We start from the raw sequence: 72,089 nt of genomic DNA, 5'->3' as shown, positions 1-72,089 counted from the left end.
CGTGCTACCCGGCAGGTATTCACCGAGGTAGCCGGCTAGCTCAGTCGGTAGAGCGTCAGAATCTTAATCCCAGGGTCGTGGGTTCGAGCCAGACGCTGGGCGGAACGGAATTTTGTTCCGCTGCAGGTGTAAATTACCGTTTTTCTGATTAACGAGATTTAATGGAAATAGCAACTTTAAACTTTGCCTACGTCTCTGTCAGTCGCAAGGAAACTGTATTTGAAGGTGAAGGTGATTTTGTAGACATGTGTGAAAGACATGTTCTGAAATGCAAGTGTTGTTGTTTGGAGAGCACATCGGTTACGTGTCAGATGTGTAGCCAAGCAGTAATTTGTCGCCATAGCTGCAAATATTAGCCGGTAATATGAAGTGTTGTCAGCTAAAGTCTGATGATGCAGACGACCGTAAGGACGAAGTACCCAAGAGTACCGCTAGGCCGCGCCTCTTTAGCTCAGTGGTAGAGCACTGGTCTAAGAAACCAGGGGTCGTAAGTTCCATCCTCACAGGAGAAAGATGAATTTTGGAAATCAGTTGCGCGTCGTGGCCGTATAGCAAACAGTACCTGTGATGACGAACAATTAGCGACAGGCGTTTTTTTAAGAATTACTCTCAGATGCGATTAAGGTGAATGGCGCAGATAAAGCATTTGCCAAAGCGGTACAGCATAAGGTGGGACGAGGCAGTCTGAATTACATTTTATAGATGTATTTCTCACATATCTCAGAGCCTCTCGCGATATTCGTCGTCGTCGTCGTCGTCGTCGTCGTCGCCGCCGCCGCTTCTGCAGAAGTAGCAAATGGCAATCGTAGCAAATGCGGCGAGGGACGCCCTGCCTTCGATTCCGAATGCACAAAGTGTGTGGTCTTGTTTCTCAGTCTATATTTGGTCGGTCACGTCAGAGGTTGAATGTAACGAATGGGTGGGAAAGAGCAAGGGGCAGCGGCTGTGTAGAACGAAAACACAAATCCTCAGGGGTGTGAGCGTTTCGAGATGAGTCGTATACATGTAAATGTTGGTCGTCAGTGACCGTGTGGCCTAATGGATAAGGCGTCGGACTTCGGATCTGAAGATTACAGGTTCGAATGCTGTCACGCTTGTGTTTTTCCAGTTCTGAAAAAGAAACACAACGTTTTAATGTAGCAATTGAGCAGTACGAAACCGTCTGAATGTTGCTGTTGACCATTTTTTGCTTGGAGATGCTCTTGAGCTTGAAACACACACAACAAGACCGGTGTTAACTAGCGAAATGGTCGGCAGAGTGCCGACACAGCGAGTTTTGACTATCACTTGCACATCTAAAACAACGTCGGAAAGTAACTCGTTCGGCTTTTGAGTCACATAAAGTATGTGTGTTAATTTTGACGCCACTAGCTCTGCATGTTGTCATGCAATTTCTTTACCTCTCAGAAATGATTATGACATAAAAGTGAAGTACGTGACGAGTGTGACGTTAGGAAAACATTAGGCATCATGGAGAGTTTCTGTATGGGACCACCCAACCCAAACGAGTACTGTGTGACGTGCTACCCTCAGGTATTCACCGAGGTAGCCGGCTAGCTCAGTCAGTAGAGCGTCAGACTCTTAATCCCAGGGTCGTGGGTTCGAGCCAGACGCTGGGCGGAACGGAATTTTGTTCCGCTGCAGGTGTAAATTACCGTTTTTCTGATTAACGAGATTTAATGGAAATAGCAACTTTAAACTTTGCCTACGTCCCTGTCAGTCGCAAGGAAACTGTATTTGAAGGTGAAGGTGATTTTGTAGACATGTGTGAAAGACATGTTCTGAAATGCAAGTGTTGTTGTTTGGAGAGCACATCGGTTACGTGTCAGATGTGTAGCCAAGCAGTAATTTGTCGCCATAGCTGCAAATATTAGCCGGTAATATGAAGTGTTGTCAGCTAAAGTCTGATGATGCAGACGACCGTAAGGACGAAGTACCCAAGAGTACCGCTATTCCGCGCCTCTTTAGCTCAGTGGTAGAGCACTGGTGTAATAAACCAGAGGTCGTAAGTTCCATCCTCACAGGAGAAAGATGAATTTTGGAAATCAGTTGCGCGTCATGGCCGTATAGCAAACAGTACCTGTGATGACGAACAATTAGCGACAGGCGTTTTTTTAAGAATTACTCTCAGATGCGATTAAGGTGAATGGCGCAGATAAAGCATTTGCCAAAGCGGTACAGCATAAGGTGGGACGAGGCAGTCTGAATTACATTTTATAGATGTATTTCTCACATATCTCAGAGCCTCTCGCGATATTCGTCGTCGTCGTCGTCGTCGTCGTCGTCGCCGCCGCCGCTTCTGCAGAAGTAGCAAATGGCAATCGTAGCAAATGCGGCGAGGGACGCCCTGCCTTCGATTCCGAATGCACAAAGTGTGTGGTCTTGTTTCTCAGTCTATATTTGGTCGGTCACGTCAGAGGTTGAATGTAACGAATGGGTGGGAAAGAGCAAGGGGCAGCGGCTGTGTAGAACGAAAACACAAATCCTCAGGGGTGTGAGCGTTTCGAGATGAGTCGTATACATGTAAATGTTGGTCGTCAGTGACCGTGTGGCCTAATGGATAAGGCGTCGGACTTCGGATCTGAAGATTACAGGTTCGAATGCTGTCACGCTTGTGTTTTTCCAGTTCTGAAAAAGAAACACAACGTTTTAATGTAGCAATTGAGCAGTACGAAACCGTCTGAATGTTGCTGTTGACCATTTTTTGCTTGGAGATGCTCTTGAGCTTGAAACACACACAACAAGACCGGTGTTAACTAGCGAAATGGTCGGCAGAGTGCCGACACAGCGAGTTTTGACTATCACTTGCACATCTAAAACAACGTCGGAAAGTAACTCGTTCGGCTTTTGAGTCACATAAAGTATGTGTGTTAATTTTGACGCCACTAGCTCTGCATGTTGTCATGCAATTTCTTTACCTCTCAGAAATGATTATGACATAAAAGTGAAGTACGTGACGAGTGTGACGTTAGGAAAACATTAGGCATCATGGAGAGTTTCTGTATGGGACCACCCAACCCAAACGAGTACTGTGTGACGTGCTACCCGGCAGGTATTCACCGAGGTAGCCGGCTAGCTCAGTCGGTAGAGCGTCAGAATCTTAATCCCAGGGTCGTGGGTTCGAGCCAGACGCTGGGCGGAACGGAATTTTGTTCCGCTGCAGGTGTAAATTACCGTTTTTCTGATTAACGAGATTTAATGGAAATAGCAACTTTAAACTTTGCCTACGTCTCTGTCAGTCGCAAGGAAACTGTATTTGAAGGTGAAGGTGATTTTGTAGACATGTGTGAAAGACATGTTCTGAAATGCAAGTGTTGTTGTTTGGAGAGCTCATCGGTTACGTGTCAGATGTGTAGCCAAGCAGTAATTTGTCGCCATAGCTGCAAATATTAGCCGGTAATATGAAGTGTTGTCAGCTAAAGTCTGATGATGCAGACGTCCGTAAGGACGAAGTACCCAAGAGTACCGCTAGGCCGCGCCTCTTTAGCTCAGTGGTAGAGCACTGGTCTAAGAAACCAGGGGTCGTAAGTTCCATCCTCACAGGAGAAAGATGAATTTTGGAAATCAGTTGCGCGTCGTGGCCGTATAGCAAACAGTACCTGTGATGACGAACAATTAGCTACAGGCGTTTTTTTAAGAATTACTCTCAGATGCGATTAAGGTGAATGGCGCAGATAAAGCATTTGCCAAAGCGGTACAGCATAAGGTGGGACGAGGCAGTCTGAATTACATTTTATAGATGTATTTCTCACATATCTCAGAGCCTCTCGCGATATTCGTCGTCGTCGTCGTCGTCGTCGTCGTCGTCGCCGCCGCCGCTTCTGCAGAAGTAGCAAATGGCAATCGTAGCAAATGCGGCGAGGGACGCCCTGCCTTCGATTCCGAATGCACAAAGTGTGTGGTCTTGTTTCTCAGTCTATATTTGGTCGGTCACGTCAGAGGTTGAATGTAACGAATGGGTGGGAAAGAGCAAGGGGCAGCGGCTGTGTAGAACGAAAACACAAATCCTCAGGGGTGTGAGCGTTTCGAGATGAGTCGTATACATGTAAATGTTGGTCGTCAGTGACCGTGTGGCCTAATGGATAAGGCGTCGGACTTCGGATCTGAAGATTACAGGTTCGAATGCTGTCACGCTTGTGTTTTTCCAGTTCTGAAAAAGAAACACAACGTTTTAATGTAGCAATTGAGCAGTACGAAACCGTCTGAATGTTGCTGTTGACCATTTTTTGCTTGGAGATGCTCTTGAGCTTGAAACACACACAACAAGACCGGTGTTAACTAGCGAAATGGTCGGCAGAGTGCCGACACAGCGAGTTTTGACTATCACTTGCACATCTAAAACAACGTCGGAAAGTAACTCGTTCGGCTTTTGAGTCACATAAAGTATGTGTGTTAATTTTGACGCCACTAGCTCTGCATGTTGTCATGCAATTTCTTTACCTCTCAGAAATGATTATGACATAAAAGTGAAGTACGTGACGAGTGTGACGTTAGGAAAACATTAGGCATCATGGAGAGTTTCTGTATGGGACCACCCAACCCAAACGAGTACTGTGTGACGTGCTACCCTCAGGTATTCACCGAGGTAGCCGGCTAGCTCAGTCAGTAGAGCGTCAGACTCTTAATCCCAGGGTCGTGGGTTCGAGCCAGACGCTGGGCGGAACGGAATTTTGTTCCGCTGCAGGTGTAAATTACCGTTTTTCTGATTAACGAGATTTAATGGAAATAGCAACTTTAAACTTTGCCTACGTCCCTGTCAGTCGCAAGGAAACTGTATTTGAAGGTGAAGGTGATTTTGTAGACATGTGTGAAAGACATGTTCTGAAATGCAAGTGTTGTTGTTTGGAGAGCACATCGGTTACGTGTCAGATGTGTAGCCAAGCAGTAATTTGTCGCCATAGCTGCAAATATTAGCCGGTAATATGAAGTGTTGTCAGCTAAAGTCTGATGATGCAGACGACCGTAAGGACGAAGTACCCAAGAGTACCGCTATTCCGCGCCTCTTTAGCTCAGTGGTAGAGCACTGGTGTAATAAACCAGAGGTCGTAAGTTCCATCCTCACAGGAGAAAGATGAATTTTGGAAATCAGTTGCGCGTCATGGCCGTATAGCAAACAGTACCTGTGATGACGAACAATTAGCGACAGGCGTTTTTTTAAGAATTACTCTCAGATGCGATTAAGGTGAATGGCGCAGATAAAGCATTTGCCAAAGCGGTACAGCATAAGGTGGGACGAGGCAGTCTGAATTACATTTTATAGATGTATTTCTCACATATCTCAGAGCCTCTCGCGATATTCGTCGTCGTCGTCGTCGTCGTCGTCGTCGCCGCCGCCGCTTCTGCAGAAGTAGCAAATGGCAATCGTAGCAAATGCGGCGAGGGACGCCCTGCCTTCGATTCCGAATGCACAAAGTGTGTGGTCTTGTTTCTCAGTCTATATTTGGTCGGTCACGTCAGAGGTTGAATGTAACGAATGGGTGGGAAAGAGCAAGGGGCAGCGGCTGTGTAGAACGAAAACACAAATCCTCAGGGGTGTGAGCGTTTCGAGATGAGTCGTATACATGTAAATGTTGGTCGTCAGTGACCGTGTGGCCTAATGGATAAGGCGTCGGACTTCGGATCTGAAGATTACAGGTTCGAATGCTGTCACGCTTGTGTTTTTCCAGTTCTGAAAAAGAAACATAACGTTTTAATGTAGCAATTGAGCAGTACGAAACCGTCTGAATGTTGCTGTTGACCATTTTTTGCTTGGAGATGCTCTTGAGCTTGAAACACACACAACAAGACCGGTGTTAACTAGCGAAATGGTCGGCAGAGTGCCGACACAGCGAGTTTTGACTATCACTTGCACATCTAAAACAACGTCGGAAAGTAACTCGTTCGGCTTTTGAGTCACATAAAGTATGTGTGTTAATTTTGACGCCACTAGCTCTGCATGTTGTCATGCAATTTCTTTACCTCTCAGAAATGATTATGACATAAAAGTGAAGTACGTGACGAGTGTGACGTTAGGAAAACATTAGGCATCATGGAGAGTTTCTGTATGGGACCACCCAACCCAAACGAGTACTGTGTGACGTGCTACCCGGCAGGTATTCACCGAGGTAGCCGGCTAGCTCAGTCAGTAGAGCGTCAGACTCTTAATCCCAGGGTCGTGGGTTCGAGCCAGACGCTGGGCGGAACGGAATTTTGTTCCGCTGCAGGTGTAAATTACCGTTTTTCTGATTAACGAGATTTAATGGAAATAGCAACTTTAAACTTTGCCTACGTCTCTGTCAGTCGCAAGGAAACTGTATTTGAAGGTGAAGGTGATTTTGTAGACATGTGTGAAAGACATGTTCTGAAATGCAAGTGTTGTTGTTTGGAGAGCACATCGGTTACGTGTCAGATGTGTAGCCAAGCAGTAATTTGTCGCCATAGCTGCAAATATTAGCCGGTAATATGAAGTGTTGTCAGCTAAAGTCTGATGATGCAGACGACCGTAAGGACGAAGTACCCAAAAGTACCGCTAGGCCGCGCCTCTTTAGCTCAGTGGTAGAGCACTGGTGTAATAAACCAGGGGTCGTAAGTTCCATCCTCACAGGAGAAAGATGAATTTTGGAAACCAGTTGCGTGTCATGTCCGTATAGCAAACAGTACCTGTGATGACGAACAATTAGCGACAGGCGTTTTTTTAAGAATTACTCTCAGATGCGATTAAGGTGAATGGCGCAGATAAAGCATTTGCCAAAGCGGTACAGCATAAGGTGGGACGAGGCAGTCTGAATTACATTTTATAGATGTATTTCTCACATATCTCAGAGCCTCTCGCGATATTCGTCGTCGTCGTCGTCGTCGTCGTCGTCGCCGCCGCCGCTTCTGCAGAAGTAGCAAATGGCAATCGTAGCAAATGCGGCGAGGGACGCCCTGCCTTCGATTCCGAATGCACAAAGTGTGTGGTCTTGTTTCTCAGTCTATATTTGGTCGGTCACGTCAGAGGTTGAATGTAACGAATGGGTGGGAAAGAGCAAGGGGCAGCGGCTGTGTAGAACGAAAACACAAATCCTCAGGGGTGTGAGCGTTTCGAGATGAGTCGTATACATGTAAATGTTGGTCGTCAGTGACCGTGTGGCCTAATGGATAAGGCGTCGGACTTCGGATCTGAAGATTACAGGTTCGAATGCTGTCACGCTTGTGTTTTTCCAGTTCTGAAAAAGAAACACAACGTTTTAATGTAGCAATTGAGCAGTACGAAACCGTCTGAATGTTGCTGTTGACCATTTTTTGCTTGGAGATGCTCTTGAGCTTGAAACACACACAACAAGACCGGTGTTAACTAGCGAAATGGTCGGCAGAGTGCCGACACAGCGAGTTTTGACTATCACTTGCACATCTAAAACAACGTCGGAAAGTAACTCGTTCGGCTTTTGAGTCACATAAAGTATGTGTGTTAATTTTGACGCCACTAGCTCTGCATGTTGTCATGCAATTTCTTTACCTCTCAGAAATGATTATGACATAAAAGTGAAGTACGTGACGAGTGTGACGTTAGGAAAACATTAGGCATCATGGAGAGTTTCTGTATGGGACCACCCAACCCAAACGAGTACTGTGTGACGTGCTACCCGGCAGGTATTCACCGAGGTAGCCGGCTAGCTCAGTCGGTAGAGCGTCAGAATCTTAATCCCAGGGTCGTGGGTTCGAGCCAGACGCTGGGCGGAACGGAATTTTGTTCCGCTGCAGGTGTAAATTACCGTTTTTCTGATTAACGAGATTTAATGGAAATAGCAACTTTAAACTTTGCCTACGTCTCTGTCAGTCGCAAGGAAACTGTATTTGAAGGTGAAGGTGATTTTGTAGACATGTGTGAAAGACATGTTCTGAAATGCAAGTGTTGTTGTTTGGAGAGCACATCGGTTACGTGTCAGATGTGTAGCCAAGCAGTAATTTGTCGCCATAGCTGCAAATATTAGCCGGTAATATGAAGTGTTGTCAGCTAAAGTCTGATGATGCAGACGACCGAAAGGACGAAGTACCCAAGAGTACCGCTAGGCCGCGCCTCTTTAGCTCAGTGGTAGAGCACTGGTCTAAGAAACCAGGGGTCGTAAGTTCCATCCTCACAGGAGAAAGATGAATTTTGGAAATCAGTTGCGCGTCGTGGCCGTATAGCAAACAGTACCTGTGATGACGAACAATTAGCGACAGGCGTTTTTTTAAGAATTACTCTCAGATGCGATTAAGGTGAATGGCGCAGATAAAGCATTTGCCAAAGCGGTACAGCATAAGGTGGGACGAGGCAGTCTGAATTACATTTTATAGATGTATTTCTCACATATCTCAGAGCCTCTCGCGGTCGTCGTCGTCGTCGCCGTCGTCTTCGTCGTCGTCGTCGTCGCCGCCGCCGCTTCTGCAGAAGTAGCAAATGGCAATCGTAGCAAATGCGGCGAGGGACGCCCTGCCTTCGATTCCGAATGCACAAAGTGTGTGGTCTTGTTTCTCAGTCTATATTTGGTCGGTCACGTCAGAGGTTGAATGTAACGAATGGGTGGGAAAGAGCAAGGGGCAGCGGCTGTGTAGAACGAAAACACAAATCCTCAGGGGTGTGAGCGTTTCGAGATGAGTCGTATACATGTAAATGTTGGTCGTCAGTGACCGTGTGGCCTAATGGATAAGGCGTCGGACTTCGGATCTGAAGATTACAGGTTCGAATGCTGTCACGCTTGTGTTTTTCCAGTTCTGAAAAAGAAACACAACGTTTTAATGTAGCAATTGAGCAGTACGAAACCGTCTGAATGTTGCTGTTGACCATTTTTTGCTTGGAGATGCTCTTGAGCTTGAAACACACACAACAAGACCGGTGTTAACTAGCGAAATGGTCGGCAGAGTGCCGACACAGCGAGTTTTGACTATCACTTGCACATCTAAAACAACGTCGGAAAGTAACTCGTTCGGCTTTTGAGTCACATAAAGTATGTGTGTTAATTTTGACGCCACTAGCTCTGCATGTTGTCATGCAATTTCTTTACCTCTCAGAAATGATTATGACATAAAAGTGAAGTACGTGACGAGTGTGACGTTAGGAAAACATTAGGCATCATGGAGAGTTTCTGTATGGGACCACCCAACCCAAACGAGTACTGTGTGACGTGCTACCCTCAGGTATTCACCGAGGTAGCCGGCTAGCTCAGTCAGTAGAGCGTCAGACTCTTAATCCCAGGGTCGTGGGTTCGAGCCAGACGCTGGGCGGAACGGAATTTTGTTCCGCTGCAGGTGTAAATTACCGTTTTTCTGATTAACGAGATTTAATGGAAATAGCAACTTTAAACTTTGCCTACGTCCCTGTCAGTCGCAAGGAAACTGTATTTGAAGGTGAAGGTGATTTTGTAGACATGTGTGAAAGACATGTTCTGAAATGCAAGTGTTGTTGTTTGGAGAGCACATCGGTTACGTGTCAGATGTGTAGCCAAGCAGTAATTTGTCGCCATAGCTGCAAATATTAGCCGGTAATATGAAGTGTTGTCAGCTAAAGTCTGATGATGCAGACGACCGTAAGGACGAAGTACCCAAGAGTACCGCTATTCCGCGCCTCTTTAGCTCAGTGGTAGAGCACTGGTGTAATAAACCAGAGGTCGTAAGTTCCATCCTCACAGGAGAAAGATGAATTTTGGAAATCAGTTGCGCGTCATGGCCGTATAGCAAACAGTACCTGTGATGACGAACAATTAGCGACAGGCGTTTTTTTAAGAATTACTCTCAGATGCGATTAAGGTGAATGGCGCAGATAAAGCATTTGCCAAAGCGGTACAGCATAAGGTGGGACGAGGCAGTCTGAATTACATTTTATAGATGTATTTCTCACATATCTCAGAGCCTCTCGCGATATTCGTCGTCGTCGTCGTCGTCGTCGTCGTCGCCGCCGCCGCTTCTGCAGAAGTAGCAAATGGCAATCGTAGCAAATGCGGCGAGGGACGCCCTGCCTTCGATTCCGAATGCACAAAGTGTGTGGTCTTGTTTCTCAGTCTATATTTGGTCGGTCACGTCAGAGGTTGAATGTAACGAATGGGTGGGAAAGAGCAAGGGGCAGCGGCTGTGTAGAACGAAAACACAAATCCTCAGGGGTGTGAGCGTTTCGAGATGAGTCGTATACATGTAAATGTTGGTCGTCAGTGACCGTGTGGCCTAATGGATAAGGCGTCGGACTTCGGATCTGAAGATTACAGGTTCGAATGCTGTCACGCTTGTGTTTTTCCAGTTCTGAAAAAGAAACATAACGTTTTAATGTAGCAATTGAGCAGTACGAAACCGTCTGAATGTTGCTGTTGACCATTTTTTGCTTGGAGATGCTCTTGAGCTTGAAACACACACAACAAGACCGGTGTTAACTAGCGAAATGGTCGGCAGAGTGCCGACACAGCGAGTTTTGACTATCACTTGCACATCTAAAACAACGTCGGAAAGTAACTCGTTCGGCTTTTGAGTCACATAAAGTATGTGTGTTAATTTTGACGCCACTAGCTCTGCATGTTGTCATGCAATTTCTTTACCTCTCAGAAATGATTATGACATAAAAGTGAAGTACGTGACGAGTGTGACGTTAGGAAAACATTAGGCATCATGGAGAGTTTCTGTATGGGACCACCCAACCCAAACGAGTACTGTGTGACGTGCTACCCGGCAGGTATTCACCGAGGTAGCCGGCTAGCTCAGTCAGTAGAGCGTCAGACTCTTAATCCCAGGGTCGTGGGTTCGAGCCAGACGCTGGGCGGAACGGAATTTTGTTCCGCTGCAGGTGTAAATTACCGTTTTTCTGATTAACGAGATTTAATGGAAATAGCAACTTTAAACTTTGCCTACGTCTCTGTCAGTCGCAAGGAAACTGTATTTGAAGGTGAAGGTGATTTTGTAGACATGTGTGAAAGACATGTTCTGAAATGCAAGTGTTGTTGTTTGGAGAGCACATCGGTTACGTGTCAGATGTGTAGCCAAGCAGTAATTTGTCGCCATAGCTGCAAATATTAGCCGGTAATATGAAGTGTTGTCAGCTAAAGTCTGATGATGCAGACGACCGTAAGGACGAAGTACCCAAAAGTACCGCTAGGCCGCGCCTCTTTAGCTCAGTGGTAGAGCACTGGTGTAATAAACCAGGGGTCGTAAGTTCCATCCTCACAGGAGAAGGATGAATTTTGGAAATCAGTTGCGTGTCATGTCCGTATAGCAAACAGTACCTGTGATGACGAACAATTAGCGACAGGCGTTTTTTTAAGAATTACTCTCAGATGCGATTAAGGTGAATGGCGCAGATAAAGCATTTGCCAAAGCGGTACAGCATAAGGTGGGACGAGGCAGTCTGAATTACATTTTATAGATGTATTTCTCACATATCTCAGAGCCTCTCGCGATATTCGTCGTCGTCGTCGTCGTCGTCGTCGTCGCCGCCGCCGCTTCTGCAGAAGTAGCAAATGGCAATCGTAGCAAATGCGGCGAGGGACGCCCTGCCTTCGATTCCGAATGCACAAAGTGTGTGGTCTTGTTTCTCAGTCTATATTTGGTCGGTCACGTCAGAGGTTGAATGTAACGAATGGGTGGGAAAGAGCAAGGGGCAGCGGCTGTGTAGAACGAAAACACAAATCCTCAGGGGTGTGAGCGTTTCGAGATGAGTCGTATACATGTAAATGTTGGTCGTCAGTGACCGTGTGGCCTAATGGATAAGGCGTCGGACTTCGGATCTGAAGATTACAGGTTCGAATGCTGTCACGCTTGTGTTTTTCCAGTTCTGAAAAAGAAACACAACGTTTTAATGTAGCAATTGAGCAGTACGAAACCGTCTGAATGTTGCTGTTGACCATTTTTTGCTTGGAGATGCTCTTGAGCTTGAAACACACACAACAAGACCGGTGTTAACTAGCGAAATGGTCGGCAGAGTGCCGACACAGCGAGTTTTGACTATCACTTGCACATCTAAAACAACGTCGGAAAGTAACTCGTTCGGCTTTTGAGTCACATAAAGTATGTGTGTTAATTTTGACGCCACTAGCTCTGCATGTTGTCATGCAATTTCTTTACCTCTCAGAAATGATTATGACATAAAAGTGAAGTACGTGACGAGTGTGACGTTAGGAAAACATTAGGCATCATGGAGAGTTTCTGTATGGGACCACCCAACCCAAACGAGTACTGTGTGACGTGCTACCCGTCAGGTATTCACCAAGGTAGCCGGCTAGCTCAGTCGGTAGAGCGTCAGAATCTTAATCCCAGGGTCGTGGGTTCGAGCCAGACGCTGGGCGGAACGGAATTTTGTTCCGCTGCAGGTGTAAATTACCGTTTTTCTGATTAACGAGATTTAATGGAAATAGCAACTTTAAACTTTGCCTACGTCTCTGTCAGTCGCAAGGAAACTGTATTTGAAGGTGAAGGTGATTTTGTAGACATGTGTGAAAGACATGTTCTGAAATGCAAGTGTTGTTGTTTGGAGAGCACATCGGTTACGTGTCAGATGTGTAGCCAAGCAGTAATTTGTCGCCATAGCTGCAAATATTAGCCGGTAATATGAAGTGTTGTCAGCTAAAGTCTGATGATGCAGACGACCGAAAGGACGAAGTACCCAAGAGTACCGCTAGGCCGCGCCTCTTTAGCTCAGTGGTAGAGCACTGGTCTAAGAAACCAGGGGTCGTAAGTTCCATCCTCACAGGAGAAAGATGAATTTTGGAAATCAGTTGCGCGTCGTGGCCGTATAGCAAACAGTACCTGTGATGACGAACAATTAGCGACAGGCGTTTTTTTAAGAATTACTCTCAGATGCGATTAAGGTGAATGGCGCAGATAAAGCATTTGCCAAAGCGGTACAGCATAAGGTGGGACGAGGCAGTCTGAATTACATTTTATAGATGTATTTCTCACATATCTCAGAGCCTCTCGCGGTCGTCGTCGTCGTCGCCGTCGTCTTCGTCGTCGTCGTCGTCGCCGCCGCCGCTTCTGCAGAAGTAGCAAATGGCAATCGTAGCAAATGCGGCGAGGGACGCCCTGCCTTCGATTCCGAATGCACAAAGTGTGTGGTCTTGTTTCTCAGTCTATATTTGGTCGGTCACGTCAGAGGTTGAATGTAACGAATGGGTGGGAAAGAGCAAGGGGCAGCGGCTGTGTAGAACGAAAACACAAATCCTCAGGGGTGTGAGCGTTTCGAGATGAGTCGTATACATGTAAATGTTGGTCGTCAGTGACCGTGTGGCCTAATGGATAAGGCGTCGGACTTCGGATCTGAAGATTACAGGTTCGAATGCTGTCACGCTTGTGTTTTTCCAGTTCTGAAAAAGAAACATAACGTTTTAATGTAGCAATTGAGCAGTACGAAACCGTCTGAATGTTGCTGTTGACCATTTTTTGCTTGGAGATGCTCTTGAGCTTGAAACACACACAACAAGACCGGTGTTAACTAGCGAAATGGTCGGCAGAGTGCCGACACAGCGAGTTTTGACTATCACTTGCACATCTAAAACAACGTCGGAAAGTAACTCGTTCGGCTTTTGAGTCACATAAAGTATGTGTGTTAATTTTGACGCCACTAGCTCTGCATGTTGTCATGCAATTTCTTTACCTCTCAGAAATGATTATGACATAAAAGTGAAGTACGTGACGAGTGTGACGTTAGGAAAACATTAGGCATCATGGAGAGTTTCTGTATGGGACCACCCAACCCAAACGAGTACTGTGTGACGTGCTACCCGGCAGGTATTCACCGAGGTAGCCGGCTAGCTCAGTCAGTAGAGCGTCAGACTCTTAATCCCAGGGTCGTGGGTTCGAGCCAGACGCTGGGCGGAACGGAATTTTGTTCCGCTGCAGGTGTAAATTACCGTTTTTCTGATTAACGAGATTTAATGGAAATAGCAACTTTAAACTTTGCCTACGTCTCTGTCAGTCGCAAGGAAACTGTATTTGAAGGTGAAGGTGATTTTGTAGACATGTGTGAAAGACATGTTCTGAAATGCAAGTGTTGTTGTTTGGAGAGCACATCGGTTACGTGTCAGATGTGTAGCCAAGCAGTAATTTGTCGCCATAGCTGCAAATATTAGCCGGTAATATGAAGTGTTGTCAGCTAAAGTCTGATGATGCAGACGACCGTAAGGACGAAGTACCCAAAAGTACCGCTAGGCCGCGCCTCTTTAGCTCAGTGGTAGAGCACTGGTGTAATAAACCAGGGGTCGTAAGTTCCATCCTCACAGGAGAAAGATGAATTTTGAAAATCAGTTGCGTGTCATGGCCGTATAGCAAACAGTACCTGTGATGACGAACAATTAGCGACAGGCGTTTTTTTAAGAATTACTCTCAGATGCGATTAAGGTGAATGGCGCAGATAAAGCATTTGCCAAAGCGGTACAGCATAAGGTGGGACGAGGCAGTCTGAATTACATTTTATAGATGTATTTCTCACATATCTCAGAGCCTCTCGCGATATTCGTCGTCGTCGTCGTCGTCGTCGTCGTCGTCGTCGTCGTCGCCGCCGCCGCTTCTGCAGAAGTAGCAAATGGCAATCGTAGCAAATGCGGCGAGGGACGCCCTGCCTTCGATTCCGAATGCACAAAGTGTGTGGTCTTGTTTCTCAGTCTATATTTGGTCGGTCACGTCAGAGGTTGAATGTAACGAATGGGTGGGAAAGAGCAAGGGGCAGCGGCTGTGTAGAACGAAAACACAAATCCTCAGGGGTGTGAGCGTTTCGAGATGAGTCGTATACATGTAAATGTTGGTCGTCAGTGACCGTGTGGCCTAATGGATAAGGCGTCGGACTTCGGATCTGAAGATTACAGGTTCGAATGCGGTCACGCTTGTGTTTTTCCAGTTCTGAAAAAGAAACATAACGTTTTAATGTAGCAATTGAGCAGTACGAAACCGTCTGAATGTTGCTGTTGACCATTTTTTGCTTGGAGATGCTCTTGAGCTTGAAACACACACAACAAGACCGGTGTTAACTAGCGAAATGGTCGGCAGAGTGCCGACACAGCGAGTTTTGACTATCACTTGCACATCTAAAACAACGTCGGAAAGTAACTCGTTCGGCTTTTGAGTCACATAAAGTATGTGTGTTAATTTTGACGCCACTAGCTCTGCATGTTGTCATGCAATTTCTTTACCTCTCAGAAATGATTATGACATAAAAGTGAAGTACGTGACGAGTGTGACGTTAGGAAAACATTAGGCATCATGGAGAGTTTCTGTATGGGACCACACAACCCAAACGAGTACTGTGTGACGTGCTATCCGGCAGGTATTCAACGAGGTAGCCGGCTAGCTCAGTCGGTACAGCGTCAGAATCTTAATCCCAGGGTCGTGGGTTCGAGCCAGACGCTGGGCGGAACGGAATTTTGTTCCGCTGCAGGTGTAAATTACCGTTTTTCTGATTAACGAGATTTAATGGAAATAGCAACTTTAAACTTTGCCTACGTCTCTGTCAGTCGCAAGGAAACTGTATTTGAAGGTGAAGGTGATTTTGTAGACATGTGTGAAAGACATGTTCTGAAATGCAAGTGTTGTTGTTTGGAGAGCTCATCGGTTACGTGTCAGATGTGTAGCCAAGCAGTAATTTGTCGCCATAGCTGCAAATATTAGCCGGTAATATGAAGTGTTGTCAGCTAAAGTCTGATGATGCAGACGTCCGTAAGGACGAAGTACCCAAGAGTACCGCTAGGCCGCGCCTCTTTAGCTCAGTGGTAGAGCACTGGTCTAAGAAACCAGGGGTCGTAAGTTCCATCCTCACAGGAGAAAGATGAATTTTGGAAATCAGTTGCGCGTCGTGGCCGTATAGCAAACAGTACCTGTGATGACGAACAATTAGCTACAGGCGTTTTTTTAAGAATTACTCTCAGATGCGATTAAGGTGAATGGCGCAGATAAAGCATTTGCCAAAGCGGTACAGCATAAGGTGGGACGAGGCAGTCTGAATTACATTTTATAGATGTATTTCTCACATATCTCAGAGCCTCTCGCGATATTCGTCGTCGTCGTCGTCGTCGTCGTCGTCGTCGCCGCCGCCGCTTCTGCAGAAGTAGCAAATGGCAATCGTAGCAAATGCGGCGAGGGACGCCCTGCCTTCGATTCCGAATGCACAAAGTGTGTGGTCTTGTTTCTCAGTCTATATTTGGTCGGTCACGTCAGAGGTTGAATGTAACGAATGGGTGGGAAAGAGCAAGGGGCAGCGGCTGTGTAGAACGAAAACACAAATCCTCAGGGGTGTGAGCGTTTCGAGATGAGTCGTATACATGTAAATGTTGGTCGTCAGTGACCGTGTGGCCTAATGGATAAGGCGTCGGACTTCGGATCTGAAGATTACAGGTTCGAATGCGGTCACGCTTGTGTTTTTCCAGTTCTGAAAAAGAAACATAACGTTTTAATGTAGCAATTGAGCAGTACGAAACCGTCTGAATGTTGCTGTTGACCATTTTTTGCTTGGAGATGCTCTTGAGCTTGAAACACACACAACAAGACCGGTGTTAACTAGCGAAATGGTCGGCAGAGTGCCGACACAGCGAGTTTTGACTATCACTTGCACATCTAAAACAACGTCGGAAAGTAACTCGTTCGGCTTTTGAGTCACATAAAGTATGTGTGTTAATTTTGACGCCACTAGCTCTGCATGTTGTCATGCAATTTCTTTACCTCTCAGAAATGATTATGACATAAAAGTGAAGTACGTGACGAGTGTGACGTTAGGAAAACATTAGGCATCATGGAGAGTTTCTGTATGGGACCACACAACCCAAACGAGTACTGTGTGACGTGCTATCCGGCAGGTATTCAACGAGGTAGCCGGCTAGCTCAGTCGGTACAGCGTCAGAATCTTAATCCCAGGGTCGTGGGTTCGAGCCAGACGCTGGGCGGAACGGAATTTTGTTCCGCTGCAGGTGTAAATTACCGTTTTTCTGATTAACGAGATTTAATGGAAATAGCAACTTTAAACTTTGCCTACGTCTCTGTCAGTCGCAAGGAAACTGTATTTGAAGGTGAAGGTGATTTTGTAGACATGTGTGAAAGACATGTTCTGAAATGCAAGTGTTGTTGTTTGGAGAGCTCATCGGTTACGTGTCAGATGTGTAGCCAAGCAGTAATTTGTCGCCATAGCTGCAAATATTAGCCGGTAATATGAAGTGTTGTCAGCTAAAGTCTGATGATGCAGACGTCCGTAAGGACGAAGTACCCAAGAGTACCGCTAGGCCGCGCCTCTTTAGCTCAGTGGTAGAGCACTGGTCTAAGAAACCAGGGGTCGTAAGTTCCATCCTCACAGGAGAAAGATGAATTTTGGAAATCAGTTGCGCGTCGTGGCCGTATAGCAAACAGTACCTGTGATGACGAACAATTAGCTACAGGCGTTTTTTTAAGAATTACTCTCAGATGCGATTAAGGTGAATGGCGCAGATAAAGCATTTGCCAAAGCGGTACAGCATAAGGTGGGACGAGGCAGTCTGAATTACATTTTATAGATGTATTTCTCACATATCTCAGAGCCTCTCGCGATATTCGTCGTCGTCGTCGTCGTCGTCGTCGTCGTCGCCGCCGCCGCTTCTGCAGAAGTAGCAAATGGCAATCGTAGCAAATGCGGCGAGGGACGCCCTGCCTTCGATTCCGAATGCACAAAGTGTGTGGTCTTGTTTCTCAGTCTATATTTGGTCGGTCACGTCAGAGGTTGAATGTAACGAATGGGTGGGAAAGAGCAAGGGGCAGCGGCTGTGTAGAACGAAAACACAAATCCTCAGGGGTGTGAGCGTTTCGAGATGAGTCGTATACATGTAAATGTTGGTCGTCAGTGACCGTGTGGCCTAATGGATAAGGCGTCGGACTTCGGATCTGAAGATTACAGGTTCGAATGCTGTCACGCTTGTGTTTTTCCAGTTCTGAAAAAGAAACATAACGTTTTAATGTAGCAATTGAGCAGTACGAAACCGTCTGAATGTTGCTGTTGACCATTTTTTGCTTGGAGATGCTCTTGAGCTTGAAACACACACAACAAGACCGGTGTTAACTAGCGAAATGGTCGGCAGAGTGCCGACACAGCGAGTTTTGACTATCACTTGCACATCTAAAACAACGTCGGAAAGTAACTCGTTCGGCTTTTGAGTCACATAAAGTATGTGTGTTAATTTTGACGCCACTAGCTCTGCATGTTGTCATGCAATTTCTTTACCTCTCAGAAATGATTATGACATAAAAGTGAAGTACGTGACGAGTGTGACGTTAGGAAAACATTAGGCATCATGGAGAGTTTCTGTATGGGACCACCCAACCCAAACGAGTACTGTGTGACGTGCTACCCGGCAGGTATTCACCAAGGTAGCCGGCTAGCTCAGTCGGTGCAGCGTCAGAATCTTAATCCCAGGGTCGTGGGTTCGAGCCAGACGCTGGGCGGAACGGAATTTTGTTCCGCTGCAGGTGTAAATTACCGTTTTTCTGATTAACGAGATTTAATGGAAATAGCAACTTTAAACTTTGCCTACGTCCCTGTCAGTCGCAAGGAAACTGTATTTGAAGGTGAAGGTGATTTTGTAGACATGTGTGAAAGACATGTTCTGAAATGCAAGTGTTGTTGTTTGGAGAGCACATCGGTTACGTGTCAGATGTGTAGCCAAGCAGTAATTTGTCGCCATAGCTGCAAATATTAGCCGGTAATATGAAGTGTTGTCTGCTAAAGTCTGATGATGCAGACGACCGTAAGGACGAAGTACCCAAGACTACCGATAGGCCGCGCCTCTTTTGCTCAGTGGTAGAGCACTGGTCTAAGAAACCAGGGGTCGTAAGTTCCATCCTCACAGGAGAAAGATGAATTTTGGAAATCAGTTGCGCGTCGTGGCCGTATAGCAAACAGTACCTGTGATGACGAACAATTAGCGACAGGCGTTTTTTTAAGAATTACTCTCAGATGCGATTAAGGTGAATGGCGCAGATAAAGCATTTGCCAAAGCGGTACAGCATAAGGTGGGACGAGGCAGTCTGAATTACATTTTATAGATGTATTTCTCACATATCTCAGAGCCTCTCGCGATATTCGTCGTCGTCGTCGTCGTCGTCGCCGCCGCCGCTTCTGCAGAAGTAGCAAATGGCAATCGTAGCAAATGCGGCGAGGGACGCCCTGCCTTCGATTCCGAATGCACAAAGTGTGTGGTCTTGTTTCTCAGTCTATATTTGGTCGGTCACGTCAGAGGTTGAATGTAACGAATGGGTGGGAAAGAGCAAGGGGCAGCGGCTGTGTAGAACGAAAACACAAATCCTCAGGGGTGTGAGCGTTTCGAGATGAGTCGTATACATGTAAATGTTGGTCGTCAGTGACCGTGTGGCCTAATGGATAAGGCGTCGGACTTCGGATCTGAAGATTACAGGTTCGAATGCGGTCACGCTTGTGTTTTTCCAGTTCTGAAAAAGAAACATAACGTTTTAATGTAGCAATTGAGCAGTACGAAACCGTCTGAATGTTGCTGTTGACCATTTTTTGCTTGGAGATGCTCTTGAGCTTGAAACACACACAACAAGACCGGTGTTAACTAGCGAAATGGTCGGCAGAGTGCCGACACAGCGAGTTTTGACTATCACTTGCACATCTAAAACAACGTCGGAAAGTAACTCGTTCGGCTTTTGAGTCACATAAAGTATGTGTGTTAATTTTGACGCCACTAGCTCTGCATGTTGTCATGCAATTTCTTTACCTCTCAGAAATGATTATGACATAAAAGTGAAGTACGTGACGAGTGTGACGTTAGGAAAACATTAGGCATCATGGAGAGTTTCTGTATGGGACCACACAACCCAAACGAGTACTGTGTGACGTGCTATCCGGCAGGTATTCAACGAGGTAGCCGGCTAGCTCAGTCGGTACAGCGTCAGAATCTTAATCCCAGGGTCGTGGGTTCGAGCCAGACGCTGGGCGGAACGGAATTTTGTTCCGCTGCAGGTGTAAATTACCGTTTTTCTGATTAACGAGATTTAATGGAAATAGCAACTTTAAACTTTGCCTACGTCTCTGTCAGTCGCAAGGAAACTGTATTTGAAGGTGAAGGTGATTTTGTAGACATGTGTGAAAGACATGTTCTGAAATGCAAGTGTTGTTGTTTGGAGAGCTCATCGGTTACGTGTCAGATGTGTAGCCAAGCAGTAATTTGTCGCCATAGCTGCAAATATTAGCCGGTAATATGAAGTGTTGTCAGCTAAAGTCTGATGATGCAGACGTCCGTAAGGACGAAGTACCCAAGAGTACCGCTAGGCCGCGCCTCTTTAGCTCAGTGGTAGAGCACTGGTCTAAGAAACCAGGGGTCGTAAGTTCCATCCTCACAGGAGAAAGATGAATTTTGGAAATCAGTTGCGCGTCGTGGCCGTATAGCAAACAGTACCTGTGATGACGAACAATTAGCTACAGGCGTTTTTTTAAGAATTACTCTCAGATGCGATTAAGGTGAATGGCGCAGATAAAGCATTTGCCAAAGCGGTACAGCATAAGGTGGGACGAGGCAGTCTGAATTACATTTTATAGATGTATTTCTCACATATCTCAGAGCCTCTCGCGATATTCGTCGTCGTCGTCGTCGTCGTCGTCGTCGTCGTCGTCGTCGCCGCCGCCGCTTCTGCAGAAGTAGCAAATGGCAATCGTAGCAAATGCGGCGAGGGACGCCCTGCCTTCGATTCCGAATGCACAAAGTGTGTGGTCTTGTTTCTCAGTCTATATTTGGTCGGTCACGTCAGAGGTTGAATGTAACGAATGGGTGGGAAAGAGCAAGGGGCAGCGGCTGTGTAGAACGAAAACACAAATCCTCAGGGGTGTGAGCGTTTCGAGATGAGTCGTATACATGTAAATGTTGGTCGTCAGTGACCGTGTGGCCTAATGGATAAGGCGTCGGACTTCGGATCTGAAGATTACAGGTTCGAATGCGGTCACGCTTGTGTTTTTCCAGTTCTGAAAAAGAAACATAACGTTTTAATGTAGCAATTGAGCAGTACGAAACCGTCTGAATGTTGCTGTTGACCATTTTTTGCTTGGAGATGCTCTTGAGCTTGAAACACACACAACAAGACCGGTGTTAACTAGCGAAATGGTCGGCAGAGTGCCGACACAGCGAGTTTTGACTATCACTTGCACATCTAAAACAACGTCGGAAAGTAACTCGTTCGGCTTTTGAGTCACATAAAGTATGTGTGTTAATTTTGACGCCACTAGCTCTGCATGTTGTCATGCAATTTCTTTACCTCTCAGAAATGATTATGACATAAAAGTGAAGTACGTGACGAGTGTGACGTTAGGAAAACATTAGGCATCATGGAGAGTTTCTGTATGGGACCACACAACCCAAACGAGTACTGTGTGACGTGCTATCCGGCAGGTATTCAACGAGGTAGCCGGCTAGCTCAGTCGGTACAGCGTCAGAATCTTAATCCCAGGGTCGTGGGTTCGAGCCAGACACTGGGCGGAACGGAATTTTGTTCCGCTGCAGGTGTAAATTACCGTTTTTCTGATTAACGAGATTTAATGGAAATAGCAACTTTAAACTTTGCCTACGTCTCTGTCAGTCGCAAGGAAACTGTATTTGAAGGTGAAGGTGATTTTGTAGACATGTGTGAAAGACATGTTCTGAAATGCAAGTGTTGTTGTTTGGAGAGCTCATCGGTTACGTGTCAGATGTGTAGCCAAGCAGTAATTTGTCGCCATAGCTGCAAATATTAGCCGGTAATATGAAGTGTTGTCAGCTAAAGTCTGATGATGCAGACGTCCGTAAGGACGAAGTACCCAAGAGTACCGCTAGGCCGCGCCTCTTTAGCTCAGTGGTAGAGCACTGGTCTAAGAAACCAGGGGTCGTAAGTTCCATCCTCACAGGAGAAAGATGAATTTTGGAAATCAGTTGCGCGTCGTGGCCGTATAAACACGCGATCTAGTGTGTACGAACAATTAGCTACAGGCGTTTTTTTAAGAATTACTCTCAGATGCGATTAAGGTGAATGGCGCAGATAAAGCATTTGCCAAAGCGGTACAGCATAAGGTGGGACGAGGCAGTCTGAATTACATTTTATAGATGTATTTCTCACATATCTCAGAGCCTCTCGCGATATTCGTCGTCGTCGTCGTCGTCGTCGTCGTCGTCGCCGCCGCCGCTTCTGCAGAAGTAGCAAATGGCAATCGTAGCAAATGCGGCGAGGGACGCCCTGCCTTCGATTCCGAATGCACAAAGTGTGTGGTCTTGTTTCTCAGTCTATATTTGGTCGGTCACGTCAGAGGTTGAATGTAACGAATGGGTGGGAAAGAGCAAGGGGCAGCGGCTGTGTAGAACGAAAACACAAATCCTCAGGGGTGTGAGCGTTTCGAGATGAGTCGTATACATGTAAATGTTGGTCGTCAGTGACCGTGTGGCCTAATGGATAAGGCGTCGGACTTCGGATCTGAAGATTACAGGTTCGAATGCTGTCACGCTTGTGTTTTTCCAGTTCTGAAAAAGAAACATAACGTTTTAATGTAGCAATTGAGCAGTACGAAACCGTCTGAATGTTGCTGTTGACCATTTTTTGCTTGGAGATGCTCTTGAGCTTGAAACACACACAACAAGACCGGTGTTAACTAGCGAAATGGTCGGCAGAGTGCCGACACAGCGAGTTTTGACTATCACTTGCACATCTAAAACAACGTCGGAAAGTAACTCGTTCGGCTTTTGAGTCACATAAAGTATGTGTGTTAATTTTGACGCCACTAGCTCTGCATGTTGTCATGCAATTTCTTTACCTCTCAGAAATGATTATGACATAAAAGTGAAGTACGTGACGAGTGTGACGTTAGGAAAACATTAGGCATCATGGAGAGTTTCTGTATGGGACCACCCAACCCAAACGAGTACTGTGTGACGTGCTACCCGGCAGGTATTCACCAAGGTAGCCGGCTAGCTCAGTCGGTGCAGCGTCAGAATCTTAATCCCAGGGTCGTGGGTTCGAGCCAGACGCTGGGCGGAACGGAATTTTGTTCCGCTGCAGGTGTAAATTACCGTTTTTCTGATTAACGAGATTTAATGGAAATAGCAACTTTAAACTTTGCCTACGTCTCTGTCAGTCGCAAGGAAACTGTATTTGAAGGTGAAGGTGATTTTGTAGACATGTGTGAAAGACATGTTCTGAAATGCAAGTGTTGTTGTTTGGAGAGCACATCGGTTACGTGTCAGATGTGTAGCCAAGCAGTAATTTGTCGCCATAGCTGCAAATATTAGCCGGTAATATGAAGTGTTGTCAGCTAAAGTCTGATGATGCAGACGACCGTAAGGACGAAGTACCCAAAAGTACCGCTAGGCCGCGCCTCTTTAGCTCAGTGGTAGAGCACTGGTGTAATAAACCAGGGGTCGTAAGTTCCATCCTCACAGGAGAAAGATGAATTTTGGAAATCAGTTGCGTGTCATGGCCGTATAGCAAACAGTACCTGTGATGACGAACAATTAGCGACAGGCGTTTTTTTAAGAATTACTCTCAGATGCGATTAAGGTGAATGGCGCAGATAAAGCATTTGCCAAAGCGGTACAGCATAAGGTGGGACGAGGCAGTCTGAATTACATTTTATAGATGTATTTCTCACATATCTCAGAGCCTCTCGCGATATTCGTCGTCGTCGTCGTCGTCGTCGTCGTCGTCGTCGTCGCCGCCGCCGCTTCTGCAGAAGTAGCTAATGGCAATCGTAGCAAATGCGGCGAGGGACGCCCTGCCTTCGATTCCGAATGCACAAAGTGTGTGGTCTTGTTTCTCAGTCTATATTTGGTCGGTCACGTCAGAGGTTGAATGTAACGAATGGGTGGGAAAGAGCAAGGGGCAGCGGCTGTGTAGAACGAAAACACAAATCCTCAGGGGTGTGAGCGTTTCGAGATGAGTCGTATACATGTAAATGTTGGTCGTCAGTGACCGTGTGGCCTAATGGATAAGGCGTCGGACTTCGGATCTGAAGATTACAGGTTCGAATGCTGTCACGCTTGTGTTTTTCCAGTTCTGAAAAAGAAACATAACGTTTTAATGTAGCAATTGAGCAGTACGAAACCGTCTGAATGTTGCTGTTGACCATTTTTTGCTTGGAGATGCTCTTGAGCTTGAAACACACACAACAAGACCGGTGTTAACTAGCGAAATGGTCGGCAGAGTGCCGACACAGCGAGTTTTGACTATCACTTGCACATCTAAAACAACGTCGGAAAGTAACTCGTTCGGCTTTTGAGTCACATAAAGTATGTGTGTTAATTTTGACGCCACTAGCTCTGCATGTTGTCATGCAATTTCTTTACCTCTCAGAAATGATTATGACATAAAAGTGAAGTACGTGACGAGTGTGAAGTTAGGAAAACATTAGGCATCATGGAGAGTTTCTGTATGGGACCACCCAACCCAAACGAGTACTGTGTGACGTGCTACCCGGCAGGTATTCACCGAGGTAACCGGCTAGCTCAGTCGGTAGAGCGTCAGAATCTTAATCCCAGGGTCGTGGGTTCGAGCCAGACGCTGGGCGGAACGGAATTTTGTTCCGCTGCAGGTGTAAATTACCGTTTTTCTGATTAACGAGATTTAATGGAAATAGCAACTTTAAACTTTGCCTACGTCTCTGTCAGTCGCAAGGAAACTGTATTTGAAGGTGAAGGTGATTTTGTAGACATGTGTGAAAGACATGTTCTGAAATGCAAGTGTTGTTGTTTGGAGAGCTCATCGGTTACGTGTCAGATGTGTAGCCAAGCAGTAATTTGTCGCCATAGCTGCAAATATTAGCCGGTAATATGAAGTGTTGTCAGCTAAAGTCTGATGATGCAGACGTCCGTAAGGACGAAGTACCCAAGAGTACCGCTAGGCCGCGCCTCTTTAGCTCAGTGGTAGAGCACTGGTCTAAGAAACCAGGGGTCGTAAGTTCCATCCTCACAGGAGAAAGATGAATTTTGGAAATCAGTTGCGCGTCGTGGCCGTATAGCAAACAGTACCTGTGATGACGAACAATTAGCGACAGGCGTTTTTTTAAGAATTACTCTCAGATGCGATTAAGGCGAATGACGCAGATAAAGCATTTGCCAAAGCGGTACAGCATAAGGTGGGACGAGGCAGTCTGAATTACATTTTATAGATGTATTTCTCACATATCTCAGAGCCTCTCGCGATATTCGTCGTCGTCGCCGCCGCCACCGCCGCCGCCGCCGCCGCCGCTTCTGCAGAAGTAGCAAATGGCAATCGTAGCAAATGCGGCGAGGGACGCCCTGCCTTCGATTCCGAATGCACAAAGTGTGTGGTCTTGTTTCTCAGTCTATATTTGGTCGGTCACGTCAGAGGTTGAAGGGGCAGCGGCTGTGCAAGAGCAAGGGGCAGCGGCTGTGTAGAACGAAAACACAAATCCTCAGGGGTGTGAGCGTTTCGAGATGAGTCGTATACATGTAAATGTTGGTCGTCAGTGACCGTGTGGCCTAATGGATAAGGCGTCGGACTTCGGATCTGAAGATTACAGGTTCGAATGCTGTCACGCTTGTGTTTTTCCAGTTCTGAAAAAGTAACATAACGTTTTAATGTAGCAATTGAGCAGTACGAAACCGTCTGAATGTTGCTGTTGACCATTTTTTGCTTGGAGATGCTCTTGAGCTTGAAACACACACAACAAGACCGGTGTTAACTAGCGAAATGGTCGGCAGAGTGCCGACACAGCGAGTTTTGACTATCACTTGCACATCTAAAACAACGTCGGAAAGTAACTCGTTCGGCTTTTGAGTCACATAAAGTATGTGTGTTAATTTTGACGCCACTAGCTCTGCATGTTGTCATGCAATTTCTTTACCTCTCAGAAATGATTATGACATAAAAGTGAAGTACGTGACGAGTGTGACGTTAGGAAAACATTAGGCATCATGGAGAGTTTCTGTATGGGACCACCCAACCCAAACGAGTACTGTGTGACGTGCTACCCGGCAGGTATTCACCAAGGTAGCCGGCTAGCTCAGTCGGTAGAGCGTCAGAATCTTAATCCCAGGGTCGTGGGTTCGAGCCAGACGCTGGGCGGAACGGAATTTTGTTCCGCTGCAGGTGTAAATTACCGTTTTTCTGATTAACGAGATTTAATGGAAATAGCAACTTTAAACTTTGCCTACGTCCCTGTCAGTCGCAAGGAAACTGTATTTGAAGGTGAAGGTGATTTTGTAGACATGTGTGAAAGACATGTTCTGAAATGCAAGTGTTGTTGTTTGGAGAGCACATCGGTTACGTGTCAGATGTGTAGCCAAGCAGTAATATGTCGCCATAGCTGCAAATATTAGCCGGTAATATGAAGTGTTGTCAGCTAAAGTCTGATGATGCAGACGACCGTAAGGACGAAGTACCCAAGAGTACCGCTAGGCCGCGCCTCTTTAGCTCAGTGGTAGAGCACTGGTCTAAGAAACCAGGGGTCGTAAGTTCCATCCTCACAGGAGAAAGATGAATTTTGGAAATCAGTTGCGCGTCGTGGCCGTATAGCAAACAGTACCTGTGATGACGAACAATTAGCGACAGGCGTTTTTTTAAGAATTACTCTCAGATGCGATTAAGGTGAATGGCGCAGATAAAGCATTTGCCAAAGCGGTACAGCATAAGGTGGGACGAGGCAGTCTGAATTACATTTTATAGATGTATTTCTCACATATCTCAGAGCCTCTCGCGATATTCGTCGTCGTCGTCGTCGTCGTCGCCGCCGCCGCCGCTTCTGCAGAAGTAGCAAATGGCAATCGTAGCAAATGCGGCGAAGGACGCCCTGCCTTCGATTCCGAATGCACAAAGTGTGTGGTCTTGTTTCTCAGTCTATATTTGGTCGGTCACGTCAGAGGTTGAATGTAACGAATGGGTGGGAAAGAGCAAAGGGCAGCGGCTGTGTAGAACGAAAACACAAATCCTCAGGGATGTGAGCGTTTCGAGATGAGTCGTATACATGTAAATGTTGGTCGTCAGTGACCGTGTGGCCTAATGGATAAGGCGTCGGACTTCGGATCTGAAGATTACAGCTTCGAATGCTGTCACGCTTGTGTTTTTCCAGTTCTGAAAAAGAAACATAACGTTTTAATGTAGCAATTGAGCAGTACGAAACCGTCTGAATGTTGCTGTTGACCATTTTTTGCTTGGAGATGCTCTTGAGCTTGAAACACACACAACAAGACCGGTGTTAACTAGCGAAATGGTCGGCAGAGTGCCGACACAGCGAGTTTTGACTATCACTTGCACATCTAAAACAACGTCGGAAAGTAACTCGTTCGGCTTTTGAGTCACATAAAGTATGTGTGTTAATTTTGACGCCACTAGCTCTGCATGTTGTCATGCAATTTCTTTACCTCTCAGAAATGATTATGACATAAAAGTGAAGTACGTGACGAGTGTGACGTTAGGAAAACATTAGGCATCATGGAGAGTTTCTGTATGGGACCACCCAACCCAAACGAGTACTGTGTGACGTGCTACCCGGCAGGTATTCACCGAGGTAGCCGGCTAGCTCAGTCGGTAGAGCGTCAGAATCTTAATCCCAGGGTCGTGGGTTCGAGCCAGACGCTGGGCGGAACGGAATTTTGTTCCGCTGCAGGTGTAAATTACCGTTTTTCTGATTAACGAGATTTAATGGAAATAGCAACTTTAAACTTTGCCTACGTCTCTGTCAGTCGCAAGGAAACTGTATTTGAAGGTGAAGGTGATTTTGTAGACATGTGTGAAAGACATGTTCTGAAATGCAAGTGTTGTTGTTTGGAGAGCTCATCGGTTACGTGTCAGATGTGTAGCCAAGCAGTAATTTGTCGCCATAGCTGCAAATATTAGCCGGTAATATGAAGTGTTGTCAGCTAAAGTCTGATGATGCAGACGTCCGTAAGGACGAAGTACCCAAGAGTACCGCTAGGCCGCGCCTCTTTAGCTCAGTGGTAGAGCACTGGTCTAAGAAACCAGGGGTCGTAAGTTCCATCCTCACAGGAGAAAGATGAATTTTGGAAATCAGTTGCGCGTCGTGGCCGTATAGCAAACAGTACCTGTGATGACGAACAATTAGCGACAGGCGTTTTTTTAAGAATTACTCTCAGATGTGATTAAGGCGAATGGCGCAGATAAAGCATTTGCCAAAGCGGTACAGCATAAGGTGGGACGAGGCAGTCTGAATTACATTTTATAGATGTATTTCTCACATATCTCAGAGCCTCTCGCGATATTCGTCGTCGTCGCCGCCGCCACCGCCGCCGCCGCCGCCGCCGCTTCTGCAGAAGTAGCAAATGGCAATCGTAGCAAATGCGGCGAGGGACGCCCTGCCTTCGATTCCGAATGCACAAAGTGTGTGGTCTTGTTTCTCAGTCTATATTTGGTCGGTCACGTCAGAGGTTGAATGTAACGAATGGGTGGGAAAGAGCAAGGGGCAGCGGCTGTGTAGAACGAAAACACAAATCCTCAGGGGTGTGAGCGTTTCGAGATGAGTCGTATACATGTAAATGTTGGTCGTCAGTGACCGTGTGGCCTAATGGCTAAGGCGTCGGACTTCGGATCTGAAGATTACAGGTTCGAATGCTGTCACGCTTGTGTTTTTCCAGTTCTGAAAAAGAAACATAACGTTTTAATGTAGCAATTGAGCAGTACGAAACCGTCTGAATGTTGCTGTTGACCATTTTTTGCTTGGAGATGCTCTTGAGCTTGAAACACACACAACAAGACCGGTGTTAACTAGCGAAATGGTCGGCAGAGTGCCGACACAGCGAGTTTTGACTATCACTTGCACATCTAAAACAACGTCGGAAAGTAACTCGTTCGGCTTTTGAGTCACATAAAGTATGTGTGTTAATTTTGACGCCACTAGCTCTGCATGTTGTCATGCAATTTCTTTACCTCTCAGAAATGATTATGACATAAAAGTGAAGTACGTGACGAGTGTGACGTTAGGAAAACATTAGGCATCATGGAGAGTTTCTGTATGGGACCACCCAACCCAAACGAGTACTGTGTGACGTGCTACCCGTCAGGTATTCACCAAGGTAGCCGGCTAGCTCAGTCGGTAGAGCGTCAGAATCTTAATCCCAGGGTCGTGGGTTCGAGCCAGACGCTGGGCGGAACGGAATTTTGTTCCGCTGCAGGTGTAAATTACCGTTTTTCTGATTAACGAGATTTAATGGAAATAGCAACTTTAAACTTTGCCTACGTCCCTGTCAGTCGCAAGGAAACTGTATTTGAAGGTGAAGGTGATTTTGTAGACATGTGTGAAAGACATGTTCTGAAATGCAAGTGTTGTTGTTTGGAGAGCACATCGGTTACGTGTCAGATGTGTAGCCAAGCAGTAATATGTCGCCATAGCTGCAAATATTAGCCGGTAATATGAAGTGTTATCAGCTAAAGTCTGATGATGCAGACGACCGTAAGGACGAAGTACCCAAGAGTACCGCTAGGCCGCGCCTCTTTAGCTCAGTGGTAGAGCACTGGTCTAAGAAACCAGGGGTCGTAAGTTCCATCCTCACAGGAGAAAGATGAATTTTGGAAATCAGTTGCGCGTCGTGGCCGTATAGCAAACAGTACCTGTGATGACGAACAATTAGCGACAGGCGTTTTTTTAAGAATTACTCTCAGATGCGATTAAGGTGAATGGCGCAGATAAAGCATTTGCCAAAGCGGTACAGCATAAGGTGGGACGAGGCAGTCTGAATTACATTTTATAGATGTATTTCTCACATATCTCAGAGCCTCTCGCGATATTCGTCGTCGTCGTCGTCGTCGTCGTCGCCGCCGCCGCTTCTGCAGAAGTAGCAAATGGCAATCGTAGCAAATGCGGCGAGGGACGCCCTGCCTTCGATTCCGAATGCACAAAGTGTGTGGTCTTGTTTCTCAGTCTATATTTGGTCGGTCACGTCAGAGGTTGAATGTAACGAATGGGTGGGAAAGAGCAAGGGGCAGCGGCTGTGTAGAACGAAAACACAAATCCTCAGGGGTGTGAGCGTTTCGAGATGAGTCGTATACATGTAAATGTTGGTCGTCAGTGACCGTGTGGCCTAATGGATAAGGGGTCGGACTTCGGATCTGAAGATTACAGGTTCGAATGCTGTCACGCTTGTGTTTTTCCAGTTCTGAAAAAGAAACATAACGTTTTAATGTAGCAATTGAGCAGTACGAAACCGTCTGAATGTTGCTGTTGACCATTTTTTGCTTGGAGATGCTCTTGAGCTTGAAACACACACAACAAGACCGGTGTTAACTAGCGAAATGGTCGGCAGAGTGCCGACACAGCGAGTTTTGACTATCACTTGCACATCTAAAACAACGTCGGAAAGTAACTCGTTCGGCTTTTGAGTCACATAAAGTATGTGTGTTAATTTTGACGCCACTAGCTCTGCATGTTGTCATGCAATTTCTTTACCTCTCAGAAATGATTATGACATAAAAGTGAAGTACGTGACGAGTGTGACGTTAGGAAAACATTAGGCATCATGGAGAGTTTCTGTATGGGACCACCCAACCCAAACGAGTACTGTGTGACGTGCTACCCGGCAGGTATTCACCAAGGTAGCCGGCTAGCTCAGTCGGTAGAGCGTCAGAATCTTAATCCCAGGGTCGTGGGTTCGAGCCAGACGCTGGGCGGAACGGAATTTTGTTCCGCTGCAGGTGTAAATTACCGTTTTTCTGATTAACGAGATTTAATGGAAATAGCAACTTTAAACTTTGCCTACGTCCCTGTCAGTCGCAAGGAAACTGTATTTGAAGGTGAAGGTGATTTTGTAGACATGTGTGAAAGACATGTTCTGAAATGCAAGTGTTGTTGTTTGGAGAGCACATCGGTTACGTGTCAGATGTGTAGCCAAGCAGTAATATGTCGCCATAGCTGCAAATATTAGCTGGTAATATGAAGTGTTGTCAGCTAAAGTCTGATGATGCAGACGACCGTAAGGACGAAGTACCCAAGAGTACCGCTAGGCCGCGCCTCTTTAGCTCAGTGGTAGAGCACTGGTCTAAGAAACAAGTGGTCGTAAGTTCCATCCTCACAGGAGAAAGATGAATTTTGGAAATCAGTTGCGCGTCGTGGCCGTATAGCAAACAGTACCTGTGATGACGAACAATTAGCGACAGGCGTTTTTTTAAGAATTACTCTCAGATGCGATTAAGGTGAATGGCGCAGATAAAGCATTTGCCAAAGCGGTACAGCATAAGGTGGGACGAGGCAGTCTGAATTACATTTTATAGATGTATTTCTCACATATCTCAGAGCCTCTCGCGATATTCGTCGTCGTCGTCGTCGTCGTCGTCGCCGCCGCCGCTTCTGCAGAAGTAGCAAATGGCAATCGTAGCAAATGCGGCGAGGGACGCCCTGCCTTCGATTCCGAATGCACAAAGTGTGTGGTCTTGTTTCTCAGTCTATATTTGGTCGGTCACGTCAGAGGTTGAATGTAACGAATGGGTGGGAAAGAGCAAGGGGCAGCGGCTGTGTAGAACGAAAACACAAATCCTCAGGGGTGTGAGCGTTTCGAGATGAGTCGTATACATGTAAATGTTGGTCGTCAGTGACCGTGTGGCCTAATGGATAAGGCGTCGGACTTCGGATCTGAAGATTACAGGTTCGAATGCTGTCACGCTTGTGTTTTTCCAGTTCTGAAAAAGAAACATAACGTTTTAATGTAGCAATTGAGCAGTACGAAACCGTCTGAATGTTGCTGTTGACCATTTTTTGCTTGGAGATGCTCTTGAGCTTGAAACACACACAACAAGACCGGTGTTAACTAGCGAAATGGTCGGCAGAGTGCCGACACAGCGAGTTTTGACTATCACTTGCACATCTAAAACAACGTCGGAAAGTAACTCGTTCGGCTTTTGAGTCACATAAAGTATGTGTGTTAATTTTGACGCCACTAGCTCTGCATGTTGTCATGCAATTTCTTTACCTCTCAGAAATGATTATGACATAAAAGTGAAGTACGTGACGAGTGTGACGTTAGGAAAACATTAGGCATCATGGAGAGTTTCTGTATGGGACCACCCAACCCAAACGAGTACTGTGTGACGTGCTACCCGGCAGGTATTCACCAAGGTAGCCGGCTAGCTCAGTCGGTAGAGCGTCAGAATCTTAATCCCAGGGTCGTGGGTTCGAGCCAGACGCTGGGCGGAACGGAATTTTGTTCCGCTGCAGGTGTAAATTACCGTTTTTCTGATTAACGAGATTTAATGGAAATAGCAACTTTAAACTTTGCCTACGTCCCTGTCAGTCGCAAGGAAACTGTATTTGAAGGTGAAGGTGATTTTGTAGACATGTGTGAAAGACATGTTCTGAAATGCAAGTGTTGTTGTTTGGAGAGCACATCGGTTACGTGTCAGATGTGTAGCCAAGCAGTAATTTGTCGCCATAGCTGCAAATATTAGCCGGTAATATGAAGTGTTGTCTGCTAAAGTCTGATGATGCAGACGACCGTAAGGACGAAGTACCCAAGAGTACCGATAGGCCGCGCCTCTTTTGCTCAGTGGTAGAGCACTGGTCTAAGAAACCAGGGGTCGTAAGTTCCATCCTCACAGGAGAAAGATGAATTTTGGAAATCAGTTGCGCGTCGTGGCCGTATAGCAAACAGTACCTGTGATGACGAACAATTAGCGACAGGCGTTTTTTTAAGAATTACTCTCAGATGCGATTAAGGTGAATGGCGCAGATAAAGCATTTGCCAAAGCGGTACAGCATAAGGTGGGACGAGGCAGTCTGAATTACATTTTATAGATGTATTTCTCACATATCTCAGAGCCTCTCGCGATATTCGTCGTCGTCGTCGTCGTCGTCGTCGCCGCCGCCGCTTCTGCAGAAGTAGCAAATGGCAATCGTAGCAAATGCGGCGAGGGACGCCCTGCCTTCGATTCCGAATGCACAAAGTGTGTGGTCTTGTTTCTCAGTCTATATTTGGTCGGTCACGTCAGAGGTTGAATGTAACGAATGGGTGGGAAAGAGCAAGGGGCAGCGGCTGTGTAGAACGAAAACACAAATCCTCAGGGGTGTGAGCGTTTCGAGATGAGTCGTATACATGTAAATGTTGGTCGTCAGTGACCATGTGGCCTAATGGATAAGGCGTCGGACTTCGGATCTGAAGATTACAGGTTCGACTGCTGTCACGCTTGTGTTTTTCCAGTTCTGAAAAAGAAACATAACGTTTTAATGTAGCAATTGAGCAGTACGAAACCGTCTGAATGTTGCTGTTGACCATTTTTTGCTTGGAGATGCTCTTGAGCTTGAAACACACACAACAAGACCGGTGTTAACTAGCGAAATGGTCGGCAGAGTGCCGACACAGCGAGTTTTGACTATCACTTGCACATCTAAAACAACGTCGGAAAGTAACTCGTTCGGCTTTTGAGTCACATAAAGTATGTGTGTTAATTTTGACGCCACTAGCTCTGCATGTTGTCATGCAATTTCTTTACCTCTCAGAAATGATTATGACATAAAAGTGAAGTACGTGACGAGTGTGACGTTAGGAAAACATTAGGCATCATGGAGAGTTTCTGTATGGGACCACCCAACCCAAACGAGTACTGTGTGACGTGCTACCCGGCAGGTATTCACCAAGGTAGCCGGCTAGCTCAGTCGGTAGAGCGTCAGAATCTTAATCCCAGGGTCGTGGGTTCGAGCCAGACGCTGGGCGGAACGGAATTTTGTTCCGCTGCAGGTGTAAATTACCGTTTTTCTGATTAACGAGATTTAATGGAAATAGCAACTTTAAACTTTGCCTACGTCCCTGTCAGTCGCAAGGAAACTGTATTTGAAGGTGAAGGTGATTTTGTAGACATGTGTGAAAGACATGTTCTGAAATGCAAGTGTTGTTGTTTGGAGAGCACATCGGTTACGTGTCAGATGTGTAGCCAAGCAGTAATATGTCGCCATAGCTGCAAATATTAGCTGGTAATATGAAGTGTTGTCAGCTAAAGTCTGATGATGCAGACGACCGTAAGGACGAAGTACCCAAGAGTACCGCTAGGCCGCGCCTCTTTAGCTCAGTGGTAGAGCACTGGTCTAAGAAACAAGTGGTCGTAAGTTCCATCCTCACAGGAGAAAGATGAATTTTGGAAATCAGTTGCGCGTCGTGGCCGTATAGCAAACAGTACCTGTGATGACGAACAATTAGCGACAGGCGTTTTTTTAAGAATTACTCTCAGATGCGATTAAGGTGAATGGCGCAGATAAAGCATTTGCCAAAGCGGTACAGCATAAGGTGGGACGAGGCAGTCTGAATTACATTTTATAGATGTATTTCTCACATATCTCAGAGCCTCTCGCGATATTCGTCGTCGTCGTCGTCGTCGTCGTCGCCGCCGCCGCTTCTGCAGAAGTAGCAAATGGCAATCGTAGCAAATGCGGCGAGGGACGCCCTGCCTTCGATTCCGAATGCACAAAGTGTGTGGTCTTGTTTCTCAGTCTATATTTGGTCGGTCACGTCAGAGGTTGAATGTAACGAATGGGTGGGAAAGAGCAAGGGGCAGCGGCTGTGTAGAACGAAAACACAAATCCTCAGGGGTGTGAGCGTTTCGAGATGAGTCGTATACATGTAAATGTTGGTCGTCAGTGACCGTGTGGCCTAATGGATAAGGCGTCGGACTTCGGATCTGAAGATTACAGGTTCGAATGCTGTCACGCTTGTGTTTTTCCAGTTCTGAAAAAGAAACATAACGTTTTAATGTAGCAATTGAGCAGTACGAAACCGTCTGAATGTTGCTGTTGACCATTTTTTGCTTGGAGATGCTCTTGAGCTTGAAACACACACAACAAGACCGGTGTTAACTAGCGAAATGGTCGGCAGAGTGCCGACACAGCGAGTTTTGACTATCACTTGCACATCTAAAACAACGTCGGAAAGTAACTCGTTCGGCTTTTGAGTCACATAAAGTATGTGTGTTAATTTTGACGCCACTAGCTCTGCATGTTGTCATGCAATTTCTTTACCTCTCAGAAATGATTATGACATAAAAGTGAAGTACGTGACGAGTGTGACGTTAGGAAAACATTAGGCATCATGGAGAGTTTCTGTATGGGACCACCCAACCCAAACGAGTACTGTGTGACGTGCTACCCGGCAGGTATTCACCAAGGTAGCCGGCTAGCTCAGTCGGTAGAGCGTCAGAATCTTAATCCCAGGGTCGTGGGTTCGAGCCAGACGCTGGGCGGAACGGAATTTTGTTCCGCTGCAGGTGTAAATTACCGTTTTTCTGATTAACGAGATTTAATGGAAATAGCAACTTTAAACTTTGCCTACGTCCCTGTCAGTCGCAAGGAAACTGTATTTGAAGGTGAAGGTGATTTTGTAGACATGTGTGAAAGACATGTTCTGAAATGCAAGTGTTGTTGTTTGGAGAGCACATCGGTTACGTGTCAGATGTGTAGCCAAGCAGTAATTTGTCGCCATAGCTGCAAATATTAGCCGGTAATATGAAGTGTTGTCTGCTAAAGTCTGATGATGCAGACGACCGTAAGGACGAAGTACCCAAGAGTACCGATAGGCCGCGCCTCTTTTGCTCAGTGGTAGAGCACTGGTCTAAGAAACCAGGGGTCGTAAGTTCCATCCTCACAGGAGAAAGATGAATTTTGGAAATCAGTTGCGCGTCGTGGCCGTATAGCAAACAGTACCTGTGATGACGAACAATTAGCGACAGGCGTTTTTTTAAGAATTACTCTCAGATGCGATTAAGGTGAATGGCGCAGATAAAGCATTTGCCAAAGCGGTACAGCATAAGGTGGGACGAGGCAGTCTGAATTACATTTTATAGATGTATTTCTCACATATCTCAGAGCCTCTCGCGATATTCGTCGTCGTCGTCGTCGTCGTCGCCGCCGCCGCTTCTGCAGAAGTAGCAAATGGCAATCGTAGCAAATGCGGCGAGGGACGCCCTGCCTTCGATTCCGAATGCACAAAGTGTGTGGTCTTGTTTCTCAGTCTATATTTGGTCGGTCACGTCAGAGGTTGAATGTAACGAATGGGTGGGAAAGAGCAAGGGGCAGCGGCTGTGTAGAACGAAAACACAAATCCTCAGGGGTGTGAGCGTTTCGAGATGAGTCGTATACATGTAAATGTTGGTCGTCAGTGACCATGTGGCCTAATGGATAAGGCGTCGGACTTCGGATCTGAAGATTACAGGTTCGACTGCTGTCACGCTTGTGTTTTTCCAGTTCTGAAAAAGAAACATAACGTTTTAATGTAGCAATTGAGCAGTACGAAACCGTCTGAATGTTGCTGTTGACCATTTTTTGCTTGGAGATGCTCTTGAGCTTGAAACACACACAACAAGACCGGTGTTAACTAGCGAAATGGTCGGCAGAGTGCCGACACAGCGAGTTTTGACTATCACTTGCACATCTAAAACAACGTCGGAAAGTAACTCGTTCGGCTTTTGAGTCACATAAAGTATGTGTGTTAATTTTGACGCCACTAGCTCTGCATGTTGTCATGCAATTTCTTTACCTCTCAGAAATGATTATGACATAAAAGTGAAGTACGTGACGAGTGTGACGTTAGGAAAACATTAGGCATCATGGAGAGTTTCTGTATGGGACCACCCAACCCAAACGAGTACTGTGTGACGTGCTACCCGGCAGGTATTCACCAAGGTAGCCGGCTAGCTCAGTCGGTAGAGCGTCAGAATCTTAATCCCAGGGTCGTGGGTTCGAGCCAGACGCTGGGCGGAACGGAATTTTGTTCCGCTGCAGGTGTAAATTACCGTTTTTCTGATTAACGAGATTTAATGGAAATAGCAACTTTAAACTTTGCCTACGTCCCTGTCAGTCGCAAGGAAACTGTATTTGAAGGTGAAGGTGATTTTGTAGACATGTGTGAAAGACATGTTCTGAAATGCAAGTGTTGTTGTTTGGAGAGCACATCGGTTACGTGTCAGATGTGTAGCCAAGCAGTAATTTGTCGCCATAGCTGCAAATATTAGCCGGTAATATGAAGTGTTGTCTGCTAAAGTCTGATGATGCAGACGACCGTAAGGACGAAGTACCCAAGACTACCGATAGGCCGCGCCTCTTTTGCTCAGTGGTAGAGCACTGGTCTAAGAAACCAGGGGTCGTAAGTTCCATCCTCACAGGAGAAAGATGAATTTTGGAAATCAGTTGCGCGTCGTGGCCGTATAGCAAACAGTACCTGTGATGACGAACAATTAGCGACAGGCGTTTTTTTAAGAATTACTCTCAGATGCGATTAAGGTGAATGGCGCAGATAAAGCATTTGCCAAAGCGGTACAGCATAAGGTGGGACGAGGCAGTCTGAATTACATTTTATAGATGTATTTCTCACATATCTCAGAGCCTCTCGCGATATTCGTCGTCGTCGTCGTCGTCGTCGTCGTCGTCGTCGTCGTCGCCGCCGCCGCTTCTGCAGAAGTAGCAAATGGCAATCGTAGCAAATGCGGCGAGGGACGCCCTGCCTTCGATTCCGAATGCACAAAGTGTGTGGTCTTGTTTCTCAGTCTATATTTGGTCGGTCACGTCAGAGGTTGAATGTAACGAATGGGTGGGAAAGAGCAAGGGGCAGCGGCTGTGTAGAACGAAAACACAAATCCTCAGGGGTGTGAGCGTTTCGAGATGAGTCGTATACATGTAAATGTTGGTCGTCAGTGACCGTGTGGCCTAATGGATAAGGCGTCGGACTTCGGATCTGAAGATTACAGGTTCGAATGCTGTCACGCTTGTGTTTTTCCAGTTCTGAAAAAGAAACATAACGTTTTAATGTAGCAATTGAGCAGTACGAAACCGTCTGAATGTTGCTGTTGACCATTTTTTGCTTGGAGATGCTCTTGAGCTTGAAACACACACAACAAGACCGGTGTTAACTAGCGAAATGGTCGGCAGAGTGCCGACACAGCGAGTTTTGACTATCACTTGCACATCTAAAACAACGTCGGAAAGTAACTCGTTCGGCTTTTGAGTCACATAAAGTATGTGTGTTAATTTTGACGCCACTAGCTCTGCATGTTGTCATGCAATTTCTTTACCTCTCAGAAATGATTATGACATAAAAGTGAAGTACGTGACGAGTGTGACGTTAGGAAAACATTAGGCATCATGGAGAGTTTCTGTATGGGACCACCCAACCCAAACGAGTACTGTGTGACGTGCTACCCGGCAGGTATTCACCAAGGTAGCCGGCTAGCTCAGTCGGTAGAGCGTCAGAATCTTAATCCCAGGGTCGTGGGTTCGAGCCAGACGCTGGGCGGAACGGAATTTTGTTCCGCTGCAGGTGTAAATTACCGTTTTTCTGATTAACGAGATTTAATGGAAATAGCAACTTTAAACTTTGCCTACGTCCCTGTCAGTCGCAAGGAAACTGTATTTGAAGGTGAAGGTGATTTTGTAGACATGTGTGAAAGACATGTTCTGAAATGCAAGTGTTGTTGTTTGGAGAGCACATCGGTTACGTGTCAGATGTGTAGCCAAGCAGTAATATGTCGCCACAGCTGCAAATATTAGCCGGTAATATGAAGTGTTGTCAGCTAAAGTCTGATGATGCAGACGACCGTAAGGACGAAGTACCCAAGAGTACCGCTAGGCCGCGCCTCTTTAGCTCAGTGGTAGAGCACTGGTCTAAGAAACCAGGGGTCGTAAGTTCCATCCTCACAGGAGAAAGATGAATTTTGGAAATCAGTTGCGCGTCGTGGCCGTATAGCAAACAGTACCTGTGATGACGAACAATTAGCGACAGGCGTTTTTTTAAGAATTACTCTCAGATGCGATTAAGGTGAATGGCGCAGATAAAGCATTTGCCAAAGCGGTACAGCATAAGGTGGGACGAGGCAGTCTGAATTACATTTTATAGATGTATTTCTCACATATCTCAGAGCCTCTCGCGATATTCGTCGTCGTCGTCGTCGTCGTCGTCGCCGCCGCCGCTTCTGCAGAAGTAGCAAATGGCAATCGTAGCAAATGCGGCGAGGGACGCCCTGCCTTCGATTCCGAATGCACAAAGTGTGTGGTCTTGTTTCTCAGTCTATATTTGGTCGGTCACGTCAGAGGTTGAATGTAACGAATGGGTGGGAAAGAGCAAGGGGCAGCGGCTGTGTAGAACGAAAACACAAATCCTCAGGGGTGTGAGCGTTTCGAGATGAGTCGTATACATGTAAATGTTGGTCGTCAGTGACCGTGTGGCCTAATGGATAAGGGGTCGGACTTCGGATCTGAAGATTACAGGTTCGAATGCTGTCACGCTTGTGTTTTTCCAGTTCTGAAAAAGAAACATAACGTTTTAATGTAGCAATTGAGCAGTACGAAACCGTCTGAATGTTGCTGTTGACCATTTTTTGCTTGGAGATGCTCTTGAGCTTGAAACACACACAACAAGACCGGTGTTTACTAGCGAAATGGTCGGCAGAGTGCCGACACAGCGAGTTTTGACTATCACTTGCACATCTAAAACAACGTCGGAAAGTAACTCGTTCGGCTTTTGAGTCACATAAAGTATGTGTGTTAATTTTGACGCCACTAGCTCTGCATGTTGTCATGCAATTTCTTTACCTCTCAGAAATGATTATGACATAAAAGTGAAGTACGTGACGAGTGTGACGTTAGGAAAACATTAGGCATCATGGAGAGTTTCTGTATGGGACCACCCAACCCAAACGAGTACTGTGTGACGTGCTACCCGGCAGGTATTCACCAAGGTAGCCGGCTAGCTCAGTCGGTAGAGCGTCAGAATCTTAATCCCAGGGTCGTGGGTTCGAGCCAGACGCTGGGCGGAACGGAATTTTGTTCCGCTGCAGGTGTAAATTACCGTTTTTCTGATTAACGAGATTTAATGGAAATAGCAACTTTAAACTTTGCCTACGACCCTGTCAGTCGCAAGGAAACTGTATTTGAAGGTGAAGGTGATTTTGTAGACATGTGTGAAAGACATGTTCTGAAATGCAAGTGTTGTTGTTTGGAGAGCACATCGGTTACGTGTCAGATGTGTAGCCAAGCAGTAATTTGTCGCCATAGCTGCAAATATTAGCCGGTAATATGAAGTGTTGTCTGCTAAAGTCTGATGATGCAGACGACCGTAAGGACGAAGTACCCAAGAGTACCGATAGGCCGCGCCTCTTTTGCTCAGTGGTAGAGCACTGGTCTAAGAAACCAGGGGTCGTAAGTTCCATCCTCACAGGAGAAAGATGAATTTTGGAAATCAGTTGCGCGTCGTGGCCGTATAGCAAACAGTACCTGTGATGACGAACAATTAGCGACAGGCGTTTTTTTAAGAATTACTCTCAGATGCGATTAAGGTGAATGGCGCAGATAAAGCATTTGCCAAAGCGGTACAGCATAAGGTGGGACGAGGCAGTCTGAATTACATTTTATAGATGTATTTCTCACATATCTCAGAGCCTCTCGCGATATTCGTCGTCGTCGTCGTCGTCGTCGTCGTCGTCGTCGTCGCCGCCGCCGCTTCTGCAGAAGTAGCAAATGGCAATCGTAGCAAATGCGGCGAGGGACGCCCTGCCTTCGATTCCGAATGCACAAAGTGTGTGGTCTTGTTTCTCAGTCTATATTTGGTCGGTCACGTCAGAGGTTGAATGTAACGAATGGGTGGGAAAGAGCAAGGGGCAGCGGCTGTGTAGAACGAAAACACAAATCCTCAGGGGTGTGAGCGTTTCGAGATGAGTCGTATACATGTAAATGTTGGTCGTCAGTGACCGTGTGGCCTAATGGATAAGGCGTCGGACTTCGGATCTGAAGATTACAGGTTCGAATGCTGTCACGCTTGTGTTTTTCCAGTTCTGAAAAAGAAACATAACGTTTTAATGTAGCAATTGAGCAGTACGAAACCGTCTGAATGTTGCTGTTGACCATTTTTTGCTTGGAGATGCTCTTGAGCTTGAAACACACACAACAAGACCGGTGTTAACTAGCGAAATGGTCGGCAGAGTGCCGACACAGCGAGTTTTGACTATCACTTGCACATCTAAAACAACGTCGGAAAGTAACTCGTTCGGCTTTTGAGTCACATAAAGTATGTGTGTTAATTTTGACGCCACTAGCTCTGCATGTTGTCATGCAATTTCTTTACCTCTCAGAAATGATTATGACATAAAAGTGAAGTACGTGACGAGTGTGACGTTAGGAAAACATTAGGCATCATGGAGAGTTTCTGTATGGGACCACCCAACCCAAACGAGTACTGTGTGACGTGCTACCCGGCAGGTATTCACCAAGGTAGCCGGCTAGCTCAGTCGGTAGAGCGTCAGAATCTTAATCCCAGGGTCGTGGGTTCGAGCCAGACGCTGGGCGGAACGGAATTTTGTTCCGCTGCAGGTGTAAATTACCGTTTTTCTGATTAACGAGATTTAATGGAAATAGCAACTTTAAACTTTGCCTACGTCCCTGTCAGTCGCAAGGAAACTGTATTTGAAGGTGAAGGTGATTTTGTAGACATGTGTGAAAGACATGTTCTGAAATGCAAGTGTTGTTGTTTGGAGAGCACATCGGTTACGTGTCAGATGTGTAGCCAAGCAGTAATATGTCGCCATAGCTGCAAATATTAGCCGGTAATATGAAGTGTTGTCAGCTAAAGTCTGATGATGCAGACGACCGTAAGGACGAAGTACCCAAGAGTACCGCTAGGCCGCGCCTCTTTAGCTCAGTGGTAGAGTACTGGTCTAAGAAACCAGGGGTCGTAAGTTCCATCCTCACAGGAGAAAGATGAATTTTGGAAATCAGTTGCGCGTCGTGGCCGTATAGCAAACAGTACCTGTGATGACGAACAATTAGCGACAGGCGTTTTTTTAAGAATTACTCTCAGATGCGATTAAGGTGAATGGCGCAGATAAAGCATTTGCCAAAGCGGTACAGCATAAGGTGGGACGAGGCAGTCTGAATTACATTTTATAGATGTATTTCTCACATATCTCAGAGCCTCTCGCGATATTCGTCGTCGTCGTCGTCGTCGTCGCCGCCGCCGCTTCTGCAGAAGTAGCAAATGGCAATCGTAGCAAATGCGGCGAGGGACGCCCTGCCTTCGATTCCGAATGCACAAAGTGTGTGGTCTTGTTTCTCAGTCTATATTTGGTCGGTCACGTCAGAGGTTGAATGTAACGAATGGGTGGGAAAGAGCAAGGGGCAGCGGCTGTGTAGAACGAAAACACAAATCCTCAGGGGTGTGAGCGTTTCGAGATGAGTCGTATACATGTAAATGTTGGTCGTCAGTGACCGTGTGGCCTAATGGATAAGGCGTCGGACTTCGGATCTGAAGATTACAGGTTCGAATGCTGTCACGCTTGTGTTTTTCCAGTTCTGAAAAAGAAACATAACGTTTTAATGTAGCAATTGAGCAGTACGAAACCGTCTGAATGTTGCTGTTGACCATTTTTTGCTTGGAGATGCTCTTGAGCTTGAAACACACACAACAAGACCGGTGTTAACTAGCGAAATGGTCGGCAGAGTGCCGACACAGCGAGTTTTGACTATCACTTGCACATTTAAAACAACGTCGGAAAGTAACTCGTTCGGCTTTTGAGTCACATAAAGTATGTGTGTTAATTTTGACGCCACTAGCTCTGCATGTTGTCATGCAATTTCTTTACCTCTCAGAAATGATTATGACATAAAAGTGAAGTACGTGACGAGTGTGACGTTAGGAAAACATTAGGCATCATGGAGAGTTTCTGTATGGGACCACCCAACCCAAACGAGTACTGTGTGACGTGCTACCCGTCAGGTATTCACCAAGGTAGCCGGCTAGCTCAGTCGGTAGAGCGTCAGAATCTTAATCCCAGGGTCGTGGGTTCGAGCCAGACGCTGGGCGGAACGGAATTTTGTTCCGCTGCAGGTGTAAATTACCGTTTTTCTGATTAACGAGATTTAATGGAAATAGCAACTTTAAACTTTGCCTACGTCCCTGTCAGTCGCAAGGAAACTGTATTTGAAGGTGAAGGTGATTTTGTAGACATGTGTGAAAGACATGTTCTGAAATGCAAGTGTTGTTGTTTGGAGAGCACATCGGTTACGTGTCAGATGTGTAGCCAAGCAGTAATATGTCGCCATAGCTGCAAATATTAGCCGGTAATATGAAGTGTTGTCAGCTAAAGTCTGATGATGCAGACGACCGTAAGGACGAAGTACCCAAGAGTACCGCTAGGCCGCGCCTCTTTAGCTCAGTGGTAGAGCACTGGTCTAAGAAACCAGGGGTCGTAAGTTCCATCCTCACAGGAGAAAGATGAATTTTGGAAATCAGTTGCGCGTCGTGGCCGTATAGCAAACAGTACCTGTGATGACGAACAATTAGCGACAGGCGTTTTTTTAAGAATTACTCTCAGATGCGATTAAGGTGAATGGCGCAGATAAAGCATTTGCCAAAGCGGTACAGCATAAGGTGGGACGAGGCAGTCTGAATTACATTTTATAGATGTATTTCTCACATATCTCAGAGCCTCTCGCGATATTCGTCGTCGTCGTCGTCGTCGTCGTCGTCGCCGCCGCCGCTTCTGCAGAAGTAGCAAATGGCAATCGTAGCAAATGCGGCGAGGGACGCCCTGCCTTCGATTCCGAATGCACAAAGTGTGTGGTCTTGTTTCTCAGTCTATATTTGGTCGGTCACGTCAGAGGTTGAATGTAACGAATGGGTGGGAAAGAGCAAGGGGCAGCGGCTGTGTAGAACGAAAACACAAATCCTCAGGGGTGTGAGCGTTTCGAGATGAGTCGTATACATGTAAATGTTGGTCGTCAGTGACCGTGTGGCCTAATGGATAAGGGGTCGGACTTCGGATCTGAAGATTACAGGTTCGAATGCTGTCACGCTTGTGTTTTTCCAGTTCTGAAAAAGAAACATAACGTTTTAATGTAGCAATTGAGCAGTACGAAACCGTCTGAATGTTGCTGTTGACCATTTTTTGCTTGGAGATGCTCTTGAGCTTGAAACACACACAACAAGACCGGTGTTAACTAGCGAAATGGTCGGCAGAGTGCCGACACAGCGAGTTTTGACTATCACTTGCACATCTAAAACAACGTCGGAAAGTAACTCGTTCGGCTTTTGAGTCACATAAAGTATGTGTGTTAATTTTGACGCCACTAGCTCTGCATGTTGTCATGCAATTTCTTTACCTCTCAGAAATGATTATGACATAAAAGTGAAGTACGTGACGAGTGTGACGTTAGGAAAACATTAGGCATCATGGAGAGTTTCTGTATGGGACCACCCAACCCAAACGAGTACTGTGTGACGTGCTACCCGGCAGATATTCACCAAGGTAGCCGGCTAGCTCAGTCGGTAGAGCGTCAGAATCTTAATCCCAGGGTCGTGGGTTCGAGCCAGACGCTGGGCGGAACGGAATTTTGTTCCGCTGCAGGTGTAAATTACCGTTTTTCTGATTAACGAGATTTAATGGAAATAGCAACTTTAAACTTTGCCTACGTCCCTGTCAGTCGCAAGGAAACTGTATTTGAAGGTGAAGGTGATTTTGTAGACATGTGTGAAAGACATGTTCTGAAATGCAAGTGTTGTTGTTTGGAGAGCACATCGGTTACGTGTCAGATGTGTAGCCATGCAGTAATTTGTCGCCATAGCTGCAAATATTAGCCGGTAATATGGAGTGTTGTCTGCTAAAGTCTGATGATGCAGACGACCGTAAGGACGAAGTACCCAAGAGTACCGATAGGCCGCGCCTCTTTTGCTCAGTGGTAGAGCACTGGTCTAAGAAACCAGGGGTCGTAAGTTCCATCCTCACAGGAGAAAGATGAATTTTGGAAATCAGTTGCGCGTCGTGGCCGTATAGCAAACAGTACCTGTGATGACGAACAATTAGCGACAGGCGTTTTTTTTAAGAATTACTCTCAGATGCGATTAAGGTGAATGGCGCAGATAAAGCATTTGCCAAAGCGGTACAGCATAAGGTGGGACGAGGCAGTCTGAATTACATTTTATAGACGTATTTCTCACATATCTCAGAGCCTCTCGCGATATTCGTCGTCGTCGTCGTCGTCGTCGTCGTCGTCGTCGCCGCCGCCGCTTCTGCAGAAGTAGCAAATGGCAATCGTAGCAAATGCGGCGAGGGATGCCCTGCCTTCGATTCCGAATGCACAAAGTGTGTGGTCTTGTTTCTCAGTCTATATTTGGTCGGTCACGTCAGAGGTTGAATGTAACGAATGGGTGGGAAAGAGCAAGGGGCAGCGGCTGTGTAGAACGAAAACACAAATCCTCAGGGGTGTGAGCGTTTCGAGATGAGTCGTATACATGTAAATGTTGGTCGTCAGTGACCGTGTGGCCTAATGAATAAGGCGTCGGACTTCGGATCTGAAGATTACAGGTTCGAATGCTGTCACGCTTGTGTTTTTCCAGTTCTGAAAAAGAAACATAACGTTTTAATGTAGCAATTGAGCAGTACGAAACCGTCTGAATGTTGCTGTTGACCATTTTTTGCTTGGAGATGCTCTTGAGCTTGAAACACACACAACAAGACCGGTGTTAACTAGCGAAATGGTCGGCAGAGTGCCGACACAGCGAGTTTTGACTATCACTTGCACATCTAAAACAACGTCGGAAAGTAACTCGTTCGGCTTTTGAGTCACATAAAGTATGTGTGTTAATTTTGACGCCACTAGCTCTGCATGTTGTCATGCAATTTCTTTACCTCTCAGAAATGATTATGACATAAAAGTGAAGTACGTGACGAGTGTGACGTTAGGAAAACATTAGGCATCATGGAGAGTTTCTGTATGGGACCACCCAACCCAAACGAGTACTGTGTGACGTGCTACCCGGCAGGTATTCACCAAGGTAGCCGGCTAGCTCAGTCGGTAGAGCGTCAGAATCTTAATCCCAGGGTCGTGGGTTCGAGCCAGACGCTGGGCGGAACGGAATTTTGTTCCGCTGCAGGTGTAAATTACCGTTTTTCTGATTAACGAGATTTAATGGAAATAGCAACTTCAAACTTTGCCTACGTCCCTGTCAGTCGCAAGGAAACTGTATTTGAAGGTGAAGGTGATTTTGTAGACATGTGTGAAAGACATGTTCTGAAATGCAAGTGTTGTTGTTTGGAGAGCACATCGGTTATGTGTCAGATGTGTAGCCAAGCAGTAATATGTCGCCATAGCTGCAAATATTAGCCGGTAATATGAAGTGTTGTCAGCTAAAGTCTGATGATGCAGACGACCGTAAGGACGAAGTACCCAAGAGTACCGCTAGGCCGCGCCTCTTTAGCTCAGTGGTAGAGCACTGGTCTAAGAAACTAGGGGTCGTAAGTTCCATCCTCACAGGAGAAAGATGAATTTTGGAAATCAGTTGCGCGTCGTGGCCGTATAGCAAACAGTACCTGTGATGACGAACAATTAGCGACAGGCGTTTTTTTAAGAATTACTCTCAGATGCGATTAAGGTGAATGGCGCAGATAAAGCATTTGCCAAAGCGGTACAGCATAAGGTGGGACGAGGCAGTCTGAATTACATTTTATAGATGTATTTCTCACATATCTCAGAGCCTCTCGCGATATTCGTCGTCGTCGTCGTCGTCGTCGCCGCCGCCGCTTCTGCAGAAGTAGCAAATGGCAATCGTAGCAAATGCGGCGAGGGATGCCCTGCCTTCGATTCCGAATGCACAAAGTGTGTGGTCTTGTTTCTCAGTCTATATTTGGTCGGTCACGTCAGAGGTTGAATGTAACGAATGGGTGGGAAAGAGCAAGGGGCAGCGGCTGTGTAGAACGAAAACACAAATCCTCAGGGGTGTGAGCGTTTCGAGATGAGTCGTATACATGTAAATGTTGGTCGTCAGTGACCGTGTGGCCTAATGAATAAGGCGTCGGACTTCGGATCTGAAGATTACAGGTTCGAATGCTGTCACGCTTGTGTTTTTCCAGTTCTGAAAAAGAAACATAACGTTTTAATGTAGCAATTGAGCAGTACGAAACCGTCTGAATGTTGCTGTTGACCATTTTTTGCTTGGAGATGCTCTTGAGCTTGAAACACACACAACAAGACCGGTGTTAACTAGCGAAATGGTCGGCAGAGTGCCGACACAGCGAGTTTTGACTATCACTTGCACATCTAAAACAACGTCGGAAAGTAACTCGTTCGGCTTTTGAGTCACATAAAGTATGTGTGTTAATTTTGACGCCACTAGCTCTGCATGTTGTCATGCAATTTCTTTACCTCTCAGAAATGATTATGACATAAAAGTGAAGTACGTGACGAGTGTGACGTTAGGAAAACATTAGGCATCATGGAGAGTTTCTGTATGGGACCACCCAACCCAAACGAGTACTGTGTGACGTGCTACCCGGCAGGTATTCACCAAGGTAGCCGGCTAGCTCAGTCGGTAGAGCGTCAGAATCTTAATCCCAGGGTCGTGGGTTCGAGCCAGACGCTGGGCGGAACGGAATTTTGTTCCGCTGCAGGTGTAAATTACCGTTTTTCTGATTAACGAGATTTAATGGAAATAGCAACTTTAAACTTTGCCTACGTCCCTGTCAGTCGCAAGGAAACTGTATTTGAAGGTGAAGGTGATTTTGTAGACATGTGTGAAAGACATGTTCTGAAATGCAAGTGTTGTTGTTTGGAGAGCACATCGGTTATGTGTCAGATGTGTAGCCAAGCAGTAATATGTCGCCATAGCTGCAAATATTAGCCGGTAATATGAAGTGTTGTCAGCTAAAGTCTGATGATGCAGACGACCGTAAGGACGAAGTACCCAAGAGTACCGCTAGGCCGCGCCTCTTTAGCTCAGTGGTAGAGCACTGGTCTAAGAAACTAGGGGTCGTAAGTTCCATCCTCACAGGAGAAAGATGAATTTTGGAAATCAGTTGCGCGTCGTGGCCGTATAGCAAACAGTACCTGTGATGACGAACAATTAGCGACAGGCGTTTTTTTAAGAATTACTCTCAGATGCGATTAAGGTGAATGGCGCAGATAAAGCATTTGCCAAAGCGGTACAGCATAAGGTGGGACGAGGCAGTCTGAATTACATTTTATAGATGTATTTCTCACATATCTCAGAGCCTCTCGCGATATTCGTCGTCGTCGTCGTCGTCGTCGCCGCCGCCGCTTCTGCAGAAGTAGCAAATGGCAATCGTAGCAAATGCGGCGAGGGACGCCCTGCCTTCGATTCCGAATGCACAAAGTGTGTGGTCTTGTTTCTCAGTCTATATTTGGTCGGTCACGTCAGAGGTTGAATGCAACGAATGGGTGGGAAAGAGCAAGGGGCAGCGGCTGTGTAGAACGAAAACACAAATCCTCAGGGGTGTGAGCGTTTCGAGATGAGTCGTATACATGTAAATGTTGGTCGTCAGTGACCGTGTGGCCTAATGGATAAGGGGTCGGACTTCGGATCTGAAGATTACAGATTCGAATGCTGTCACGCTTGTGTTTTTCCAGTTCTGAAAAAGAAACATAACGTTTTAATGTAGCAATTGAGCAGTACGAAACCGTCTGAATGTTGCTGTTGACCATTTTTTGCTTGGAGATGCTCTTGAGCTTGAAACACACACAACAAGACCGGTGTTAACTAGCGAAATGGTCGGCAGAGTGCCGACACAGCGAGTTTTGACTATCACTTGCACATCTAAAACAACGTCGGAAAGTAACTCGTTCGGCTTTTGAGTCACATAAAGTATGTGTGTTAATTTTGACGCCACTAGCTCTGCATGTTGTCATGCAATTTCTTTACCTCTCAGAAATGATTATGACATAAAAGTGAAGTACGTGACGAGTGTGACGTTAGGAAAACATTAGGCATCATGGAGAGTTTCTGTATGGGACCACCCAACCCAAACGAGTACTGTGTGACGTGCTACCCGGCAGGTATTCACCAAGGTAGCCGGCTAGCTCAGTCGGTAGAGCGTCAGAATCTTAATCCCAGGGTCGTGGGTTCGAGCCAGACGCTGGGCGGAACGGAATTTTGTTCCGCTGCAGGTGTAAATTACCGTTTTTCTGATTAACGAGATTTAATGGAAATAGCAACTTTAAACTTTGCCTACGTCCCTGTCAGTCGCAAGGAAACTGTATTTGAAGGTGAAGGTGATTTTGTAGACATGTGTGAAAGACATGTTCTGAAATGCAAGTGTTGTTGTTTGGAGAGCACATCGGTTACGTGTCAGATGTGTAGCCAAGCAGTAATATGTCGCCATAGCTGCAAATATTAGCCGGTAATATGAAGTGTTGTCAGCTAAAGTCTGATGATGCAGACGACCGTAAGGACGAAGTACCCAAGAGTACCGCTAGGCCGCGCCTCTTTAGCTCAGTGGTAGAGCACTGGTCAAAGAAACCAGGGGTCGTAAGTTCCATCCTCACAGGAGAAAGATGAATTTTGGAAATCAGTTGCGCGTCTTGTCGTATAGCAAACAGTACCTGTGATGACGAACAATTAGCGACAGGCGTTTTTTTAAGAATTACTCTCAGATGCGATTAAGGTGAATGGCGCAGATAAAGCATTTGACAAAGCGGTACAGCATAAGGTGGGACGAGGCAGTCTGAATTACATTTTATAGATGTATTTCTCACATATCTCAGAGCCTCTCGCGGTATTCGTCGTCGTCGTCGTCGTCGTCGTCGCCGCCGCCGCTTCTGCAGAAGTAGCAAATGGCAATCGTAGCAAATGCGGCGAGGGACGCCCTGCCTTCGATTCCGAATGCACAAAGTGTGTGGTCTTGTTTCTCAGTCTATATTTGGTCGGTCACGTCAGAGGTTGAATGCAACGAATGGGTGGGAAAGAGCAAGGGGCAGCGGCTGTGTAGAACGAAAACACAAATCCTCAGGGGTGTGAGCGTTTCGAGATGAGTCGTATACATGTAAATGTTGGTCGTCAGTGACCGTGTGGCCTAATGGATAAGGGGTCGGACTTCGGATCTGAAGATTACAGGTTCGAATGCTGTCACGCTTGTGTTTTTCCAGTTCTGAAAAAGAAACATAACGTTTTAATGTAGCAATTGAGCAGTACGAAACCGTCTGAATGTTGCTGTTGACCATTTTTTGCTTGGAGATGCTCTTGAGCTTGAAACACACACAACAAGACCGGTGTTAACTAGCGAAATGGTCGGCAGAGTGCCGACACAGCGAGTTTTGACTATCACTTGCACATCTAAAACAACGTCGGAAAGTAACTCGTTCGGCTTTTGAGTCACATAAAGTATGTGTGTTAATTTTGACGCCACTAGCTCTGCATGTTGTCATGCAATTTCTTTACCTCTCAGAAATGATTATGACATAAAAGTGAAGTACGTGACGAGTGTGACGTTAGGAAAACATTAGGCATCATGGAGAGTTTCTGTATGGGACCACCCAACCCAAACGAGTACTGTGTGACGTGCTACCCGGCAGATATTCACCAAGGTAGCCGGCTAGCTCAGTCGGTAGAGCGTCAGAATCTTAATCCCAGGGTCGTGGGTTCGAGCCAGACGCTGGGCGGAACGGAATTTTGTTCCGCTGCAGGTGTAAATTACCGTTTTTCTGATTAACGAGATTTAATGGAAATAGCAACTTTAAACTTTGCCTACGTCCCTGTCAGTCGCAAGGAAACTGTATTTGAAGGTGAAGGTGATTTTGTAGACATGTGTGAAAGACATGTTCTGAAATGCAAGTGTTGTTGTTTGGAGAGCACATCGGTTACGTGTCAGATGTGTAGCCATGCAGTAATTTGTCGCCATAGCTGCAAATATTAGCCGGTAATATGGAGTGTTGTCTGCTAAAGTCTGATGATGCAGACGACCGTAAGGACGAAGTACCCAAGAGTACCGATAGGCCGCGCCTCTTTTGCTCAGTGGTAGAGCACTGGTCTAAGAAACCAGGGGTCGTAAGTTCCATCCTCACAGGAGAAAGATGAATTTTGGAAATCAGTTGCGCGTCGTGGCCGTATAGCAAACAGTACCTGTGATGACGAACAATTAGCGACAGGCGTTTTTTTTAAGAATTACTCTCAGATGCGATTAAGGTGAATGGCGCAGATAAAGCATTTGCCAAAGCGGTACAGCATAAGGTGGGACGAGGCAGTCTGAATTACATTTTATAGATGTATTTCTCACATATCTCAGAGCCTCTCGCGATATTCGTCGTCGTCGTCGTCGTCGTCGTCGTCGTCGTCGCCGCCGCCGCTTCTGCAGAAGTAGCAAATGGCAATCGTAGCAAATGCGGCGAGGGATGCCCTGCCTTCGATTCCGAATGCACAAAGTGTGTGGTCTTGTTTCTCAGTCTATATTTGGTCGGTCACGTCAGAGGTTGAATGTAACGAATGGGTGGGAAAGAGCAAGGGGCAGCGGCTGTGTAGAACGAAAACACAAATCCTCAGGGGTGTGAGCGTTTCGAGATGAGTCGTATACATGTAAATGTTGGTCGTCAGTGACCGTGTGGCCTAATGAATAAGGCGTCGGACTTCGGATCTGAAGATTACAGGTTCGAATGCTGTCACGCTTGTGTTTTTCCAGTTCTGAAAAAGAAACATAACGTTTTAATGTAGCAATTGAGCAGTACGAAACCGTCTGAATGTTGCTGTTGACCATTTTTTGCTTGGAGATGCTCTTGAGCTTGAAACACACACAACAAGACCGGTGTTAACTAGCGAAATGGTCGGCAGAGTGCCGACACAGCGAGTTTTGACTATCACTTGCACATCTAAAACAACGTCGGAAAGTAACTCGTTCGGCTTTTGAGTCACATAAAGTATGTGTGTTAATTTTGACGCCACTAGCTCTGCATGTTGTCATGCAATTTCTTTACCTCTCAGAAATGATTATGACATAAAAGTGAAGTACGTGACGAGTGTGACGTTAGGAAAACATTAGGCATCATGGAGAGTTTCTGTATGGGACCACCCAACCCAAACGAGTACTGTGTGACGTGCTACCCGGCAGGTATTCACCAAGGTAGCCGGCTAGCTCAGTCGGTAGAGCGTCAGAATCTTAATCCCAGGGTCGTGGGTTCGAGCCAGACGCTGGGCGGAACGGAATTTTGTTCCGCTGCAGGTGTAAATTACCGTTTTTCTGATTAACGAGATTTAATGGAAATAGCAACTTCAAACTTTGCCTACGTCCCTGTCAGTCGCAAGGAAACTGTATTTGAAGGTGAAGGTGATTTTGTAGACATGTGTGAAAGACATGTTCTGAAATGCAAGTGTTGTTGTTTGGAGAGCACATCGGTTATGTGTCAGATGTGTAGCCAAGCAGTAATATGTCGCCATAGCTGCAAATATTAGCCGGTAATATGAAGTGTTGTCAGCTAAAGTCTGATGATGCAGACGACCGTAAGGACGAAGTACCCAAGAGTACCGCTAGGCCGCGCCTCTTTAGCTCAGTGGTAGAGCACTGGTCTAAGAAACTAGGGGTCGTAAGTTCCATCCTCACAGGAGAAAGATGAATTTTGGAAATCAGTTGCGCGTCGTGGCCGTATAGCAAACAGTACCTGTGATGACGAACAATTAGCGACAGGCGTTTTTTTAAGAATTACTCTCAGATGCGATTAAGGTGAATGGCGCAGATAAAGCATTTGCCAAAGCGGTACAGCATAAGGTGGGACGAGGCAGTCTGAATTACATTTTATAGATGTATTTCTCACATATCTCAGAGCCTCTCGCGATATTCGTCGTCGTCGTCGTCGTCGTCGCCGCCGCCGCTTCTGCAGAAGTAGCAAATGGCAATCGTAGCAAATGCGGCGAGGGATGCCCTGCCTTCGATTCCGAATGCACAAAGTGTGTGGTCTTGTTTCTCAGTCTATATTTGGTCGGTCACGTCAGAGGTTGAATGTAACGAATGGGTGGGAAAGAGCAAGGGGCAGCGGCTGTGTAGAACGAAAACACAAATCCTCAGGGGTGTGAGCGTTTCGAGATGAGTCGTATACATGTAAATGTTGGTCGTCAGTGACCGTGTGGCCTAATGAATAAGGCGTCGGACTTCGGATCTGAAGATTACAGGTTCGAATGCTGTCACGCTTGTGTTTTTCCAGTTCTGAAAAAGAAACATAACGTTTTAATGTAGCAATTGAGCAGTACGAAACCGTCTGAATGTTGCTGTTGACCATTTTTTGCTTGGAGATGCTCTTGAGCTTGAAACACACACAACAAGACCGGTGTTAACTAGCGAAATGGTCGGCAGAGTGCCGACACAGCGAGTTTTGACTATCACTTGCACATCTAAAACAACGTCGGAAAGTAACTCGTTCGGCTTTTGAGTCACATAAAGTATGTGTGTTAATTTTGACGCCACTAGCTCTGCATGTTGTCATGCAATTTCTTTACCTCTCAGAAATGATTATGACATAAAAGTGAAGTACGTGACGAGTGTGACGTTAGGAAAACATTAGGCATCATGGAGAGTTTCTGTATGGGACCACCCAACCCAAACGAGTACTGTGTGACGTGCTACCCGGCAGGTATTCACCAAGGTAGCCGGCTAGCTCAGTCGGTAGAGCGTCAGAATCTTAATCCCAGGGTCGTGGGTTCGAGCCAGACGCTGGGCGGAACGGAATTTTGTTCCGCTGCAGGTGTAAATTACCGTTTTTCTGATTAACGAGATTTAATGGAAATAGCAACTTTAAACTTTGCCTACGTCCCTGTCAGTCGCAAGGAAACTGTATTTGAAGGTGAAGGTGATTTTGTAGACATGTGTGAAAGACATGTTCTGAAATGCAAGTGTTGTTGTTTGGAGAGCACATCGGTTATGTGTCAGATGTGTAGCCAAGCAGTAATATGTCGCCATAGCTGCAAATATTAGCCGGTAATATGAAGTGTTGTCAGCTAAAGTCTGATGATGCAGACGACCGTAAGGACGAAGTACCCAAGAGTACCGCTAGGCCGCGCCTCTTTAGCTCAGTGGTAGAGCACTGGTCTAAGAAACTAGGGGTCGTAAGTTCCATCCTCACAGGAGAAAGATGAATTTTGGAAATCAGTTGCGCGTCGTGGCCGTATAGCAAACAGTACCTGTGATGACGAACAATTAGCGACAGGCGTTTTTTTAAGAATTACTCTCAGATGCGATTAAGGTGAATGGCGCAGATAAAGCATTTGCCAAAGCGGTACAGCATAAGGTGGGACGAGGCAGTCTGAATTACATTTTATAGATGTATTTCTCACATATCTCAGAGCCTCTCGCGATATTCGTCGTCGTCGTCGTCGTCGTCGCCGCCGCCGCTTCTGCAGAAGTAGCAAATGGCAATCGTAGCAAATGCGGCGAGGGACGCCCTGCCTTCGATTCCGAATGCACAAAGTGTGTGGTCTTGTTTCTCAGTCTATATTTGGTCGGTCACGTCAGAGGTTGAATGCAACGAATGGGTGGGAAAGAGCAAGGGGCAGCGGCTGTGTAGAACGAAAACACAAATCCTCAGGGGTGTGAGCGTTTCGAGATGAGTCGTATACATGTAAATGTTGGTCGTCAGTGACCGTGTGGCCTAATGGATAAGGGGTCGGACTTCGGATCTGAAGATTACAGATTCGAATGCTGTCACGCTTGTGTTTTTCCAGTTCTGAAAAAGAAACATAACGTTTTAATGTAGCAATTGAGCAGTACGAAACCGTCTGAATGTTGCTGTTGACCATTTTTTGCTTGGAGATGCTCTTGAGCTTGAAACACACACAACAAGACCGGTGTTAACTAGCGAAATGGTCGGCAGAGTGCCGACACAGCGAGTTTTGACTATCACTTGCACATCTAAAACAACGTCGGAAAGTAACTCGTTCGGCTTTTGAGTCACATAAAGTATGTGTGTTAATTTTGACGCCACTAGCTCTGCATGTTGTCATGCAATTTCTTTACCTCTCAGAAATGATTATGACATAAAAGTGAAGTACGTGACGAGTGTGACGTTAGGAAAACATTAGGCATCATGGAGAGTTTCTGTATGGGACCACCCAACCCAAACGAGTACTGTGTGACGTGCTACCCGGCAGGTATTCACCAAGGTAGCCGGCTAGCTCAGTCGGTAGAGCGTCAGAATCTTAATCCCAGGGTCGTGGGTTCGAGCCAGACGCTGGGCGGAACGGAATTTTGTTCCGCTGCAGGTGTAAATTACCGTTTTTCTGATTAACGAGATTTAATGGAAATAGCAACTTTAAACTTTGCCTACGTCCCTGTCAGTCGCAAGGAAACTGTATTTGAAGGTGAAGGTGATTTTGTAGACATGTGTGAAAGACATGTTCTGAAATGCAAGTGTTGTTGTTTGGAGAGCACATCGGTTACGTGTCAGATGTGTAGCCAAGCAGTAATATGTCGCCATAGCTGCAAATATTAGCCGGTAATATGAAGTGTTGTCAGCTAAAGTCTGATGATGCAGACGACCGTAAGGACGAAGTACCCAAGAGTACCGCTAGGCCGCGCCTCTTTAGCTCAGTGGTAGAGCACTGGTCAAAGAAACCAGGGGTCGTAAGTTCCATCCTCACAGGAGAAAGATGAATTTTGGAAATCAGTTGCGCGTCTTGTCGTATAGCAAACAGTACCTGTGATGACGAACAATTAGCGACAGGCGTTTTTTTAAGAATTACTCTCAGATGCGATTAAGGTGAATGGCGCAGATAAAGCATTTGACAAAGCGGTACAGCATAAGGTGGGACGAGGCAGTCTGAATTACATTTTATAGATGTATTTCTCACATATCTCAGAGCCTCTCGCGATATTCGTCGTCGTCGTCGTCGTCGTCGCCGCCGCCGCTTCTGCAGAAGTAGCAAATGGCAATCGTAGCAAATGCGGCGAGGGACGCCCTGCCTTCGATTCCGAATGCACAAAGTGTGTGGTCTTGTTTCTCAGTCTATATTTGGTCGGTCACGTCAGAGGTTGAATGTAACGAATGGGTGGGAAAGAGCAAGGGGCAGCGGCTGTGTAGAACGAAAACACAAATCCTCAGGGGTGTGAGCGTTTCGAGATGAGTCGTATACATGTAAATGTTGGTCGTCAGTGACCGTGTGGCCTAATGGATAAGGGGTCGGACTTCGGATCTGAAGATTACAGGTTCGAATGCTGTCACGCTTGTGTTTTTCCAGTTCTGAAAAAGAAACATAACGTTTTAATGTAGCAATTGAGCAGTACGAAACCGTCTGAATGTTGCTGTTGACCATTTTTTGCTTGGAGATGCTCTTGAGCTTGAAACACACACAACAAGACCGGTGTTAACTAGCGAAATGGTCGGCAGAGTGCCGACACAGCGAGTTTTGACTATCACTTGCACATCTAAAACAACGTCGGAAAGTAACTCGTTCGGCTTTTGAGTCACATAAAGTATGTGTGTTAATTTTGACGCCACTAGCTCTGCATGTTGTCATGCAATTTCTTTACCTCTCAGAAATGATTATGACATAAAAGTGAAGTACGTGACGAGTGTGACGTTAGGAAAACATTAGGCATCATGGAGAGTTTCTGTATGGGACCACCCAACCCAAACGAGTACTGTGTGACGTGCTACCCGGCAGATATTCACCAAGGTAGCCGGCTAGCTCAGTCGGTAGAGCGTCAGAATCTTAATCCCAGGGTCGTGGGTTCGAGCCAGACGCTGGGCGGAACGGAATTTTGTTCCGCTGCAGGTGTAAATTACCGTTTTTCTGATTAACGAGATTTAATGGAAATAGCAACTTTAAACTTTGCCTACGTCCCTGTCAGTCGCAAGGAAACTGTATTTGAAGGTGAAGGTGATTTTGTAGACATGTGTGAAAGACATGTTCTGAAATGCAAGTGTTGTTGTTTGGAGAGCACATCGGTTACGTGTCAGATGTGTAGCCATGCAGTAATTTGTCGCCATAGCTGCAAATATTAGCCGGTAATATGGAGTGTTGTCTGCTAAAGTCTGATGATGCAGACGACCGTAAGGACGAAGTACCCAAGAGTACCGATAGGCCGCGCCTCTTTTGCTCAGTGGTAGAGCACTGGTCTAAGAAACCAGGGGTCGTAAGTTCCATCCTCACAGGAGAAAGATGAATTTTGGAAATCAGTTGCGCGTCGTGGCCGTATAGCAAACAGTACCTGTGATGACGAACAATTAGCGACAGGCGTTTTTTTAAGAATTACTCTCAGATGCGATTAAGGTGAATGGCGCAGATAAAGCATTTGCCAAAGCGGTACAGCATAAGGTGGGACGAGGCAGTCTGAATTACATTTTATAGATGTATTTCTCACATATCTCAGAGCCTCTCGCGATATTCGTCGTCGTCGTCGTCGTCGTCGCCGCCGCCGCTTCTGCAGAAGTAGCAAATGGCAATCGTAGCAAATGCGGCGAGGGATGCCCTGCCTTCGATTCCGAATGCACAAAGTGTGTGGTCTTGTTTCTCAGTCTATATTTGGTCGGTCACGTCAGAGGTTGAATGTAACGAATGGGTGGGAAAGAGCAAGGGGCAGCGGCTGTGTAGAACGAAAACACAAATCCTCAGGGGTGTGAGCGTTTCGAGATGAGTCGTATACATGTAAATGTTGGTCGTCAGTGACCGTGTGGCCTAATGAATAAGGCGTCGGACTTCGGATCTGAAGATTACAGGTTCGAATGCTGTCACGCTTGTGTTTTTCCAGTTCTGAAAAAGAAACATAACGTTTTAATGTAGCAATTGAGCAGTACGAAACCGTCTGAATGTTGCTGTTGACCATTTTTTGCTTGGAGATGCTCTTGAGCTTGAAACACACACAACAAGACCGGTGTTAACTAGCGAAATGGTCGGCAGAGTGCCGACACAGCGAGTTTTGACTATCACTTGCACATCTAAAACAACGTCGGAAAGTAACTCGTTCGGCTTTTGAGTCACATAAAGTATGTGTGTTAATTTTGACGCCACTAGCTCTGCATGTTGTCATGCAATTTCTTTACCTCTCAGAAATGATTATGACATAAAAGTGAAGTACGTGACGAGTGTGACGTTAGGAAAACATTAGGCATCATGGAGAGTTTCTGTATGGGACCACCCAACCCAAACGAGTACTGTGTGACGTGCTACCCGGCAGGTATTCACCAAGGTAGCCGGCTAGCTCAGTCGGTAGAGCGTCAGAATCTTAATCCCAGGGTCGTGGGTTCGAGCCAGACGCTGGGCGGAACGGAATTTTGTTCCGCTGCAGGTGTAAATTACCGTTTTTCTGATTAACGAGATTTAATGGAAATAGCAACTTTAAACTTTGCCTACGTCCCTGTCAGTCGCAAGGAAACTGTATTTGAAGGTGAAGGTGATTTTGTAGACATGTGTGAAAGACATGTTCTGAAATGCAAGTGTTGTTGTTTGGAGAGCACATCGGTTATGTGTCAGATGTGTAGCCAAGCAGTAATATGTCGCCATAGCTGCAAATATTAGCCGGTAATATGAAGTGTTGTCAGCTAAAGTCTGATGATGCAGACGACCGTAAGGACGAAGTACCCAAGAGTACCGCTAGGCCGCGCCTCTTTAGCTCAGTGGTAGAGCACTGGTCTAAGAAACTAGGGGTCGTAAGTTCCATCCTCACAGGAGAAAGATGAATTTTGGAAATCAGTTGCGCGTCGTGGCCGTATAGCAAACAGTACCTGTGATGACGAACAATTAGCGACAGGCGTTTTTTTAAGAATTACTCTCAGATGCGATTAAGGTGAATGGCGCAGATAAAGCATTTGCCAAAGCGGTACAGCATAAGGTGGGACGAGGCAGTCTGAATTACATTTTATAGATGTATTTCTCACATATCTCAGAGCCTCTCGCGATATTCGTCGTCGTCGTCGTCGTCGTCGCCGCCGCCGCTTCTGCAGAAGTAGCAAATGGCAATCGTAGCAAATGCGGCGAGGGACGCCCTGCCTTCGATTCCGAATGCACAAAGTGTGTGGTCTTGTTTCTCAGTCTATATTTGGTCGGTCACGTCAGAGGTTGAATGCAACGAATGGGTGGGAAAGAGCAAGGGGCAGCGGCTGTGTAGAACGAAAACACAAATCCTCAGGGGTGTGAGCGTTTCGAGATGAGTCGTATACATGTAAATGTTGGTCGTCAGTGACCGTGTGGCCTAATGGATAAGGGGTCGGACTTCGGATCTGAAGATTACAGGTTCGAATGCTGTCACGCTTGTGTTTTTCCAGTTCTGAAAAAGAAACATAACGTTTTAATGTAGCAATTGAGCAGTACGAAACCGTCTGAATGTTGCTGTTGACCATTTTTTGCTTGGAGATGCTCTTGAGCTTGAAACACACACAACAAGACCGGTGTTAACTAGCGAAATGGTCGGCAGAGTGCCGACACAGCGAGTTTTGACTATCACTTGCACATCTAAAACAACGTCGGAAAGTAACTCGTTCGGCTTTTGAGTCACATAAAGTATGTGTGTTAATTTTGACGCCACTAGCTCTGCATGTTGTCATGCAATTTCTTTACCTCTCAGAAATGATTATGACATAAAAGTGAAGTACGTGACGAGTGTGACGTTAGGAAAACATTAGGCATCATGGAGAGTTTCTGTATGGGACCACCCAACCCAAACGAGTACTGTGTGACGTGCTACCCGGCAGGTATTCACCAAGGTAGCCGGCTAGCTCAGTCGGTAGAGCGTCAGAATCTTAATCCCAGGGTCGTGGGTTCGAGCCAGACGCTGGGCGGAACGGAATTTTGTTCCGCTGCAGGTGTAAATTACCGTTTTTCTGATTAACGAGATTTAATGGAAATAGCAACTTTAAACTTTGCCTACGTCCCTGTCAGTCGCAAGGAAACTGTATTTGAAGGTGAAGGTGATTTTGTAGACATGTGTGAAAGACATGTTCTGAAATGCAAGTGTTGTTGTTTGGAGAGCACATCGGTTACGTGTCAGATGTGTAGCCAAGCAGTAATATGTCGCCATAGCTGCAAATATTAGCCGGTAATATGAAGTGTTGTCAGCTAAAGTCTGATGATGCAGACGACCGTAAGGACGAAGTACCCAAGAGTACCGCTAGGCCGCGCCTCTTTAGCTCAGTGGTAGAGCACTGGTCAAAGAAACCAGGGGTCGTAAGTTCCATCCTCACAGGAGAAAGATGAATTTTGGAAATCAGTTGCGCGTCTTGTCGTATAGCAAACAGTACCTGTGATGACGAACAATTAGCGACAGGCGTTTTTTTAAGAATTACTCTCAGATGCGATTAAGGTGAATGGCGCAGATAAAGCATTTGACAAAGCGGTACAGCATAAGGTGGGACGAGGCAGTCTGAATTACATTTTATAGATGTATTTCTCACATATCTCAGAGCCTCTCGCGGTATTCGTCGTCGTCGTCGTCGTCGTCGTCGTCGTCGCCGCCGCCGCTTCTGCAGAAGTAGCAAATGGCAATCGTAGCAAATGCGGCGAGGGACGCCCTGCCTTCGATTCCGAATGCACAAAGTGTGTGGTCTTGTTTCTCAGTCTATATTTGGTCGGTCACGTCAGAGGTTGAATGCAACGAATGGGTGGGAAAGAGCAAGGGGCAGCGGCTGTGTAGAACGAAAACACAAATCCTCAGGGGTGTGAGCGTTTCGAGATGAGTCGTATACATGTAAATGTTGGTCGTCAGTGACCGTGTGGCCTAATGGATAAGGGGTCGGACTTCGGATCTGAAGATTACAGGTTCGAATGCTGTCACGCTTGTGTTTTTCCAGTTCTGAAAAAGAAACATAACGTTTTAATGTAGCAATTGAGCAGTACGAAACCGTCTGAATGTTGCTGTTGACCATTTTTTGCTTGGAGATGCTCTTGAGCTTGAAACACACACAACAAGACCGGTGTTAACTAGCGAAATGGTCGGCAGAGTGCCGACACAGCGAGTTTTGACTATCACTTGCACATCTAAAACAACGTCGGAAAGTAACTCGTTCGGCTTTTGAGTCACATAAAGTATGTGTGTTAATTTTGACGCCACTAGCTCTGCATGTTGTCATGCAATTTCTTTACCTCTCAGAAATGATTATGACATAATAGAGAAGTACGTGACGAGTGTGACGTTAGGAAAACATTAGGCATCATGGAGAGTTTCTGTATGGGACCACCCAACCCAAACGAGTACTGTGTGACGTGCTACCCGGCAGGTATTCACCAAGGTAGCCGGCTAGCTCAGTCGGTAGAGCGTCAGAATCTTAATGCCAGGGTTGTGGGTTCGAGCCAGACGCTGGGCGGAACGGAATTTTGTTCCGCTGCAGGTGTAAATTACCGTTTTTCTGATTAACGAGATTTAATGGAAATAGCAACTTTAAACTTTGCCTACGTCCCTGTCAGTCGCAAGGAAACTGTATTTGAAGGTGAAGGTGATTTTGTAGACATGTGTGAAAGACATGTTCTGAAATGCAAGTGTTGTTGTTTGGAGAGCACATCGGTTACGTGTCAGATGTGTAGCCAAGCAGTAATATGTCGCCATAGCTGCAAATATTAGCCGGTAATATGAAGTGTTGTCAGCTAAAGTCTGATGATGCAGACGACCGTAAGGACGAAGTACCCAAGAGTACCGCTAGGCCGCGCCTCTTTACCTCAGTGGTAGAGCACTGGTCAAAGAAACCAGGGGTCGTAAGTTCCATCCTCACAGGAGAAAGATGAATTTTGGAAATCAGTTGCGCGTCGTGGCCGTATAGCAAACAGTACCTGTGATGACGAACAATTAGCGACAGGCGTTTTTTTAAGAATTACTCTCAGATGCGATTAAGGTGAATGGCGCAGATAAAGCATTTGCCAAAGCGGTACAGCATAAGGTGGGACGAGGCAGTCTGAATTACATTTTATAGATGTATTTCTCACATATCTCAGAGCCTCTCGCGATATTCGTCGTCGTCGTCGTCGTCGTCGTCGTCGTCGTCGCCGCCGCCGCTTCTGCAGAAGTAGCAAATGGCAATCGTAGCAAATGCGGCGAGGGACGCCCTGCCTTCGATTCCGAATGCACAAAGTGTGTGGTCTTGTTTCTCAGTCTATATTTGGTCGGTCACGTCAGAGGTTGAATGCAACGAATGGGTGGGAAAGAGCAAGGGGCAGCGGCTGTGTAGAACGAAAACACAAATCCTCAGGGGTGTGAGCGTTTCGAGATGAGTCGTATACATGTAAATGTTGGTCGTCAGTGACCGTGTGGCCTAATGGATAAGGGGTCGGACTTCGGATCTGAAGATTACAGGTTCGAATGCTGTCACGCTTGTGTTTTTCCAGTTCTGAAAAAGAAACATAACGTTTTAATGTAGCAATTGAGCAGTACGAAACCGTCTGAATGTTGCTGTTGACCATTTTTTGCTTGGAGATGCTCTTGAGCTTGAAACACACACAACAAGACCGGTGTTAACTAGCGAAATGGTCGGCAGAGTGCCGACACAGCGAGTTTTGACTATCACTTGCACATCTAAAACAACGTCGGAAAGTAACTCGTTCGGCTTTTGAGTCACATAAAGTATGTGTGTTAATTTTGACGCCACTAGCTCTGCATGTTGTCATGCAATTTCTTTACCTCTCAGAAATGATTATGACATAAAAGTGAAGTACGTGACGAGTGTGACGTTAGGAAAACATTAGGCATCATGGAGAGTTTCTGTATGGGACCACCCAACCCAAACGAGTACTGTGTGACGTGCTACCCGGCAGGTATTCACCAAGGTAGCCGGCTAGCTCAGTCGGTAGAGCGTCAGAATCTTAATCCCAGGGTTGTGGGTTCGAGCCAGACGCTGGGCGGAACGGAATTTTGTTCCGCTGCAGGTGTAAATTACCGTTTTTCTGATTAACGAGATTTAATGGAAATAGCAACTTTAAACTTTGCCTACGTCCCTGTCAGTCGCAAGGAAACTGTATTTGAAGGTGAAGGTGATTTTGTAGACATGTGTGAAAGACATGTTCTGAAATGCAAGTGTTGTTGTTTGGAGAGCACATCGGTTACGTGTCAGATGTGTAGCCAAGCAGTAATATGTCGCCATAGCTGCAAATATTAGCCGGTAATATGAAGTGTTGTCAGCTAAAGTCTGATGATGCAGACGACCGTAAGGACGAAGTACCCAAGTGTACCGCTAGGCCGCGCCTCTTTAGCTCAGTGGTAGAGCACTGGTCAAAGAAACCAGGGGTCGTAAGTTCCATCCTCACAGGAGAAAGATGAATTTTGGAAATCAGTTGCGCGTCGTGGCCGTATAGCAAACAGTACCTGTGATGACGAACAATTAGCGACAGGCGTTTTTTTAAGAATTACTCTCAGATGCGATTAAGGTGAATGGCGCAGATAAAGCATTTGACAAAGCGGTACAGCATAAGGTGGGACGAGGCAGTCTGAATTACATTTTATAGATGTATTTCTCACATATCTCAGAGCCTCTCGCGATATTCGTCGTCGTCGTCGTCGTCGTCGTCGTCGTCGTCGTCGTCGCCGCCGCCGCTTCTGCAGAAGTAGCAAATGGCAATCGTAGCAAATGCGGCGAGGGACGCCCTGCCTTCGATTCCGAATGCACAAAGTGTGTGGTCTTGTTTCTCAGTCTATATTTGGTCGGTCACGTCAGAGGTTGAATGCAACGAATGGGTGGGAAAGAGCAAGGGGCAGCGGCTGTGTAGAACGAAAACACAAATCCTCAGGGGTGTGAGCGTTTCGAGATGAGTCGTATACATGTAAATGTTGGTCGTCAGTGACCGTGTGGCCTAATGGATAAGGGGTCGGACTTCGGATCTGAAGATTACAGGTTCGAATGCTGTCACGCTTGTGTTTTTCCAGTTCTGAAAAAGAAACATAACGTTTTAATGTAGCAATTGAGCAGTACGAAACCGTCTGAATGTTGCTGTTGACCATTTTTTGCTTGGAGATGCTCTTGAGCTTGAAACACACACAACAAGACCGGTGTTAACTAGCGAAATGGTCGGCAGAGTGCCGACACAGCGAGTTTTGACTATCACTTGCACATCTAAAACAACGTCGGAAAGTAACTCGTTCGGCTTTTGAGTCACATAAAGTATGTGTGTTAATTTTGACGCCACTAGCTCTGCATGTTGTCATGCAATTTCTTTACCTCTCAGAAATGATTATGACATAAAAGTGAAGTACGTGACGAGTGTGACGTTAGGAAAACATTAGGCATCATGGAGAGTTTCTGTATGGGACCACCCAACCCAAACGAGTACTGTGTGACGTGCTACCCGGCAGGTATTCACCAAGGTAGCCGGCTAGCTCAGTCGGTAGAGCGTCAGAATCTTAATCCCAGGGTCGTGGGTTCGAGCCAGACGCTGGGCGGAACGGAATTTTGTTCCGCTGCAGGTGTAAATTACCGTTTTTCTGATTAACGAGATTTAATGGAAATAGCAACTTTAAACTTTGCCTACGTCCCTGTCAGTCGCAAGGAAACTGTATTTGAAGGTGAAGGTGATTTTGTAGACATGTGTGAAAGACATGTTCTGAAATGCAAGTGTTGTTGTTTGGAGAGCACATCGGTTACGTGTCAGATGTGTAGCCAAGCAGTAATATGTCGCCATAGCTGCAAATATTAGCCGGTAATATGAAGTGTTGTCAGCTAAAGTCTGATGATGCAGACGACCGTAAGGACGAAGTACCCAAGAGTACCGCTAAGCCGCGCCTCTTTAGCTCAGTGGTAGAGCACTGGTCTAAGAAACCAGGGGTCGTAAGTTCCATCCTCACAGGAGAAAGATGAATTTTGGAAATCAGTTGCGCGTCGTGGCCGTATAGCAAACAGTACCTGTGATGACGAACAATTAGCGACAGGCGTTTTTTTAAGAATTACTCTCAGATGCGATTAAGGTGAATGGCGCAGATAAAGCATTTGCCAAAGCGGTACAGCATAAGGTGGGACGAGGCAGTCTGAATTACATTTTATAGATGTATTTCTCACATATCTCAGAGCCTCTCGCGATATTCGTCGTCGTCGTCGTCGTCGTCGTCGCCGCCGCCGCTTCTGCAGAAGTAGCAAATGGCAATCGTAGCAAATGCGGCGAGGGACGCCCTGCCTTCGATTCCGAATGCACAAAGTCTTGTTTCTCAGTCTATATTTGGTCGGTCACGTCAGAGGTTGAATGCAACGAATGGGTGGGAAAGAGCAAGGGGCAGCGGCTGTGTAGAACGAAAACACAAATCCTCAGGGGTGTGAGCGTTTCGAGATGAGTCGTATACATGTAAATGTTGGTCGTCAGTGACCGTGTGGCCTAATGGATAAGGGGTCGGACTTCGGATCTGAAGATTACAGGTTCGAATGCTGTCACGCTTGTGTTTTTCCAGTTCTGAAAAAGAAACATAACGTTTTAATGTAGCAATTGAGCAGTACGAAACCGTCTGAATGTTGCTGTTGACCATTTTTTGCTTGGAGATGCTCTTGAGCTTGAAACACACACAACAAGACCGGTGTTAACTAGCGAAATGGTCGGCAGAGTGCCGACACAGCGAGTTTTGACTATCACTTGCACATCTAAAACAACGTCGGAAAGTAACTCGTTCGGCTTTTGAGTCACATAAAGTATGTGTGTTAATTTTGACGCCACTAGCTCTGCATGTTGTCATGCAATTTCTTTACCTCTCAGAAATGATTATGACATAAAAGTGAAGTACGTGACGAGTGTGACGTTAGGAAAACATTAGGCATCATGGAGAGTTTCTGTATGGGACCACCCAACCCAAACGAGTACTGTGTGACGTGCTACCCGGCAGGTATTCACCAAGGTAGCCGGCTAGCTCAGTCGGTAGAGCGTCAGAATCTTAATCCCAGGGTCGTGGGTTCGAGCCAGACGCTGGGCGGAACGGAATTTTGTTCCGCTGCAGGTGTAAATTACCGTTTTTCTGATTAACGAGATTTAATGGAAATAGCAACTTTAAACTTTGCCTACGTCCCTGTCAGTCGCAAGGAAACTGTATTTGAAGGTGAAGGTGATTTTGTAGACATGTGTGAAAGACATGTTCTGAAATGCAAGTGTTGTTGTTTGGAGAGCACATCGGTTACGTGTCAGATGTGTAGCCAAGCAGTAATATGTCGCCATAGCTGCAAATATTAGCCGGTAATATGAAGTGTTGTCAGCTAAAGTCTGATGATGCAGACGACCGTAAGGACGAAGTACCCAAGAGTACCGCTAGGCCGCGCCTCTTTAGCTCAGTGGTAGAGCAATGGTCAAAGAAACCAGGGGTCGTAAGTTCCATCCTCACAGGAGAAAGATGAATTTTGGAAATCAGTTGCGCGTCGTGGCCGTATAGCAAACAGTACCTGTGATGACGAACAATTAGCGACAGGCGTTTTTTTAAGAATTACTCTCAGATGCGATTAAGGTGAATGGCGCAGATAAAGCATTTGCCAAAGCGGTACAGCATAAGGTGGGACGAGGCAGTCTGAATTACATTTTATAGATGTATTTCTCACATATCTCAGAGCCTCTCGCGATATTCGTCGTCGTCGTCGTCGTCGTCGTCGTCGCCGCCGCCGCTTCTGCAGAAGTAGCAAATGGCAATCGTAGCAAATGCGGCGAGGGACGCCCTGCCTTCGATTCCGAATGCACAAAGTGTGTGGTCTTGTTTCTCAGTCTATATTTGGTCGGTCACGTCAGAGGTTGAATGCAACGAATGGGTGGGAAAGAGCAAGGGGCAGCGGCTGTGTAGAACGAAAACACAAATCCTCAGGGGTGTGAGCGTTTCGAGATGAGTCGTATACATGTAAATGTTGGTCGTCAGTGACCGTGTGGCCTAATGGATAAGGGGTCGGACTTCGGATCTGAAGATTACAGGTTCGAATGCTGTCACGCTTGTGTTTTTCCAGTTCTGAAAAAGAAACATAACGTTTTAATGTAGCAATTGAGCAGTACGAAACCGTCTGAATGTTGCTGTTGACCATTTTTTGCTTGGAGATGCTCTTGAGCTTGAAACACACACAACAAGACCGGTGTTAACTAGCGAAATGGTCGGCAGAGTGCCGACACAGCGAGTTTTGACTATCACTTGCACATCTAAAACAACGTCGGAAAGTAACTCGTTCGGCTTTTGAGTCACATAAAGTATGTGTGTTAATTTTGACGCCACTAGCTCTGCATGTTGTCATGCAATTTCTTTACCTCTCAGAAATGATTATGACATAAAAGTGAAGTACGTGACGAGTGTGACGTTAGGAAAACATTAGGCATCATGGAGAGTTTCTGTATGGGACCACCCAACCCAAACGAGTACTGTGTGACGTGCTACCCGGCAGGTATTCACCAAGGTAGCCGGCTAGCTCAGTCGGTAGAGCGTCAGAATCTTAATCCCAGGGTTGTGGGTTCGAGCCAGACGCTGGGCGGAACGGAATTTTGTTCCGCTGCAGGTGTAAATTACCGTTTTTCTGATTAACGAGATTTAATGGAAATAGCAACTTTAAACTTTGCCTACGTCCCTGTCAGTCGCAAGGAAACTGTATTTGAAGGTGAAGGTGATTTTGTAGACATGTGTGAAAGACATGTTCTGAAATGCAAGTGTTGTTGTTTGGAGAGCACATCGGTTACGTGTCAGATGTGTAGCCAAGCAGTAATATGTCGCCATAGCTGCAAATATTAGCCGGTAATATGAAGTGTTGTCAGCTAAAGTCTGATGATGCAGACGACCGTAAGGACGAAGTACCCAAGTGTACCGCTAGGCCGCGCCTCTTTAGCTCAGTGGTAGAGCACTGGTCAAAGAAACCAGGGGTCGTAAGTTCCATCCTCACAGGAGAAAGATGAATTTTGGAAATCAGTTGCGCGTCGTGGCCGTATAGCAAACAGTACCTGTGATGACGAACAATTAGCGACAGGCGTTTTTTTAAGAATTACTCTCAGATGCGATTAAGGTGAATGGCGCAGATAAAGCATTTGACAAAGCGGTACAGCATAAGGTGGGACGAGGCAGTCTGAATTACATTTTATAGATGTATTTCTCACATATCTCAGAGCCTCTCGCGATATTCGTCGTCGTCGTCGTCGTCGTCGTCGTCGTCGTCGTCGCCGCCGCCGCTTCTGCAGAAGTAGCAAATGGCAATCGTAGCAAATGCGGCGAGGGACGCCCTGCCTTCGATTCCGAATGCACAAAGTGTGTGGTCTTGTTTCTCAGTCTATATTTGGTCGGTCACGTCAGAGGTTGAATGCAACGAATGGGTGGGAAAGAGCAAGGGGCAGCGGCTGTGTAGAACGAAAACACAAATCCTCAGGGGTGTGAGCGTTTCGAGATGAGTCGTATACATGTAAATGTTGGTCGTCAGTGACCGTGTGGCCTAATGGATAAGGGGTCGGACTTCGGATCTGAAGATTACAGGTTCGAATGCTGTCACGCTTGTGTTTTTCCAGTTCTGAAAAAGAAACATAACGTTTTAATGTAGCAATTGAGCAGTACGAAACCGTCTGAATGTTGCTGTTGACCATTTTTTGCTTGGAGATGCTCTTGAGCTTGAAACACACACAACAAGACCGGTGTTAACTAGCGAAATGGTCGGCAGAGTGCCGACACAGCGAGTTTTGACTATCACTTGCACATCTAAAACAACGTCGGAAAGTAACTCGTTCGGCTTTTGAGTCACATAAAGTATGTGTGTTAATTTTGACGCCACTAGCTCTGCATGTTGTCATGCAATTTCTTTACCTCTCAGAAATGATTATGACATAAAAGTGAAGTACGTGACGAGTGTGACGTTAGGAAAACATTAGGCATCATGGAGAGTTTCTGTATGGGACCACCCAACCCAAACGAGTACTGTGTGACGTGCTACCCGGCAGGTATTCACCAAGGTAGCCGGCTAGCTCAGTCGGTAGAGCGTCAGAATCTTAATCCCAGGGTTGTGGGTTCGAGCCAGACGCTGGGCGGAACGGAATTTTGTTCCGCTGCAGGTGTAAATTACCGTTTTTCTGATTAACGAGATTTAATGGAAATAGCAACTTTAAACTTTGCCTACGTCCCTGTCAGTCGCAAGGAAACTGTATTTGAAGGTGAAGGTGATTTTGTAGACATGTGTGAAAGACATGTTCTGAAATGCAAGTGTTGTTGTTTGGAGAGCACATCGGTTACGTGTCAGATGTGTAGCCAAGCAGTAATATGTCGCCATAGCTGCAAATATTAGCCGGTAATATGAAGTGTTGTCAGCTAAAGTCTGATGATGCAGACGACCGTAAGGACGAAGTACCCAAGTGTACCGCTAGGCCGCGCCTCTTTAGCTCAGTGGTAGAGCACTGGTCAAAGAAACCAGGGGTCGTAAGTTCCATCCTCACAGGAGAAAGATGAATTTTGGAAATCAGTTGCGCGTCGTGGCCGTATAGCAAACAGTACCTGTGATGACGAACAATTAGCGACAGGCGTTTTTTTAAGAATTACTCTCAGATGCGATTAAGGTGAATGGCGCAGATAAAGCATTTGACAAAGCGGTACAGCATAAGGTGGGACGAGGCAGTCTGAATTACATTTTATAGATGTATTTCTCACATATCTCAGAGCCTCTCGCGATATTCGTCGTCGTCGTCGTCGTCGTCGTCGCCGCCGCCGCTTCTGCAGAAGTAGCAAATGGCAATCGTAGCAAATGCGGCGAGGGACGCCCTGCCTTCGATTCCGAATGCACAAAGTGTGTGGTCTTGTTTCTCAGTCTATATTTGGTCGGTCACGTCAGAGGTTGAATGCAACGAATGGGTGGGAAAGAGCAAGGGGCAGCGGCTGTGTAGAACGAAAACACAAATCCTCAGGGGTGTGAGCGTTTCGAGATGAGTCGTATACATGTAAATGTTGGTCGTCAGTGACCGTGTGGCCTAATGGATAAGGGGTCGGACTTCGGATCTGAAGATTACAGGTTCGAATGCTGTCACGCTTGTGTTTTTCCAGTTCTGAAAAAGAAACATAACGTTTTAATGTAGCAATTGAGCAGTACGAAACCGTCTGAATGTTGCTGTTGACCATTTTTTGCTTGGAGATGCTCTTGAGCTTGAAACACACACAACAAGACCGGTGTTAACTAGCGAAATGGTCGGCAGAGTGCCGACACAGCGAGTTTTGACTATCACTTGCACATCTAAAACAACGTCGGAAAGTAACTCGTTCGGCTTTTGAGTCACATAAAGTATGTGTGTTAATTTTGACGCCACTAGCTCTGCATGTTGTCATGCAATTTCTTTACCTCTCAGAAATGATTATGACATAAAAGTGAAGTACGTGACGAGTGTGACGTTAGGAAAACATTAGGCATCATGGAGAGTTTCTGTATGGGACCACCCAACCCAAACGAGTACTGTGTGACGTGCTACCCGGCAGGTATTCACCAAGGTAGCCGGCTAGCTCAGTCGGTAGAGCGTCAGAATCTTAATCCCAGGGTTGTGGGTTCGAGCCAGACGCTGGGCGGAACGGAATTTTGTTCCGCTGCAGGTGTAAATTACCGTTTTTCTGATTAACGAGATTTAATGGAAATAGCAACTTTAAACTTTGCCTACGTCCCTGTCAGTCGCAAGGAAACTGTATTTGAAGGTGAAGGTGATTTTGTAGACATGTGTGAAAGACATGTTCTGAAATGCAAGTGTTGTTGTTTGGAGAGCACATCGGTTACGTGTCAGATGTGTAGCCAAGCAGTAATATGTCGCCATAGCTGCAAATATTAGCCGGTAATATGAAGTGTTGTCAGCTAAAGTCTGATGATGCAGACGACCGTAAGGACGAAGTACCCAAGTGTACCGCTAGGCCGCGCCTCTTTAGCTCAGTGGTAGAGCACTGGTCAAAGAAACCAGGGGTCGTAAGTTCCATCCTCACAGGAGAAAGATGAATTTTGGAAATCAGTTGCGCGTCGTGGCCGTATAGCAAACAGTACCTGTGATGACGAACAATTAGCGACAGGCGTTTTTTTAAGAATTACTCTCAGATGCGATTAAGGTGAATGGCGCAGATAAAGCATTTGACAAAGCGGTACAGCATAAGGTGGGACGAGGCAGTCTGAATTACATTTTATAGATGTATTTCTCACATATCTCAGAGCCTCTCGCGATATTCGTCGTCGTCGTCGTCGTCGCCGCCGCCGCTTCTGCAGAAGTAGCAAATGGCAATCGTAGCAAATGCGGCGAGGGACGCCCTGCCTTCGATTCCGAATGCACAAAGTGTGTGGTCTTGTTTCTCAGTCTATATTTGGTCGGTCACGTCAGAGGTTGAATGCAACGAATGGGTGGGAAAGAGCAAGGGGCAGCGGCTGTGTAGAACGAAAACACAAATCCTCAGGGGTGTGAGCGTTTCGAGATGAGTCGTATACATGTAAATGTTGGTCGTCAGTGACCGTGTGGCCTAATGGATAAGGGGTCGGACTTCGGATCTGAAGATTACAGGTTCGAATGCTGTCACGCTTGTGTTTTTCCAGTTCTGAAAAAGAAACATAACGTTTTAATGTAGCAATTGAGCAGTACGAAACCGTCTGAATGTTGCTGTTGACCATTTTTTGCTTGGAGATGCTCTTGAGCTTGAAACACACACAACAAGACCGGTGTTAACTAGCGAAATGGTCGGCAGAGTGCCGACACAGCGAGTTTTGACTATCACTTGCACATCTAAAACAACGTCGGAAAGTAACTCGTTCGGCTTTTGAGTCACATAAAGTATGTGTGTTAATTTTGACGCCACTAGCTCTGCATGTTGTCATGCAATTTCTTTACCTCTCAGAAATGATTATGACATAAAAGTGAAGTACGTGACGAGTGTGACGTTAGGAAAACATTAGGCATCATGGAGAGTTTCTGTATGGGACCACCCAACCCAAACGAGTACTGTGTGACGTGCTACCCGGCAGGTATTCACCAAGGTAGCCGCCTAGCTCAGTCGGTAGAGCGTCAGAATCTTAATCCCAGGGTCGTGGGTTCGAGCCAGACGCTGGGCGGAACGGAATTTTGTTCCGCTGCAGGTGTAAATTACCGTTTTTCTGATTAACGAGATTTAATGGAAATAGCAACTTTAAACTTTGCCTACGTCCCTGTCAGTCGCAAGGAAACTGTATTTGAAGGTGAAGGTGATTTTGTAGACATGTGTGAAAGACATGTTCTGAAATGCAAGTGTTGTTGTTTGGAGAGCACATCGGTTACGTGTCAGATGTGTAGCCAAGCAGTAATATGTCGCCATAGCTGCAAATATTAGCCGGTAATATGAAGTGTTGTCAGCTAAAGTCTGATGATGCAGACGACCGTAAGGACGAAGTACCCAAGAGTACCGCTAGGCCGCGCCTCTTTAGCTCAGTGGTAGAGCACTGGTCTAAGAAACCAGGGGTCGTAAGTTCCATCCTCACAGGAGAAAGATGAATTTTGGAAATCAGTTGCGCGTCGTGGCCGTATAGCAAACAGTACCTGTGATGACGAACAATTAGCGACAGGCGTTTTTTTAAGAATTACTCTCAGATGCGATTAAGGTGAATGGCGCAGATAAAGCATTTGCCAAAGCGGTACAGCATAAGGTGG

Source organism: Schistocerca gregaria, unplaced genomic scaffold, assembly GCF_023897955.1.
Source record: "Schistocerca gregaria isolate iqSchGreg1 unplaced genomic scaffold, iqSchGreg1.2 ptg000178l, whole genome shotgun sequence".
Classification (NCBI taxonomy): Eukaryota; Metazoa; Arthropoda; class Insecta; order Orthoptera; family Acrididae; genus Schistocerca; species Schistocerca gregaria.
Note: the sequence above shows the minus strand (reverse complement) of the source record.